Source organism: Aquila chrysaetos, chromosome 2 (genome assembly GCF_900496995.4).
Source record: "Aquila chrysaetos chrysaetos chromosome 2, bAquChr1.4, whole genome shotgun sequence".
Taxonomy (NCBI): domain Eukaryota; kingdom Metazoa; phylum Chordata; class Aves; order Accipitriformes; family Accipitridae; genus Aquila; species Aquila chrysaetos.
In genome coordinates this window covers 10712545-10777077 of record NC_044005.1, presented here as the reverse complement: position 1 = coordinate 10777077, position 64533 = coordinate 10712545, and the positions used below count along the sequence as shown (strand labels likewise).

General features: G+C 39.9%; 2 protein-coding genes and 1 long non-coding RNA gene across 5 annotated transcripts; 2 read left to right on the top strand and 1 right to left on the bottom strand.

The window, feature by feature from the left end:
• Positions 1-7348: 7348 nt before the first annotated feature.
• LOC121232618 (inverted formin-2-like) lies at positions 7349-23858 on the top strand. Of its 3 annotated transcripts, XM_041120246.1 has the most exons (12): positions 7349-7847; positions 9271-9413; positions 9894-9955; positions 11410-11512; positions 12153-12238; positions 13287-13387; positions 14638-14708; positions 14813-14920; positions 15517-15587; positions 17220-17340; positions 18088-18252; positions 22769-23858. In XM_041120246.1, exons 1-12 carry the CDS (start codon positions 7349-7351, stop codon positions 22889-22891), a joined length of 1653 nt encoding a protein of 550 aa, XP_040976180.1. In that variant the 3' UTR covers positions 22892-23858. The 3 variants fall into 3 exon arrangements, with proteins under 3 accessions (XP_040976180.1, XP_040976181.1, XP_040976184.1); XM_041120247.1 differs by lacking the exon at positions 18088-18252; XM_041120250.1 differs by lacking the exon at positions 22769-23858 and having other exon boundaries at positions 17220-17344; positions 18088-18199.
• On the bottom strand, positions 14791-33789 carry LOC115335357. The gene is made up of 3 exons (XR_003921413.2): positions 33661-33789; positions 17184-17268; positions 14791-15225 (listed from the first exon to the last, which is right to left on the bottom strand). It is a non-coding gene; the product is annotated as an uncharacterized LOC115335357 (long non-coding RNA).
• On the top strand, positions 33199-64287 carry ADSS1 (adenylosuccinate synthase 1). The gene is made up of 13 exons (XM_030000869.2): positions 33199-33476; positions 47770-47872; positions 49320-49382; positions 50165-50215; positions 50558-50624; positions 51777-51884; positions 52240-52321; positions 53286-53412; positions 54617-54771; positions 55967-56091; positions 58092-58189; positions 59356-59505; positions 60955-64287. Exons 1-13 carry the CDS (start codon positions 33294-33296, stop codon positions 61005-61007), a joined length of 1365 nt encoding a protein of 454 aa, XP_029856729.1. The 5' UTR covers positions 33199-33293; the 3' UTR covers positions 61008-64287.
• Positions 64288-64533: the final 246 nt, after the last annotated feature.

The window sequence follows — 64533 nt, the reverse complement described above, 5'->3', positions numbered from 1 at the left end:
CATTCAGTAGAGCAGAGGTGGCTGAGAAATACCTTCTGTTCTGGTTAGAAAGAGAGGGGATAAATTGAAATGAAAGAAAAATGCATGAGCCCATTTCAGCAAAATTAACCAGTTTTCAGTCTGTCTAAACATAAAGCCTGGACCTACAGCTTCATATTTCTGGGTTTTTTGTACACAGTGGTCAACTGAGTACAAAATACAAGCTTACCAATACTAAAAATCAGCATTGTACCAATCCTAGCTCGCTCTCTGTGGTAATAGTCACAGCCATGAAATATGGGTGAACATGTTAGTCATGGGGTTATATTCACCTAATGTATCTGAAAGCAAATACAGTCGTGAACCAACTCCACCAGAACCACGTTTTGTTTGGTCACCTTACAATCAAGCTGTGGGCAGGATATGAAAAACAGCTTTGCCATGTCTAGAAGCGTGACTACAGAGGGTTTAAAATGGGGCAGTGATAGTGACGGGACCTCTCTAGGTGTTTGCAATTACTACACAGTGACAATCTTGCAGAATAACCACCTTGTTTGCAGGACTTGCAATGGAAGTGCAGGTCCATAATACAGAAAAAGGTTTCTGATTCCTTTGTGTAGAGCAGGTACCAGACCTTAAATACCAGTGGAGAATTTGATCACTGCAAGTTAATGAGCATATTCAGCGCTGTAAGTGTAACTCACTCTTTCATCCATGCTATGCTAGCACTTAATTCACATTAGGGACTCTCTAACGCTGTCTTTGCTGCAGCATGAACAACTCTTGCAAGAACTGTGTGTGACAATTCATAGAGAGCCAGGTGTCAGAAGGAATTAGCAGGAGCTCTGCTCTTCCCTAATGGAGACTTTAAGCAGATTCCACTTACATTACTCAAAGTCAGAAGACAAGAATCACACTGTGACAGTCAGCTCCTATCAAGTCAGTTTAGATACACTCCCAGCCTGTCAAAGTAGGTTTTTTCTAGGATCAGCAGTCTTTGCTGATGACACCTACATTATGGTTACGGTTGGTTTGCCCTGCTCTCGGCATGCAGAACCCGATGTGTTTGTTTAGTACTTATGCAGCTTCATACAACATAATCTGCAATGAGTTTAGTCATGAATTGGTGACACTTAATTACCAAATCCATCAGTCAGAATAGATGCAGAAAGTCAGAGCTACCACAGAGAGATAAGGTTTGCCCAAAGAAGCAGCAGCATAGGCAAAAAGGGTAACAGATCTATGATGTGTGCTGCTGTGATCCTTTGAAACCCACAACTTGATATTGTAATCTAAATGAAATGCCTAATAGCACACAATTTCCAGGAGTGATCCTTGGAGGCCAACAGACTTTTTCTATACACTTTGCCATGTTTTGTAATCTCCATTCTTTAAGGTTTTCACAGCTCAATTAGACAAAACCATAGCTGATCTGATCTATAGTGGTGGTGATAGTCCCCTGAAGGGGAGCTTGGACAAGACATTTCCAGGGTCGCTCCCAACCAACATTTCTATGATTCTCTGTTCAGCAAGAACCAGATAAAAGAGAAGCAGAGTAGTTCAGAAAAGATAGGAGTAGTAGGAGTCCAGAAACGGTTTCAGGTCTATATGTTAATCCTCTTTGGTGAGCCAGTATCATACACACAGAAGAATATGCCCCGAGAGTAGTGACTGCATTCACCATAGTAGCAGTCTACAAACCCATCCTGAATCACAGACAAATGGTTTGCTTTTCTAAAATACCTCCTTAATTGGAGACACCCCAGGGAGAACAGGAGGACAGAAGGGTTTTTCTTCTTCCAGGTACTTTCAACTGCTCTACTTCGCTTGTAGAGTTCTAGAGGACAGAGGAGAGACCCTAACCTCCACAAGGCATGTTCTGTGACACATACAGCTGCCTGCAGAGGTCTGGGTGCAGACCACAGCATAACCGCATGTAGATCAAATGACAGCCAACATGGTAATCTCTTCCAAACCATGACCTATCCCAAACCTAGCAAACATCCAAAGATTAAAGCTATTACATCCTGTCCTTAATCCCTTCAGCTATACAAGCCCCAATTAAAGTAACTGTTGAAATTCCTTTCCATTTTGAAGAGTTCATCCCTACTCTCTACAAAGCCCTCAGTTAGTCCTGCAAGCCACCTTCTCCCAGCCTCCTACCTTTCACAGCCCACCGCCGTACTCTACATACACCTTCACATGGTTCCTTGGTTGAACTGCCTCACCTCTCTGCCGCAGGGCACAAAGGCCAGCGAAGGGGTCTTAGCAGAAGTCTCCCCCAACATCTGCCACCCACAGCTGCTGGTCCAGGCTCCACCTGCAGCAGATCCCAAGGCTCCTGCCCTCCCACCAGCTGCCAAAAAGTGCACCCAGTTCCCTTAGAGGGCTTTTTCATTAACTCCATCACTAGGACTGAGCCCACAGACCTTAAGCACATAGACTTCCCAGCCACACTCCAGCCAACAGCAGAGGCAGTTCCAGAGTGAAAAGTGAGCTTTTTTACTTTGTTTCCAGCTTTTTGATATGAGAAAATGGAGGCACAACATTAGCTGGATCTTAATGAGGGAGAGGTGGGCAACTTGCTAGATTGCAAAGACTAAACAGATTTTTGACTGCTGGAGCACTGAAATGAAATGCCAGGGACTTGGGCTACTTATTTTCTGCCACTGGCTTCCTGAGTGGCTGTGGGCAAGCCATTTCTCTGTGTCTCAGTTCCCACATCTGTAAAATGGGGACAATGGTATCCTTTAAAACACTTTGACAACTGTAGATGAAAAATACCACAAAGGAAATATTGTTAGTAATAAGCAAAAAAAGAAAAAAATTCTTCTCTTTTTTCTGACATTGTAATACATGTTTGCAGCCATATTAGAGTCAAAGCAAAAGGAGGAGGGTAACTTCCAAAGAACTGCTGTTCCCCTAAGATCTCTCTGAACCCAGATTGCAAAAAAACCTTGGGGACCCCTAGGAATGTATCTGAAAGGAAGAGGGTGACCCTTATAGCAACAAGATTATTTGTGCAAGAAAGCATTAAGATCTCTAATTTCTTCTACTTCTTATTCTTATCCTTGTAAGAATCATAAACATCAAGAATAAATTACACCTGTTGAAAAGTCAGCAGCAAAGAATATCACACTGGGAGCCTCTTAATGCAAGCAGGTCCCTGAATCCAAACCATAGCAAGTGTAGCCCATTTGGAGGTAACTATCAATAGCTTTGTACTAGTTAGGGACCATCTATCTGCATAATCAAGTGACTAACCCTGTCCCTGGTTGGGTTATACATCCTGTAGCTCACTTCCAGCCATTTGGTAAGCAGAACATCTTACCCTCAAAAATATCTTGCATTGCAGATATTGACTCTTGTGCTTACACTTTTGATGCTTACCTTGAGAGTGTATGGGGCACAGTTTTTAAACAACTTCCCCCCCTCCAAAAAACACTTTAGGAATAGCACACAAGGGGAAATACCAGGTTTTCTGAAGCATTCATTGAAATCCCTGTTTCCAGCATAATAATGACCAATAAATGAACTTCCAGCTACAAAGAAAATCAAGTTTATAAAAATAACATAGCCCTATATCAGCCCATCAGCAACACTAGAAATGAAAAAATGAGAGTGCTTACATATGCCAAGACACAGCAGTAAGCTGTTTTTTGGATCTAACTTAAAAATCTACACCCTATGCCATCAAAATACAGCTTCTCTTTCTAGGCTAATGAGAAGTGTGCCTATTTTTAGTGTGTCAGTAAGCAGACAGAAATGAAGGCCTGTCTTGTGGCAGTCCTCAAACATCAGCAGCTTTCCCAATAAAACAAAAGGTAGAGTAGCAGAGCACTGAAAACAGCTTCACAGTTAATTGCAAGTTAATTGATTTCAACTGGATCATCAGAGTTGGACTGGTGTATTGAGTCAATCTCTGTTTCCTGCCCTGCCTAAATGGTGCCAGCCAATTACTGAGCTTTTGGAGCTTTCTGCAGTATGTTAGTCCTTATCTGGTTGCATTCAGATGTGTATGTATATGTGTATATATTTACTAGAGGTGGATTTTTGCACTTTTTAAGGAGAAATTTCATGCAGAGATTTTTTTTTTTAAATATACCCACAAGCTCATTTGAACAGTATCAGCAACGTAAGTTACAGCTGCCTTGAAGTTATACCAAAGCTTTAATCTTCCTAAGAGCATGGATTTCTCTACATAGTCTCAAAAGTATAATCTTTGGAGGTACATTATTATAAGCCTATTTATCATTCAAAGCATATTAGCTGTTTCTTGTGTAGTATTGCTTGTTTATTAGGATTTTCAAAAACAAGACTTTCCTTTACACAAACCCTGTAGCAATTTAGACGAGCACTCTGATTAAAAAAAAATGAGCTTCCTAATTAATCGTCTTCTACTGATTCCTCCAATAGCTTAATTAAAATAAACAAGTAGCAGAATTTTAACATGATTATTTCTAATAAGATTTTTTGTTTTAATCAGCTCATTTTACTCCTAATATTTCTAGCAGAAAGTGGCTTATTTCTCATTAGGCTCTTTCATAGTGCTGAATCCCTCACTTGTCCTGCTAGGGTAATTACAGACATCTGTACAAGTTTAGCACAAAGATTGTAAAGTCCTAAAGGGGATACATTAAGTTGTTTACATAAATTAAATGTAAGCCTGCTTTACCTTTGGGGAAGTGTTAGTGCTTATTTGTGCAAAAAAAAATTTATGGAAACCAACGACAAATTAATTTAAGTAAACAGCAAATACAGTTAATACTCATTTTCTATTACAGGCCTTTGGCTTAGCTATTTTAACTGTTTCCATTTTGTATGTAAATCAAGTGTTATTTTCTGGTTGATTTAACATTTAATGTTTTCAACGTAAGTCATTCCTACTAAATTAAGATTAAAAACACAGATCAAAAGTTTAATTGCTTTCTTTTGCCTTGGATCCACTGGTTCACAATTTTACTGAGGCTGTTGTAAGAGCTGGACACTATCAGCAGTATGAACTGCTAGGTTTCAAAGACAAACTGTTTCAAATTATAGGATATGCTTTAGAGCTGTACTATGGACTAGAGATGCATCAATTGTAGATTTTAATGCAGCTCCCTTAAAGAGTTTTGTCTGTGTGAGTCATTACTTAAAATTGCCGTGTCAGGAGAAAAACAGTCATTCATAAGTATTAATCTAGTCCTTTGGGAACATAAACATGGTGTATATACCAAATAAGTCTCTGATCCTGCACTAAAAATAAAAATGAATGTACCCAGCCAGTTAACTCCATTAAAGCTGCTGATGCTACTAATGCATGTTTTGTTAAAGACTTGTGTAAGGGCTAGGATGAGGGGGGTCTTTGTTTCTCTCTACACACAATCCCTAAAAAGGCTGCACTTACTGTGTCATTTCTGAAGGGTGATAGTTTGCTCATTGCTCCCCATTTAGCATGTGGTGTTTCTACAGTTGTTGATGACCATTGCTATAGAAGTTAGCTAAAGAGAGAAATCACAAAGCAACTACAGCTACCGAGATTAAGTGTCCCAGGACACTGTTCATCCACAGGAGATGTAAGTGTTTGCAGAAGAAAGGTTTTCTCAGTCAAGCAAACAAAACCAAGTCCTGAGCCAGCAAGCGTGCTACTAACTTAGGTAGGTCCACTTCCATGTTTAAAATTGGGCATACATACAAGATGGGCACTTCCACATAGCCTTTTGCAAGAGGCTCTGGGAGAAACTGTATAGTCTCGGGACAAATGTAAAGATTTGTCCTAGGTGAAAATTTGGTTGAAGGGCAAAATAAGACCATCTTACTCATTTTAATACTTATCAGTCATTTCCCTGTGTGGTCACAGGTCCCTAAGCAGCTCAGCCTGAGTTCTCCTCAGCTGTAGCTTGTTTAATTTATTAGGCTATTTTGAGAGTTTCTCTCAAAATCCCCACCCTTCTGCACTCAAGGTAAGTTGTGGTAACATGGTTTCTTAGGAACAAGTGTCTGTGTCCCTGCTGTTTGAGAAGTCCCCTCTGCAGAGCACCTGTAGCAACTTCTGTAGGAGGCATCCATTTACCCCATCAAAAGAAAAATCCTACTGAATGGCTGAGCAACAAGGGGAAAAAAGCAACCAGGTAGAGATCTATTATGCTGATAGCATTTGCTTTTCCTTTCTCTGTCACAACAAGAAGGTAGAATGATTAAGGGAAGTCAAAAAGGAGCCTTATGGCCAGCAGTACTGCTTTGCTCCTGACTCACACAGCTTAAACCACCATGAAATGTCACTTGTAAAGCAGATAGATAGAAATATTTCTGCCATTTACCTTAATGGCAAACTGGTTTGGGTTTGTGTGGCAGGGTTTTGGTAGCAGGGGAGGGGCTGCAGGGGTGGCTCCTGTGGGAAGCTGCTAGAAGCTTCCCCGGCTCCGAGTTGGACCTACCTCTGGCCAAGGCCGAGCCCATCAGCGAGGGTGGTAGTGCCTCTGGGAGAACAGATTTAAGAAGGGGAAACCTGCAGCGGCGGGAGGAGAGTGGAATGTGAGAGAAACCCCTGTGCAGATACTGAGATCGGTGAAGGAGGAGGGGAGGAGGTGCGCTGGAGGAGGGGATGCCCCTGCAGCCCGTGGTGAGACGGCAGGCTGTCCCCCCCAGCCCATGGAGGGGAGCGGGGGAGCAGATGCCCACCTGCAGCCTGGGGAGGAGCCCACACCGGAGCAGGGGGATGCCCCTGAAGGTGGCCGTGACTCCATGGGAAAGCCTGCACTGGAGCAGTCTGTACCTGAAGGACTGCAGCCCGTGGAAGGGACCCACGCTGGAGCAGTTCGTGAAGGACTATCTCCTGTGGGAGGGACCCCACGCTGGAGCAGGGGCAGGGTGAGGAGCCCTCCCCCTGAGGAAGAAGGAGCGGCAGAGACAATGTCTGACGAACTGACCCCCATTCCCCGTCCCCCTGTGCCGCTGAGGGGGAGAGGAGGTAGAGAAAACTGCGAGTGGAGTTTAGCTGGGAAGGAGGGAGGGGTGGGGGAAGGTGTTTTAAGACTTGGTTTTACTTCTCATTATCCTTGCTTTGATTTGATTGGTAGTAAATTAAATTGATTTTGTTTTTTCCCCAAGTTGAGTGTCTTTTGCCCCTGACCATAAGTGGTGAGTGATCCCTCCCTGTCCTTGTCTTGACCCACGAGGCTTTCATTGTATTTTCTCCTCCTCATCCCACTGGGGGGCGGGGGGGAAGGAGTGAGTGAGCGGCTTCGTGGTGCTTTGTTGCCAGCTGGGCTTAAACCACGACAGAAAGTTGCTGTTATTTTTCTTTTTCTGGGAGTTAGCAGTAGTCAGCAGTTGTGAGGAATTTTGCTAATCCATGCACCTCCTCGTTGTCTTGTAGAGCAGGAAAATGGGACCGGGGCAAGCCACGGAGAACCTGCTACCAAGCACGCAGTGCCCAAATCACCACAAAACAGTGTCCAGAAGATCTGTTCAAAAGGTGAACAAATGCATTCAAGTTGATATGAAATTGGAAGAGGAGAGCCCCGGTGCAGACCTGAGCCTTTCTCCAACAACTGGCCTTTCCAGGAAGGCGCAGCAATCTCCAGGGAACATGTCACCTTCCCAGCGAGGTGTTTCCTCATCCTCCCAAGGACAGTCTGCCATGCCATCTCTGCTACCACTACTGCCAACCCCTGCACCGCTACCCTCTGGGTGTAAGGTTCCTCCTCCACCCCTTCCCGTGCCTGGCATAAATGCCCCGTCACTCCCACCTCCCCAGCCATGCAGTAACCCTGAGTGCAGTCATCTTACCTGTGGATACGGGGGGCAGCCCCACCCTAAGAAGGTGCCGACGTTGAAGATGAAGGTATTTCACTGGCAGAAGCTCCCCTCCGACGTAGCAAGACGTACGTGCATGTTTGTGACACTGGGGTAATCGGTTCGTTTACTTCACATCCAAACAAAAATGCTAATGTCGGGGGGCTAGGCCTTGATTCGGTAAGTCAGGTCACACAGGTGGTCCCATTGTCCGCTCTCATCCTACAAAAAATTAGTAATCACAAATAAATATGGAAAGCCAGGCCTTCACCAATAAATGGAGGAAATAGTAGTTTGGGAAAAGCACTGAACTGAGGCTCTGTGGCTGCTAAAATTATCTTCTCTTAATCTCTTAGTCTCTATTTGTTACTTGTTGAAGTGATGTTGTGAGTCTGCGTTAATTAAGGTTTGCAAAATGCTCTGAGTGTGGTGAGTGGAAAGATCTGTTGAACGGTCATGCTCTGTGGTTCTTCCTAATGAACTCCTGACACATCACCAGTAAGTGTCTTCTCAGCTGAAGCTTTTACTTTTTTTTTTTTTTTTCTTGCACAGCCAGAAGATGCATCAGCCAAGATCTGAGGCTGAAAACTCTAGTCAATATGGCTGGGGAACATGTACCCTCAGGGTAGGGTGTAGGCTCCAACTTCATTTCATAGTGACCACAGCCACATGATTGGGGGGGGGGGGGGTGTTCCCCTCACACAAAATAACTCTAAGGTCTATGGTTAACATGTGGCTTGCCAAAGCGGTTTGCAAGTCCTGTTCAACCTTCAGCAAGGACACTATGAATACATTTCCATTTTTGATGCAGCTTTTAATACTCAGTTCACACAATACAGATCTTGTAGTTGTTCTCCATTGTGCTTATCACCAGGAAAAGTGGACAGCAGGGGTAAGAACTTGCTGCTATGATAAAATACATAAACAAGCATGTAAAAAACCAGTTTGAGCCACAGTCTGCTTTCCTGGGCAGAGATACAAATTCAGATTCATCCACAAAGTCTTCAGTGCCACTGTTGCAATCTCTCCTAAAGGTGAGATCCTTCGTTAAAGATTCCAGTGTTGTAGACAAGTTCATGTTTCGAAGTGCCATGTGTTATTCAGATGGCTCCTGATGATTCTGGTAATAATGCTGGGCTTGGGAGTCCTTATCTCTTGCAAAGACAGATGATTACCTAATTGGATGTAACATCCCCTGTTTGGGTACCACAATTCTGCAATGTGTAGCCAGTCAGCAATAGCCAAAAGAATTTGGAGCAGCCCATTAAGTTCATCTGATGCCTTCAGTTCAGTGAATCAAATGTGGCGGTAGTTTTCCAGGTTTAATTAGCCTTCAAACCTTCAGGATGCTGTCTGTGGGAGCTGCCACTCTTAAATAATTAACATTTGTCCAGGACTAATGAGTGTCATATTTCATTCATCCTCTAAAGTGTTTTCCCTTCCACAAATCACACTGCCTTGAAAGTGCTCCTCTACCTTTGTGGTCCATCTTGAAGTGTTTTTCTCTTCCAGAAAGTCGCTCCATGTGGGCCGTGATGCCAAACAGCAGCAGGGAGCTTGTAGAGCCTGACTACGCAAGCTTGGAGCTACTTTTCTCTGTCCCGCCAACAGCACCTAAGGAGAAAATGGGGCCAAAAATAAAGAAAACAAAAGAGGTACTTGGACTGCTTGCTTTTTGTAGAGCCTGGCAAAATTCTTGGAAGAGAAAAGCTTATTCACTCTTTATTGTTGTCAATCATTTATAATAAGAAAGTTTGAAATATTTTTATAACCATTGCCTAAGATTACCTAAAAAAAGCATGGGAGAAGTGTAGAATTAAACATGTTGAAGTAAATGCTGAGGGAGAGGTCTTCATCTGAGAGGGGAAGACATGGGCATTTCAGTATTAATTCTTACAAATTGGAATATTCTAGACAAATCAATTCCCTTCTCTATGCCTTTGCCCCTCTCTTTTTAAAATAGAACTAATGACCTGTACCATTGTAATTGCTCTAAGTTTGATCAATGAAGATTGTTGATAATGTTATTACCAGAGAAGAATGAATCTCACCCAACAAATAAACAAAAGCTCTAAAATTTCCATTAAAATCAAGGTAAATGTATTCTAGCTGACTGCTTTTTTTTCTTTTCACAGATCACATTCATAGATCCAAAGAAAAGCCTCCTTCTGAGTATAGTTCTGAAGCAATTTAAGTGGTAAGATTTGGAGAGTACTGTCTGAATTACTTATTTGATGTGTCTATGTGTTTATTCAGACATTAAATGAAATAAATCTAGCAGCAATACTTTACAACCAGTATCTGTCTTTAGAAAGGAGTCAACTTCTTTTTCTTTTTTTTTTTTTTTTAAACTAATGAGATGTGGCAGTCTCTTTCCAGACAATTAATATTATGTCTCACACTGGTATTAAACCTAAAATGGACCACTAATTCCTAAAGAGACAATATTCTTAAATAACAGCAAAATCATGTGGAAACATATTTTTGTTTGGTATTATTGACATAAATATCAACTGCTGGCAGCAACCATCAGTGAAGATTCCTGATTGGAAGTCTCAAGTTACTTAATTGATTTTAAAGACACATCTCCAAGGGTTCAGATCCAAAATTGTATATAGATTTTATTTGCAGTTTTTCTATAAATAGGAAACAGTTTCTATAATTAAACAACAGGAAATTTACCAAGTCACAGTCCTCACAGGGAGGGGAAAAAAACAAATGAAAGGGATCTGTATTAGTTTTTGGCAAAATATCTTTACTCTTAGATTTCCTGAAACTATTGCAGGATGAAGATGGATGTTCTGCTGTCTCCCTGCCTTTTGTACAATGGCCTATGTTACAAGGGCTTCGAAAAGAAGCTCAGCCCAGAAGTTCCTTTGTGTTAAGAATAAATCAGAATCAGTCAGAGGGATTTTTTTTTAAGATTATTTTATTCTTTTTCCATTGCAAACTGCTTCTCAGTGGGGAAGAGCTGTGCATAGCCTAATCCAGTTGCTGTTTCCTCTCTCTGCATGATTCCCTGGGCAGTGGCGAAGCTCTCCTGAGAGCAGCTAGTGACCGTGGGATCAAAGAGTTGAGCCCTGCTTGCACTCGTGAGGGATGAGGCTGCTCTGCAGCCGGGTGCTGCCTCTATTAGCACCGGTGGCTGCAGGGAGCCGAGCTCTCCAGAGCCCAAACCAGAGCAGTCTGGGCTCATTTCAAAGACATGTCGTCTGCCAAAGTTCCAGGCAAGGATTTTGGGCAAAACCTTCTGGGATCTTTATAAATACTTCTCAGCAGGAGGAGAGCCGTTGGTTTTAGCCCTGGCTTTGCTGCAAGCAGTGGAGGAATCCAAAAGTAAATCTCTTCCTAGTGACACTGGACAGCCACAGAAAAAGGAGGGCCTTCATGGTTTGTTGCGTAAAGATGAACAAAGCCCAGAAAGCACATCTAAATTATGAGGAATATTGCTTTAGGCTTAAAAAAAATGCTTTGCTTTTTCATATCTCCACTGTACTTCTGAGGACTGAGATCCAAAATGTAATGGGAGGCAAGCATAGTAAGTTACTTCATTTACTCCTATAGTGCTAGCTGAGAGGTTGGGGTCTCTTCTGTTTGTTATGTCACTCCTCCCTGTGCCATTGCTCCACAGCACTTCTCTCTTTCCTACAGCTCCAGTGAAGAGATTGTTGACATGATTCAGAAAGGGGATAGATCCAAGCTGGATGCTGAGATACTGAAGCAGCTACTTAAACTGCTGCCTGAAGACCATGAGGTATTAAGTGTGTTATTCTGATGGAGTTCAGCGTGTTTTGTGCTCAGCTTGAAACACTTGCACTGCTAAAGCAAGAAGTTATGACTGGATCCCATATCCTCCTGCACCACCTCAGTCAATGAACTTCCAAGGTAGAGTGGTGGGAAGTCTGCCCCGGCAACAGTCCGGCCTCTTCTCACAGAGATTAGGCAACAGCACACTGGGAGACTCAGCACAGGTGTAGACTAAGTGCTGCTCTCTGATCCCATTATTTTAATTAGATGGATGAAGTACATTAGCATTTGTCGACTTAGGTGAATAAAGAGCCTTTCAGAGCAGGTTTCAATGAGGAGAAAGGGAAAGGACCCATCTTTTTAAAGGGATTGCAGGACTTCTATGCACTATAGCTTGCTGAATCCTTGCCTATGGATCAGGGATTCATCCTACAAGATGCTATACAAATGCAGATGACCTTCCAGTCAAAACAAAACCTACGCATTTGCCCTTACAAACCAGTTCATATATGGAATTTATTGTTCATCTGCCTCAGTCCCATTGCCTGTGCCCCCAGCAAGTTCAGAAAAGCCCGTTTCATACCTGTAAGCAGCAATGGGCACCTGCAATATCTGTGTGGTTATTTTACCATTTTATTCCCCCTTAGATAAATAGCCTGAAATCTTTCAAAGAAGAACAATCAGAACTAGCAAATGCAGATCAGTTTTATCTCCATCTCTTCAAAGTTCCTAGGTAAGCAAAATTCTCCTTGTCTTCAACCCATTAGTGTGGTTCTTATAAGATTTGTCCATAAGAATTAAGGTCTCTGTTTCCTATGCTAGAGCAATGTTCCTCATATTCAGACTTCAGGATAAATCATCTGACTACTATTTGTAGAGCTGGTTTGAGAAACTTTTCCTTCCCAAAGGCTGAAGAGGCTTTCAGACACCTTTGGCAAACTACAGTTAAATTAACCTTGGTATGAGAAAACTCTTGACTGTTGTACAGCTACTATCTGTGTGGCATGAAGTTGCAGACTGAATCCTGCCACCAGGCTGCTGATTCACTCCACCCCTGGTTTAGAGATTCCAGTCTACCAAAGAGTGCCCACAAAACCGTGAATGAATCACAGCAGTGCCTGTGCTTTCACCACCTCCCTCATTTTTATGAAGTCAGATGAGGTGCACACAGAGAAATCTTTATGCTGTTCATAAAAATATGGTGATATGTTGTAATTCATAGCAACAACTCTCCATAAATCTGATCAGTTGCCATGCCACAAACAGAAACACTTTTCTGAAAATGTCGTGGTGAAAATATGCCTTTTCATTTTCTCAAACTTACAGCTAGCTTTAAAAGTACTTTAGCAAATGTTTTCATGGCTCTTCCACAACATTAATCCATGGTGAGGCATAAATATCATTAAAGGACATCAATGCAAAAATATTTCCAATTTCTGTTTGGGAAGTTGAAAGGAAGAACAAAAGTCCTGGCTAGCGTTGCCCAGGAATTTTAAAAAATTATGGCCTCATGCAAGGAAGTCACTGCCAGATGTCAGTGCAACATTGCTTTCTGAAGAGGAGATGATAATTGTTTCTAGGGCATCTTTGGAAATATCTAAGTGTTTGATTTATTTATAATCCAGTTCTCATGTCAGAGCATTAAAGAGCATGTAACAATGCTGGTACTGCACTTTGCCTAAAATGGGTGATTCTCTTGCTGAACACAAGTCAATTAATCAGGCCTGTGGGGATTGTTTTTGTGGTATTTGTTGGGGTTTTTTTCCACTGACTTCTTTTAGCTACCAGTTGCGGATTGAATGTATGCTGATTTGTGAGGAAACAACGGTTCTGCTCGAGTGTCTGTGGCCAAAAGCACGAGCTATCAGGACAGCCTGTGAAAGTAAGTACATCAGTGCTATGTCTATGCCCAGGCTCATTCATAGGAAGCCTCTCTTCTACTTGAATAGCATCAGTGGTAACATATGCCATAATCTAATCAAAATTAACCTTTTAATTGCTGAATATGTAGCAAATGTCAAAACGATTCTGTAGATTCCTGCTTCCAGAATTCATTCTGCAGAACTACGTTTTGTGCTGTCCTGCTCTGAAGTGGAGCTTCTGTTGACATGAATAACACAAACCTCTCTCCTGTCAGTGGTTCTGCGGAGAAGAAGAAAATTTCCTTTATGTCAATGCCAGATTCTGTTTGAATACAGGTTAAATTTTTGTGCGCAGTGGAGATTTTTGTCCATAACAATGAATCAGTTCCAGTTTTTCATCTAGTGCACACTGGTTGCAGTCCAGCTTAGCTCTGTGGTGGAGCAGGCCACAGTGACATACCAGAATCTGGTTTGGCTTCCAAAACAGATGTCCCAGATGATGTTCACCAGTGTTTCAGCAACCCCCTTCACACAAAATTAGCCTTGGTTTTAGTTTTAGCTCTTTCTTGAAGTTGATCTTGGATTCTACCAATTAGTTAGTTCAATAGTTTTAGAGAGTCATTGACCTCCTGTTGAAGAGTTAAACTGCAAAACTTTATTTTATGTTTGCACATAAAACTTGGCTATACCTGGCTGTCTGATGTCAGTGCTATCGTTACTCCTTACTGTGTTGCAATCAACAGCTCTGCAGTCCCACCCGTCCACCCTGCGTCCCGTTGCGTGGGTCAGCATTTCTGTTCTAGTTCTGCCAAAAACCTTATTCTTACCCCAGATTCTTCTGCTAAAATGCACAGCTTCTGGTTATCACTCCCACTAACGATGATAACAAGGCAAAAAGCCCTTTGCTTTTCTTAACCTAGAATAATTATGTGCTGGAAATGGGGGCTATAGACTTTCACAAGTTTATACACTTTCTCATATGTGGTTCTCCTTCATAAGCGGCTGCAGGGATGACACATCTATACTCGCAACTTGATGGCAAAACTAGTTTTCCATCTATTTGTAGAGAAGAGACCACAACAGAAACTTACTCATTCCACTTCCATTCAGCTGATTTATTTCTGTACTGGTATATTTCCAAATCTGTAACAATGGCTTGACATAATCTTGGATGAGAATTTTGTTACCCCCCACTGTCAAACCTAAGGAAAATCCTATTTCAGATCACTTAATTTAGTTTATTGGAAATATCTCTCTTTTTATTCTTCAGCACTTCTTACCAGTCACCGACTGCCAGTTTTCTGCCAATTGATTCTTAAAGTTGGAAACTTTCTGAACTATGTAAGTAAACTGATTTCTTTAATTGCTGTATTTCTAAAGATAACAGAAAATACAAATGCAAGACCTGGAAACTGAAGGAAGGAACTTTTTTCTGTATCTTCTAGGGGCGTCACACTGGAGATGCTGGAGGTTTTAAAATTAGTGCCTTGCTCAGACTAACAGAAACAAAAGCAAACCAAAACCACATTACTCTGCTTCACCATATTTTGGAGGTACAACAAAACTGTGACACTATTTCTGCATGCATTATTCTCAAATATTCATTCCCCAGAAACTAAGGGGCTTTGACCTCAGTAGCACCCCACTGTAGGTGTCTGGAGAGTGAGCCTCTGTGCCTGAAATACGATGAAAACTTTTCCACCACTCCCTGTGCAGACGGGATCAAATCCACGTGCAGTAATGTTTAGAGATTTAACACTAGGTTTCCTTTCTCAAGTTTGTTTAACATATCTGCTTGCTGTTTTCTTTCTCCTCTTCTCCAACTGCTCTCTTGTGTTGACACGTCTCCCAAATGCATCTGTCAAATGAAATTAATTTTAGTGGTATGAAGACAAAATCTCAGGTCAGCTTGCGCACTGTGGCAGCACGTGGGATGTAAGCCTGAGCAGTTGAAAGAGCCTTTTGTTTTCTTTTTAACTCCTTATGGGTACCAACATGAGACAAAGAATGAACGAGACTAAATTTACCCCTATGCTTATAAGAATGAAAACTGAAGTGTTACTTTTTCAGTCCTGATGTTGTCCAGCTGAAAAACTTTCATTCTCTTTGACTGACTGTGCAAGGTAACCATTTTTCACTTCAATTTTAGGAGGTCGAAAAAACCCACATAGATCTGCTGCAGCTTCCCAGGGATCTTGACTTTGTTTCCAAGGCAGCAGGGTAGGACATTATTGTTTGTTTTTGTCATGTATGAATTGCCAACCTCTTTAAAGCCAACAAGGAGCTGAGTCATTTTATGGTGGTGTAATAAGGTCACAGGACTTCTCTGCTGTGGGAGAGAGAGGTTCCCTTCTAACACCAAACATTGTTAAGATTTATAAATCAACCTGGTTAAGACTTTTTATGTGGAGCTCAGTGCGATTTTTCTTTCGGATGATCCAGTAAAACTGTGTAAATAGTGAACTCCTTCATTTTCAGGGACTGGACTCTTCTTCCACCACTACTTCTTTCTATTCCAATAGAATTCTTCTATTCTATTGCAATAGAAACATATCTTCCCTGACATTTCTGTGATATTCATGTACAAGCCCATCAGGTAGTGCATGCGCAGAGCTGGTGTAAGGAGGGAATGATTGGGGTGATTTACTGGCAATCGAGGGACCTCAGGAGTCCCTGAGCTGAGTATCAGCACAAGTTTCTAACATATGTGGGTCGAAAAAAAAAAATCTGTTTCTGCAGACTTTCCCACATGTGCCTGAAAGCCTCATGAGTCTAACACCAGCACTTTCTGTTTAGCTGAGAAGAATCACATGGAGATATGTTAAATTACACTAATCTGAATCCACATTTATAGCACCGGCATTAACATTTTTTAATCCTGTTATGAATTAAGAGGAATCTTGCAGTGTTTTACATTTCCTTGTAGCTACAAGCAGGGGTAACTTTTAAATCTGGAGATGGATTGACATTTAAGTAGCTGCTAAATAATTAAAAGAAAATATTTTTTATTCAGTAATGCCACAGAAAATATTATGGCTTTTGCGAGTTATATCTGTGCAGAATTTAAGTTGGATGTTGTTTTGAAACATTAATTTCTTTTTGGGTTGCGTCATGATAAAAATTCTTTTGTTACCTGAAACTAAATCTTGCTGGTCAATGATATAAATGTGCTCTTTTTTATAAAGTAATTGCCCTTTAGTTTAGTCAAACTTTCACACTTACAGAATTGATTTGCTAACCAGCCTGTGGAGAACTGTTTACAATGCAAATCCTGCAAGGGACTCTTCTAATGCTGCTCACATCTGGATACACTGTGAAACACCACACCAGGTTTTGCTGATTCAGTACTTCTTGTCTGGCACAAAGAGTAGGTCAGAACCATAGAAGATGTTGTTTTGGCAGTGTAACGTGTTTGGGTCTCCACGTGAGCTAAATGAACTCTGAGAAGAGATACAATTTTGGACTACAAATAGATTAGGGGGAAAAGGTAAGGAGGGAAAAGAACCAGCTAAGTAAGGACAGTATTGGCACAAGAGAGATGAGCGTGTGTTGCCTATGAATAAAAATAGACTGGAAATTTTGGAGGAGTTTTTTGGATACTAGAACAGTGAGGTTCTTCCACAATCTACCCAGGGAGGTAGTGAGGGCAAAAGCACAGATTCTTTCTTAGATGAGGGTTTGAGCATGTAGAAAAGGATTTATATAGAGAACTACCTGCAAAAGCAGGGTCGGGGTTAGACAATTAATTCTACTTTCATTTGCAGAGATGATACTGTTTATAATAATCTTTTAACTTAATGAAAACAAAAGACTCACGCCTTCAATGTACTGTCCCTTTTGTGGGCCTTTCAGAATCCACTTTGATGTTATGCGGGCTGAGGCAAGTGCCAATTTGAAGAAACTGTTGGAAATAGAGAAGCGTTTATTTTTGTCAACAGACGATTTAAAAACACAGCATGCAAAATCTCTTCAAGTAGGTAATGTGGGTGTGACACATTTCCCATCCTTCATCCTAAACACTTTAAATCTCTCCTCAAAGGCACTGTAATTCAGGTTGCAAATGGACATAGAGCTCTATGGGAAAGGGTCAGGACTGCAATTCCCCTGTGCCCTGGTGGAAGGAGCATCCAAGCTGTTCCTCCACTTCTGTAATGTGGTATTGTAATAAGGAAACAGCTGAGGACCAGTCAGCTTTGCATGTGGGCAAAAGAAAGGGAGGCCCTAAAAATGAAATGTAGGATGCAACTATAAATGTGTACAGAAACGTGTTTTGTCTCAGTGCTCTTTGGGGAGAAAAAGTGAACAGATTTGCAATATGCTTTTTTTTTTTTCCCCACATTTCCAATTTGCATATTTCCAAACATCCTAGCTTTTCCTGTTCTCAAAACAGGGTCACTTAACTAAAGCTAAGAGGCAGAAATCCTGGTGCTGTATCTCCCTTCATCAGTCATGCCAGGTTGTGCCAAATTTCCACGTGGTTGTATGGTGAAAGTGGCAACATACAATGAGCTGATTTGGGCCAAATGAAACCAGGGAAATGCAGATGGTTCAATTAAGAAGAAAATACCACACATTGTGAACAAATCTTAACTGTCAGTGTTTTAAAAACTGACTGCTCTGTGTTAACTGGCCTGAGTGTTCTGGGCAGCTCAGAATATGCTACTTGTTAATATGTGCTACTTGTTAATATGCATAAATTGTGTTGCAACCTGTGTCTCAGGGCAGTCTCGATGCTTCAAAGGACCTGCAGAAGGAGCTTGCCACCATTGAAAAGAAAAAGGAAGAACTTGCTGATTATCTTTGTGAAGACCGAAAAAAATTGTCTTTGGAAGATTTATTTAGCACAATGACAACCTTCAGAGAGCTCTTCCTCAAGGCCTTACAGGTGGTTTGCATTTGTGACTGTTTAGAAATAGATTGAGAACTTTTTTTTTTTTTTTTTTTTTAACGCAAGCAAGAATTCCTTTTTTTCTTCTACTCCAAGCTGGGCTACCTAAACCTTGGCTGCAGAAGTAAATGAAAGTAACTGTTTATTTGCTTGCAACCTGCAGCAAGAAATGAGCACATGGGCAAATATAAAATGTGATTTTTTTTTTTTTTTTTTTTTTGCTATGGAGAACTAAGAACCCTCCAAGTTGTTGTTCCAACTGTAAAATTACTAATCAGGCCTCAATGCAATAGGAGCTTAGTGATGTGTGAAAGAATGAGCAACGTGACATGCTTTATAGGCTTTGCCAATAGACCAAAGGTAAATTTTCCAATAGGCAAAGCCTAATTGGGAGATATGTTTACATGTAGGTATTTCATTGTACTAGTTAGTTCAAAACAGTATGTTTTGTGTCCCCTACAAGACTACGAATCTGCCAACAGATTATATTTGGCATTTTATTAATTTATAAGACTTCACTCATTGCAATAAGGAGTAAGAAAACAGCAATTTCACCATGAAAGTTGTGTACAGCACCTTCCAGTTAGTAAGCCTTCAGTAAACCTCCATTTCACATCCCCTACTACATACTTCACACCTGAACTAATGTACTTCCTCTAGGGTTTTCTTATTGCCAGGTGAGAGTGGCTTCACTTTTATATATTTGAACAGCAATAATCCCCTACTCCTGTGCTGACTCCAGGAGAGCCCCAGACTGGATTTGCCTTCTACAAAGGGGACCATCCACATGACAAGAAGTATTGCAAGAATACAGACAACTATGCTGGGCAATGTCAAGGCAAGAGAGGCTGAAGGAGTGCTTTAGGGCACATCATAGTTTCAGATGAAAACAAAGGAGCTTGTGAGGAAGTGTTAGAAGATGAAAGATGAAAAATATATCCTGTAATATTCCCACTATCTGCTTATCCTGTGAGGCACTGGGCTTCAATTTTGCAAGCAATACAGCTACCCAGGCTCCAAAACGATGCGACAGCGCCACAGACAGTCTGGAAAATAAACCCTACAAACCATAGATCCTATGGCAAAACACTTGATCCTTAGAGTTCCTAAAACTCTAGGCAGGAAGGAAAGAATTAAGAGGGTCAAGAACATAGTGGCTCAGCATCTGTGGAAAGCTATATGAGAAAATTGCTGTGAGGGCTAAATCCAGCAACTGCAGTTCTTTTGAGAAACAGCCCCAATAAAGGTTATGTAGTATCCTAGTACAGCTACAGAAGTTTTAAACTACTTTTTTGGGTGCTGGTTGTTCACAGCCAGGTTGGAGCAACTAGAAAGGAGCTTCTTTTTATCTACCCAACATGTAAATTCCCTTTCATCCTATTTTTGGTTCCATTTCTCAGCAGCACCTCACCTCAGAGGTACCACAGCTGTTAGCCACATTGTATGCATCTGTGTTACCTCCATTGCAGACTTGTAATGTAATCTCCTCTCCCCTCTTGCCTTGCTTTCTCTCCCTATCACTGTAGTAAAGATACTGTTTGTGCTTGAAATGGCAACATGCTGGAAAGTTGAAGGTTTTAATTTTTAAAGCATCTTTTTATTCTGTGATTTTGATTTTTACACTACAATCAGTCACATGTATCACCTCTTTCCAGTGCCATTTGATGGAAGCTTTAAGGCTAAGGTGTAACTTTTACTTTGAGATAGGCCTTCTCTGCAAAGCAGGTCTCTTAGCACTACCAAAATCGTTAGTGCTATCTTTCCAATCTCACATCAAATAAGAAGGGAAATAATTTTGATAAATAGTGATCCTTTATGGCTCCTACGCTTACCTAGAAAGATTTTGAGTTTGTTACTTCTTTGTTTAAACAAAATCTTCCTTCATTCCCTGAGGGTTCTTTCTGGACTCGTAGCCTTCAGGTAACAAAAACTGAGCTACACAAATCAAATTACTATAACAAGAATCTGCATTCTTCCTCTCCATCTACTTGAAGAGGTGGGGGGGAAGCTTTACAAACACCCAAATGATCCCCAAAACTGACACAGTGAAAAGGAGAAGGTTTGTCACCCAGGGTTGATGACTGTTTTACCAATTCTGAAAAAATAAAAGGAGCAGATGGCAGGAGGAAGGAGACAGGGAGAAAATAGCTTCTCAGCTCAAAGATAAAAAAAGACAAAATTGGAGATACACTGAGAACCGAGTTGTAAAGTTGCGGGGAAAAGAAACACTGTGTGATTATAGAGGATTGGGAGAAACATTTGATTTCTCTTAGCACTTGTAGCTGTTCCAAGAGGGGAGCTCCCAACAAAGAGGCTGTCTAATCTCAGGAAAAGGAAAAAAAATATTAAACAAAATCTGCTCTAGGAAGTACTCGGTTGATGACAGAGGTTATACAGACAGCTCTGCACAGGGATAGTTCCTCCAAGTGCTCCCCTAGGATAACCGAGCTGGAGCAGCTGCTCCTCAGTAGGGTGCATGTGGTGTTGGAACAGGATGTACTTTAGATAGTGTGGGGATAAACAGTTGTCATGGAGCATCTTTTAATTCAAAGATCAAGCAAGTATCTAATGTCTCACAAAGTGCAAATCTAAAGTGACACCCCTCTATCATTTAATCTCATCCATACAGCTGTGTTCAGTAATCCAGGAGATGGAGAAGGGATTGTGAATATTCATTACTCTGCCTTGCTACCACTTTGCCTTGTCTGGCTTTCTTGTGTTGAAGAAACTCTGTTAACAGTGTCTTTACGTCGCATCGTTATGTATATTTTTTGTTTGAATTTCTCTGAACAATTTAGTTCAGGCTTGCTCAATCCATAAATTTCTTCCTAATGTGTTTTGGTTTGTTCTCAGTACTCTGTGTGTGCTGCTCAAGTAGCAGGACAATATATCCCTGAATTCACCTCCTTTACTTCTTGTGGCATGTTACCCAGAGACATTTTCCCAGGGCCCACAGATCTGCAAGTCTCTCAACAGCGATAATATCTCAAAGACATTATGCTAAAACACAGCAGGAATTTATCAGGCAAGCGTGTAGGAGGCATACAGTGATGAAAGGCTTTTAGCCTCTCCATAAGACTTCACTGCCTGTACCTTGTTCTTTCAGAAGCACCCTCCTTTTCTTTCTTTGTCAACAGTACACCATTTTTCTCTCCTTTTCTAGATATTCAGTGAAGGTCTCCATAACCTTGAGCCTATAATGCTCCTATATTTCAGAGAGACTAACTATAATGCTCCTATATTTCAGAGAGACTAACTCTATGAATGTTCTCAAGTTTTCTTTATTTGGCTGGAAATTTCTTTGGACCAAAGGATCCTATGCTTTTACTTTCCATAAAGGCTCTAAGAAACCTGCGCGTGTTTCCTAGGACTTCTTCAGCCTATCCATAGCAATCAACCAAATCTATCACTATAATGGGGAAATGTCTTTGCTGCTGCCAAACTCTCTGCAAAGGAGAGCAGACGTGTCTCATCAAGAATCCTATCTGCACCAAATCATCAACATCTTCCTGGACATTATTAAATTTTGTAATATGACACAGCAGCGCCCTTCTCTTAACATCACAAATCTCTATGACAGCAGGCCCAGTAACTACTGACCTACCTACGACATGTAGATTAGCTACTGACTGGTTGCAATCAAAAGCAAGCAAGCTTCCAGGTGGTGATGGCAACGTTCTGATGATGATTGCAACTCTGGAACAAGGACTGCATAAGCTTTTGAGAAAATGGCTTTTGTCATCTTGATGTTCTGCTACAGTTATCCCAGTTGTTGAGAACTACCCTCTCCTGTCATTGTGCCACTTATCAAAACCCAGAAATACTCTTCCACTGAGTAAAGGTCTTCCTTTACTAGGAGCAATTGTTCAATTTCTTTCTCTTCCTCCATTAATCATATCATCCCGGTATCAGCAGCTCTGCAGAAACCAGAGTCCTGCCTGCCTGCCTGCGTAAATCCCAGCAGGATTTATGCCATCCTGGCAGTTGTACGACTGGTACCAACAGACATCCAGCTTGGACTCTGCCACTGAACACTAGTGCAGAAACACAGCTGGCAAATTTAATGGGTGCCTGAAGAGAAAGTGTGAATTGCTGTTTAACACAGTTGAAGAGCTCCTGAAATTTCTGGTAGAAATCCCTGAATACAAACAATATAAAATCAAGGTTGCTATGGGATAAATCTCTAGAATGCTAATTAAGTTAAACTAATGTTCTGTTTTGTGGACAAAGGGACTAATTAAGAAGAATGCATTTCAGTCCATAGTCCAACAGTGGCAGTTAAAGCTAATGAAATAGTTTGCTGGTGACATCATCATATGGAAAAGTCCAAAGGGATTGATCAGGAAGCTCTGTTCTGCTATTTACCCTCAAACCCCAGCAGCTGAGAGTTTTAAGTGTGCATAGGGCATATTCAGAATAGCTACTCATTGTGAATTGAGAGTTTATTAACCAGCTTTTCCTTCAGTAACTCTTCTTATTTATTTTTTCTATTTGTCGTTCTGTCTGAATGCAGGAAAATCAAGAAAGGAAGGAGCAAGCTGCAAAGTCTGAGAAAAGGAAGAAACAGCTTAAAGGAGAAGATGCAAAGAGGCTAAAAGGAGAGTATGGAAAGAGCAGTACATTAAACAAAAATTAATTCTGGTTTTATTAGCTAGTCTTTTGTTAATTAGGATGAAAATATCTGTTTAGCTGCAGCTAATCTAATACAATGAGAGTGACTTAGCCGTGGATGATGTAGTTGTCAAGCAGATACTATAGTAAGACATCAATTTTCAAGTGCATGTGAATGCTTGGAAGAAATCATGATAGGGATGTTATAAAAAATATCACCCCCAATGAGCAAGTTGCTACCATTTTGCTTAGAGGTGGGTGATACCCTGCTATCGCTCTGAATAGTTGTTTGAAGACTTTTAGGGGCATAGAAAGTTACACATACTTGAACTTCAAGCTGCGCTGTGTCACTGTAGTAGGCAAGTTGTGTCACATGTTACTGTTACCAGAACGTTTGCTTTTTTCTGATTAGACGTCTGATTCCTTCAAGCAGTTATGCGTGTGCTTAAAGGAGCGTCTATGCTTTGCTGAAGAATAGCTGATTGACATACAAATAGAAAAGTGTTTGTTGTGATGGCCTACCTGGCTGTGAAGCATTTCTAGTGGTAACACTGGCATGTGTGTATTTTAAGATTTTATTTTGGCAAATACTTGACATCCACTTTTCTTGAAGATTTCTGCCAATAACATTTGGTTATGATTCTTGATTCTTCAGAGAACCACTGCAAAAATGGCGTTAGTAAATCTGAGTGGAGTTCGTGTAAATATTACACTAGATGCTTACCCCTTGGAAGACTGTTTTTCCTTGTATCTGGTGTCTAAATAAATGGCTTCTTTTAGCTCCTCTTTCACAGTTACTCATCCTTAGAAATACATTTTAAAAATACGTAAGATTCACTGAAAACTGACAAAAGCTAAGTTTTCAATATTGTCTTGACAAGCTGTACTGCAAAAGTTTTACATACTTTGCAATCGTAACATGCTTAATGTAAAGCTGCAGATTAAAACAATAAACCTTTTTCCCGTAAATACAGAAAAGTAACTTAGTATATGGTAAAATAAAATTATAAAGTGACATTCAGCAGCTGTAAGGATTAAAGGCATCCTTCAACCCTGTAAACAGAAGGGGCACCAGACCAGGAGAACCTTCTGCGCTTCCAACACACAGTTTAGATGGAACTGTCGTTATTTTTGGTCCTTTGTGAGAAGGTGGATTTAATTCTTGGGGTATAAACTTAAACGTGAGAGGGTATTTAGACTCTGAATTATTTTTTAGTACTTATTTTAGAAAACTGTGCGTAGCACTGGCGACAATGAGAATCAGGCGGTTTTTTAATCTATTTTAATCTCCATCAGGATATGGTGACATAAACTATAGAGGGTATCAGATCTGGCATGGCAGGATGTTGGAGCTCATCTTAACATTTCTTCAGTCTACGTAAAACCTTTTTTCTTTTTTTTTATCATATAATTAGCAAGTAATTATTTTCTGTATTTATTTTTTGAAGGAGGGAATGAAAAGACAGTAAATCTGGTGAAACCCTATTAGCATGTGCTTACAGGATTATCAAGGCCTGCTTCCACAAAGAATTAAGTACACCTTTAACTTTGCAGGTATCTCCTGTGAAGCCAGCGATTTACAGCACACAGGGTAATCCTGTGCATAAACCTTTAAGGCCCCAGTCCTACAGTCTTTGAATCTCTGACCTTTAACTCCAGTCACATGCTCTTGTCAGCGTCAATATCTGGTTTATCCAGTTGTCTGAGGATCATTTCTCTGCAGTTGACAGATCTGCCATGGACAGCACAGAACAGCAAAGTCTCTTAGGGCAGGCAATAATTCTTTGCTCTCCTGAGTTCAAACAGAAGAGGTGAAGGCAGAAGCACCCATCACTGATGTATTATTAACAGATTACAAGGGAGGGCTTGCAGCTACTGAAAATTCCTGAGAACCAAGCTGAGTCAGAAATTGTTACCAAAATTCAATAAATTGGGTGGGTGAATAAAAATTAAGTCAAAATTTCATAAAAAAGTTCAGTGACAGGCTTCTGCTGATTCCAGAGACTCAGACATCTAGGGATATTTTTAACACCTCTGCACATGTTTACATATGTTTTTAAATTAAGGAAATTTTTTTCCATGCTTGATAACAGATTAAGCAACTATCCTGCTTTATTTTCTCCAGCTTCTCTTGCAGCAGCTTCTGTTACTGAGCATTTAAATTCTTCAGAATTGTATCAAACACCTGCAAAGACCAATTCTATATGTTATTTCAGGAGAAATAACATATAGAGGTTTCTTTACCTAACCAGGTGGAAAAATGAGCTGCTTCTAATGCAAATTTGAGGACACAGCTAATGACCAGAGTAAGCAACTGAACACCACCACTTAAGAACGAAAAAGTGAAAATGTGCAGTTAAATATCTGGTGAGGATTTATGTATGTAGCTGTAATACTGTAACTGCAGCAGAAAATGAAATGCTATTAAAAGATGAAGAGAAAGTAAAAATTGATGAACAGTATGGGAGTTCCACAGCATAACTACAATCGTTACATATAGAAACCAACTGCAAAAGCAGACGCCCCAGCCCAATTTCTTATGTTAATATATTCAGCCTCAAATACAAGAGCTTTTCTCTGGCAAATTTCTTATTGTCTCTACTTACACAGGACTTATTTATGTGGCTGTAACAAACCAATATATGATAAAATGTCATCAGCATAAATTGGCCTTGCAATAATAAAAGCATCAAGTCTTCAAGAGCTGGGGAAAAAAGCAAATGTTCTGCTGCTAAAAGCTTATTGCTTACTAGGTTACTGTTGTATTGCTTGTATTTGCTTTTTTAAAGCATGTAATAATGGTTTTAAAACTGTGTATTAAGGACAAGTCCAACTTTCAATGCAGAGTTCACTTACAACTGCATTGTACTCTAGTATGTATTTGTAATCTAGGATGTATTTCACTTCTGTATATGTTCACTTCAGTAAACAGAGCTAAACAAATGTACCTGAATCTGTGAGGCTTATTAGTCGTGGTTTTACATCATGTAGTAGCAAATAAGATCCCGAGCAACTACTTTTCCTGTGCTAATTGTGAAAACTGTCATGGTATTTTTATTTTATTTATTTTTAAGTGCAGCTGCAAGGATAGATTATATGGATCTTAATCTCCTAAATAAGAAGGTGAATAAATGAGAACAAGCTTTTTAATTGCATCTGGCAATATAAAACTGTTAAGCAGTTAAATTAATTCCACATGAATTCTAGAAAACTGCAAAGATTTTTTTTGTTAAAGCCTGACCCTGCACCCTAGAGTTCAATGAGTTTGCCACAGTTCTTTTACTGGGAGTCTGGCAGACTTCAGGCCATGCTCTTACAGGCATAAAGGAGCATAACCATATTGCAGTGCTCCTTTAATCTCTTTTTTAAAATATAAATCACCCTGCAGAATCTTCAACTCATTGTATTGACTGGATAGGTGACTCAAATTGAACTAATTTCATTAAAACGTGTTTTCAAATCTTCCCATAGGTTTTATGCAATCTTATTTCAGTGTGTATTATTTACTCAACCAGCTGAAATAATGTGAAGAACCCTCCAGTTTTGGTACCGGCTTGATTATTTCTTAGGCAGAGAAAGATGTTACATAATTCAGCTATTATAGGGCTCACCCTAGGATGCCAGAGACTCAAGTTCCTGTTGATGTCTCTAGTCACAGATTTGAACCAGTCAGTGTCTGTCACATCACAGCTGAGACCCTTAACTCCTCCGCCAGTCTGTGGTGATAGTCCAAATACAATTGGGGGGGGGGCATTTGCTCTGGTTTATACATTCACTGTTCATGAGGGAGGGACCTGGTAGCAAAGCAGATGTGAGACCTCTCTCATGACACAACAAGCTGAACTGTGGGATAAATTGTCTGTGCCCACCCACAGACGTGTAGGTGATTACAGAATTGGGTGGCAGCTGAGCAGCTTTTTAAGTGTTGCTTAAGTATTCAACTTGGGCATCTAAACAGATGGATATGTGCTTTTTGAGGGTTTGGGCCAAAGTCTTCAGAAAAGACCCACAGTGCTGGGACTTACACAGTTAGTAAAGCTGATCTAACTCAAAGCAGTTAATGCTGAATCATTTTTGCCTAATCTCTTCTCAAAAAATGCCCAAGCACACAGGAATCCTGCAGCCTGGACAAGCTGCTGCTGTGCTAACATGGTGCTAAAATGCTGCTGTGCTAAAATGCCATCCTTAGCAGTAGTGTTGGAGCAAAGCTGGTCTTATTCACAGCTTCTGTTTCAAGTTTAATAAAACTTTATATGCTTTCAAGTTTGTCCACATTTATCACATCAGTTGGTTTAGCCTAAGCAAAGATGCAAACTCTTTTCATTTCATGCTGTCCACCACAGAGAAAACACGATACCACTCCATTTTAATTTGCAGCACCCTTTTACATATTTGTTGGCTGTTATCATGTCACTTCTGGTCTGTTTCCACCTAGACTAAACCACCCCAGCCCTTCCAGTTTTTCCTTCTGGGGCTTTCCTAGTTTTTTCATCCTAGGGTTTTCCAAATCTGTGTTCATGCACTTGTGGCACTCTTCTAAATTTTCTTCAACTGGATCTCATCTTCCTCACAGTATAGTGCTGGATTTCCAGCTGGGCAATTCAGGAGGGCTGAGGAGAGTGAAAGGATATCTTCCCGCATTTTACAGGTTGTTCTTCCATCTCAGCATGATGTTTGACTTCTTTTACAACCATGTAATATTTTGACTCCTATTCAGAGAAGCATCCTGGTCTCCAGCATACTTGTCACTCAAGGGTTGTGCCATCTGCACATTCAATAAACGCACTCTATTGCACGCTCCAAGTCTTTCACGGTTTGAAACAGAAAAAATTTTGAACCACAAACCGAGCCTTTACAATTTGATGTGGGCTTTGTCCAAACAAATCATTCTTTACTACTCTCCGAGTATAGTTCTTCATGTGCTTTTGCACCAATTTACTACTTTTATCAGGGCTGTGAACAAACAAATGTTTGGTAAAAATGTTCTGAAGAGTATAGCTTTGGTTAATTTATTCTGCAGTAAATGTAAAGTGCACTGCTTTAATCATGTGGACGTATTTTGCTGCTATTAGTTGCCCTGAAGTAAAAAGCACTGCATTTTTTTACTTGAGAAGGCAAATGCTTGAAAGTTTTTTCTGTGAAATTGCAAAGGTCAAACGTTGTCAGGTGAATTTGTTTTAACTGTAGAGCTCTGAGGAACAGGGAGCTCCTCTGAGACACTGATACTGATTACGGAGCTAATGGTGCATTCCCTTCTTCGTCAGTACCCGGCACCAGGTGACTCACAGGGGACGGGGACACCGCATACCTGCAGCCCTTACAAGTCGCGTGTCACTCTGCATGACCTCACTGTTAATTTCATGTATTACTCAATTTAAAAGTCAAACATTTCCTTTTAACTGAGCAAAATCTATCTTGAAGAGTTGATTTTTTTTTTCCATCTCACTCATCAAAATGGACTTAAATCCATTGATTTTGGTGGACTTGAGTTTGTTTTTAAATTGGTATAAAAAGAATAACAAATCACATCAAGTAATGAACTGTTTCATATTATTTCTATGCTGAGTTACATGGTTTGAACTTTTATAAGAGAAGTGTTCCCCCGGTTGATTAGTTTGCCTGCAAAGTGTTCAGTAATTTCTTCATATAAAACAGTTTACAGAAATGGAAGGTTTGACATTGTTGGCACTGGAAAGAAAATATGACTGGAGTTTCTGACCATCTCAGAATGACAGTGGATCTGATTACAGAAATGCTGAAGAGAACATTAAAAAAATTTCAAGTTTGCTACATCTGAAATAACATAAAAAGAAAACCCCAGAATACTTTAGAATACTTTCTGGCTATTTAAGAAGAAACTGCACCTTTCTTTGCACAAAAAAATGCAGAAATTTCCACCAAGCCAGTCCCTTTGAAGATATATGAAAATTATTAATGTATAACTGGCTGAGAGCCACAAAGAACAAACAACTGAAAACACTGTCATCTCCTGTTAAAAAGGTTACATTCTGTCCTTAAGCAGGGCAATTTACATATAGTCATGCCAGGATGATTTGCTTTTAAAAAAACAGAGAGCGTAACCAAACCAAACAAACGAACGAAAGTACAGCAATAACATTACTCTGGCAAAAGATTTGAGTTCCTACACTAAGAGGTGTAGAGTATCGTACAGAGAGAAAAAAAAAAACATGCAAGAATGGCAATGTTAAATACCACAAAAATAATAATAAATATAACTCTGGGATCCTCTCTGACTTCGAAATGTAGCTGTATACAGCTTCTCCTGCAGAGGAACAGGACCAGGAATAGGTATTTCTTGCAGGGTATTTTTATATTCTAGCTGTGCAGCGCTGACTCACAAGCTGTCAGTTTTGAGGAGAATTAGTGTGTGTGTGTGAGGGAACTGAGTGACACCACTGCTACATTTTGCTCTCCTTGGTGCTCATGTTTTCAAATTGTAAAAATAACCGTAAATGTAATGCCCGACAAGTATTTATTCCACAATGAGATGAAACAATTTTTATTATTTAATGGACAAAATGATTTTGTTATTAAGCGGCAAAAAAATCTGAAAGATTTGATGAACAGCAAGGAAAGCTTTAGAGGAAATTTTGAAAGAAAATAAAAGCCTGGAGGGGAATGAAACTGGGATAAAGTACAAAAGGGAGGAGCAAAAGTAGAAACAGATAACTCTGGCACCGGCTTCCTTTGCCAACTATCAATGTAGACCAAATGCAGTAGACATGGACTTCATCAAGACACTCAATGTGGTGCAGAGTATGGGGTGAGTACAATTACAAAGGAGGCAAAGGTATCAGGTAAAGAGAAGTTTAAGTCATTAACAAGAATTTCTGTTGCATGGCAGCACCAGGCTGGCTGCAAATGATTGAGGATAGACCAGTGCAGAAGTTTCTCAGATGAGGTCCACGAGTTGCCAGTACGTGGCTGTGAAGAGAAACACGGCCAGTGCTGGCTGTTCCCATGTCAGGTGGAACAAGTTCAAGCTCAACTGGTCTGGGATGGTGGGCAGCTCTAGACTGGCTGGTACCAGGGCAAGAAGCCCAGAGAGTTTGGCATAAAGCCTATGCTTGAGGAGTTGTGGCCAGACATTTGGTGCATAGTAGACCACAGGAACAAAATGTCTTAAAAGACTGCACAGTAGCCTTCCATCCTTACAACTGAAATAATGGTCAAAATAAAAGTAAAGGTTAAAATTCTATAATGTAAAATTCTGAAACAGAAGCTGGAGTCTCATCTTTCAAGTCATGTTAGATCGGACGTGGCATCTGGCTGTGAATATATACATGAAATGCCAAGTAGCTGTATTGTGCATGTGACATGCCAATGGCAGAAAGTAGCAGCATTTCAGTGTGTGAGATACCAGCAGAAGAAGTGTGGGAGAGGAGCTGACTTTTGTCACATATGTGGAACTTGACAAGTCCAGGAATGTCTTAGGTGAGACCTTTCCAGCTGAAATGAGAACACATTAATTCCCGTGTAGAGGGTACTAGGGAACTTGACATGGACCATAGCATACAATTCTAGCCACCCTTATTCAAGACACATGAACCAAATCCAGAACAGGTGCAGGGCAGGCAGATGAGAACGACCAGCAAATTGAGAGCTGGTCATTAAGAGGAAAAGAGTAAAAAACCTTGTCCTCTTCTGTCAAGCAAAACAAAGCCAGTGACTGGATGTAATTCCTTCTATGAATACATAGAAAGGAAAGGGAGAGGAAGAAGTATTTAAACTAAATGGCAATGTCAGCACAGAACATATGTATATAAATTGGCCAGAAGGATGGAAATTAGCAGGGGCTTCTAACCAGAACAGCTCTGGAACAGTTATTCAGTAGGAACAGCGAGGTGTTGTATAATTTAGTTAACTGCAGTAGCAGGGGAAACTAGGCTCAAACATCAGGAGCTCCCTTCCAAGTCTTCTCTTCCATATTTATCACCTTCATCGATCGATGCTAAATACTCAGCTGGAGCATACAGAGTGTTAAATCTTCCCTACCTCCTTTTCCTAGAGGAAATATTGCAAATGCTAGAAATGAAGTAGAGCAAATCTCTGCTCTGTTTGCCACCATGAATGCTTACAAGCTGCTGGAGTCTGGAATATGTTCTATACTATTTCTATATATGCACATATGTAAATGCATACCTGTATGTGTATGTACATGGGTAGATGCTTGTGTATATGCATACATGCACACATACAGAGCCCACGTACGCACATTTGAAATGTGCTGTACATGCTGCTATATTTTTATTTCTAAGGAGTTCATTCGAGTATTCCAGTACTTTCTTTTCATCCTTACACCAGAGTAATGGATTGTATAAGTACCCTTCTGCATTTTGACCACTGCATACACAAAGCGCTCGTGTCATCTCACATATATCATGGCATCTTATCTGAGCCACAGTGTAAGAGAAGGAATGTGTTACTTGAAAACGCTGAATTTCTGTCACTTGCTCTCTTGGTAGGAATCACATGCGTGCATTTGCCAGGAGGAGCACGCAAGCAGTGGCTGGTGCAGTTCTTCCTGTCTGAAGCTGCAGCCTGGTATGTTCTGCTGGTGTTTTGCTTCTGTGCATGCATGTGTGTGCAGGCATGTACGTGCATATATATGCCTCATACTAACACAGTTGCATGTGCCTCAGACTGGTCCGTAAGCTTACACTTTTCAAGTTGCTTTTTTTAAGGACGTGGTGCCACATACCTGGAGCTAGAAACGCGTGTTACAGAAAAAGTCAAGCCTAGCATATGGCTCGTGCATGGGGAAAGGGTTATGGGTGCCAGGCACTGCCTGTTTGCCTGTCACACCAGGGAAGCGGGCGCATAAATCTGTCCCTGTGACACAGCTCCACGTGCCTCGCTTGTTTATTTGTCTCACGGTGACGGTCCTGTGTTTTTCCAGGTCAGTGTGTGAGCGTATGTGTGGGTGTGCATGTGTGCCTTGCTGGAACGGTCTCGGGTGTCTCAGGCCACCGGGACAGGGTATGTATGTGCCTGTCAACGGGGTTTGTGCCAGTTCAGGACAACAGTCGTATGTATTTTAGGCTAGCGTGTGTGTCTGTCAAACTCAAAGTGCGCCTGCCCATGTTTCTCGGGCCAGCGGGTAGATGTTTGCGTCTCATGACCCGTGTATGCTGGAGTAGCTTGTGTGCCCGTCCTTCTCCCTTTGACTGTTAGGTATCATGGGGTACTCTGAGTGTACCTGTGCGCGCGTCAAGCTACTCTGCGCCTGCAATTCTCAGTGTGTCTGACAGCGACAGCCCCAAATGCCTCAGAGAAACCTCTGTCTGGCAGTGACACGGGCCCATGTTCCTCAGGCCAGCGTCTGTCTGGCAGCGACACAGGCTCAGGCGCCTCAGGATTCTGAGTGTGTCTCACAGTGACACAGCCCCTGCGCCTAAGACGAGCGCGTGGGTCTGTCTTGTGGTGTCACTGTCACACAGCCCTCAGCACTGCTCGTGCGTCTCACAGTGACAGTCACGCACCTCAGGACGGCACGTGTCCGTACGTCCCCGTGACACAGCCTCACGGCCCTCGGACCGCCGTGACAGCCACGCGCCTCGGACCCGTGTGTTGTGTCTCTCCGTCACACGGCCACTCGCCTCAGACCCACGTCAGAGTGAGACGGCCGCAGGCCGCAGACCCTTGCATGAGCGTGCCTCGCAGCGACACAGCCCCGCGTGACTCAGCCCAACGTCTGTCTGTCTGTCTGTCTGTCCGTGCCACAGGCCCGGCTGCCTCAGACAAGCATGTGACACAGGCCCACGTCCCTCCGAGCTGCCCACGTCACACGCCCGCCTCAGGGCTGCGCTTGCCTCGCAGTGCCACAGCCCCCGTGCCTCGGAGGTCGCGTGAGGAGACTGCGTGTGTGCGTGTGCGGAGACCGTGCGTGCGTGTGGAGACTGCGTGTGTGAGACCGCGTGTGTGGAGACCGTGCGTGTGTGTGGAGACTGCGTGTGCGGAGACCGTGCGTGTGTGTGGAGACTGCGTGTGCGGAGACCGTGCGTGTGTGTGAGACTGCATGTGTGTGGAGACCGAGCGCGTGTGTGTGTGTGAGACCGTGTGGGCGGAGACTGCGCGTGTGTGTGTGTGAGACCGTGTGTGCAGAGACCGCGCGTGTGTGTGTGTGTGAGACCGTGGGTGTGGAGACCGTGTGTGCGGAGACTGCGTGTGCGTGTGTGAGACACCGTGTGTGTGGCTACCGCGCGTGTGCGCGTAGGCCCGCGCGGGGCGGCCGAGGCCGGCGGGGCAGCCGGACCCGCACGTCAGCGCGCCGCGCGGGGCGGGCGGCGGCGGCGCCGTTAAAGGCCGGCGGCGGCGGCGCGGCGCGGGCAGCGCGCAGGGGCTGGGCTCGGCGCCGGCGGGGGAGCGAGGCAGAGCGAGGCGGCGGCTCCAGCCACCCTCCCACCATGTCGGGCACCCGGGCGTCCAACGACCGCAGCAGCCACCCCGGCGGCGGGCTCAAGCGGGCGCGCAGCGAGCCGGGCGGTAACAAAGTGACGGTGGTGCTGGGGGCGCAGTGGGGGGACGAAGGCAAGGGCAAGGTGGTCGACCTGCTGGCCACCGAGTCGGACATTGTGTGCCGGTGCCAGGTGGGTGCCGGGCCGGGCCGGCTCTGCCCGCCGCTCCCCCTTGGCGCTTCCCCGCCCTGCGTTTCGTGTTCTCCTCGGCCCCCGCTTTACCCCCGCTCCCTTCAGCCCGGCGCCCTCCTTCCTTTGCGGGTCCCCTCTCCCGTGCTGCTCTCCCTTTTCTCCCCCGTCGCCTGCCTGCCTTCACCTTCTGCCGCTCCTCTCTCCTGTCGGTGTTCTTCCTCCCCTCCCCGCTCCGTAGTCCTCCTCCCCGTCCCCTCTCCCGCGGCGAGCGGTGGGACGCGAACGCGCCCCGCTGGGCTCCCCGTACCCCCCCAACCCTCCCCGGCTGCGCCTCGAAATGCCACTCGGAAAGAAAAAGCCCCGAACTATAAATATAAATAGCTGACCCTTCACGATAAGCGACACAAGATCCCGAGGTGCCGGCAGGCGGGGGGGGGGGGGAGACGACGGGGGCCGTCTGCCCGGGGCGGGGCGGGCAGCGCTGCCGGGGCCCGGGGCCCGCTGCTGCCCGCCGCCGCCCGGGGAGGGAGGGCGGGCCGGCCGGCGGGGGGCCGCGCTCCGGGCGCTTCCCGGCCCTTCCTTCCCGGCCCTGGGTTGTGTTGGGAAGCAAAGCCCCGGGGCCTGGGCTGGGGTCAGCTGCTTGCAAGGCTGTAAGGCTGCCTGTGAGGGGGTTGGTGTCCCCGGGCTTGTTGCTCCTCCGGGAGAAAAACGGTATGAGCTGGCTTGAAGTCCAGCTGCTAATAAACATCATGAGTTTTCCAAAGTTTTACTGCAGGGGATTTTTTTTTTTTTTTTTTTTTTTTTTTTTGGAGAGGCAGGTTGTGTTCCCTGTAAAACGCCTGGAAGTTTATTCTAAAAATACTTTTTAAATGGAGCGTGAGTAAAATGGAGAAAACAAGTTACGTAAAAGTACAAGATTTAAACAGTTTGATGAAAAAAGGGAGCATCTTACATGCCTTTGCTTATATGTATTTTTGAACTGAATATAATGCAGGGATTCTTAAAACAATCTATTTGCCTAGTAGAAACCAAATTAGGCACAAGGGTGATCCCAAATAATAGTAATCACAGTAATAACTTTTAAAAGAACTGTTTTCAAATATTAATTATGAACCTATTAGACCAATACAGCTAATACTCTGTTCGGTAGTCCCTGTAAACTGTGTGACCACAGTAGTAAGTAGTCAGCTTAGTCCAGCTCAGCTGGTACTTACCATGAAATTTCTCCTGCCTTAAAATGCATGATAGCTACTGAAAAGCTACAGATATCCTTGAATCCCAGATGATAAATCCAAGGATGTTTGTGTAATTAAGTATATTATGTAAATAAATGTTGTCATGCAAGTTAACTATTTAGAAGTTCAATTGGGACATTAAATCCCAAGATCTCGAATCTCCTTGGGGAGAAGTTTCCCTGCGAAAGTTAGCTAATGAATATGTATTATCAGGACTATAGCTACTTTTCTATCTTTATTTCCTCCTTCCCCCCAATAATGTGTTGCTAGGAATTTAAACACAGGTCTCATAATTGCTTTGGTGAGGAAAAAAAAAAAAATCAAAAGTTTTAGCTGAGGAGGAGCATTTCATATAGGCCCCAGTCAAACAGTGCTTTCTCATGGGTTTACTGTTATTACTGCAATAGGTCATATTGGTTCTTTTTAGACCCACTTTTGAGGGATGCCCTGAGGCTGCTTCCAGGATGGATTTGCTGTCCATCCAGAGAACTAATTTGCAAGCATGGCCGCCAGGTGTAGCCTCAGAATACCCTTTGAAGGATACAGGACTCTGTGTGTGTGAGCATGCCAGAAGGGTTAGTGTGTTAAGAACAGGGTAGATGGCTTAGATGGTTTAATATGCTGGTGGGCACATCTAGATCATCTTTCTGTAGCCTGATGATGAGAGCGGGATGGATGGAAGGCAGGTGGATCTAGAAGAGCTCTGGGCTCTTTTCAGAACAGTGTTCACTGATACACATGCACACACACCGTGTGTATGAGACTACAATAGGATTACTAATACACTGATTTAATGGAAGTGTCTTCAGGATTAGAGTTTGGGGAAGAATATAAAACCTTTGAAAGATAAAATATGGGTAAACATTTACTTTTGAGTAGCAAAAATTATACTACTTAAGTGGGTGTTTTGTGCATTTGGCAATTTTGAGGATGCTTTTTAAAAAGATGCCATTTTAATAATTTAATATTTCATACTTTCAAAGCCAATCATGCAAGCAGATAACGGTGTATGATTTTTGCCTCTGTTAGAACTCAGATGGGACTGTTAAGGTTTAGTAAAGATATTCACATATCTAAGCATGTGGACAGTACTGATGAGTTCTCTCAGTGTGATAATGGTAGGTCATGAACTTGTAGACATAATCAGTTTGAGAGGGACTTCGTTAATGCTGCGTATTGCCGTGGAAAACATCAGTGTTTGGTCCAGAATCTTGCTTGCTTCACGTTCCTCCTAGAAACTAAGAAAAACTTTCTTAGTGCAATAGCACTTGGGTGCTAGAAGAGATTACTTAAACAAGAAACACTGAAGGTCTCCCTTATTAGAGACGAGACTTTGGCAAAAATGTCAGAAAACTTTCCACAGGGAATTTTTTATGTTTTAGAATATGATGATTGACAATGTTATTTCCTGTCCACTCCATTTTCTGAGACATTGATGGAAACAGTGTTCAACAGCTTGTTTTATTCCTCAGCACAATGTATGTAGGGAAAGCTAGAAAATTAATGTCTGAAAGGGGGATGTTTATAATCTTTTGAAACAATGTCTCAGCTAGGTTAATTCTTCATCGGGGCAGGATACTCTTTGAGCTAACATTTTTAAAAAGGTGGGGTGTCCGTCCCCCCCATCTGAATAAGAATTTCAATTCAGGGCCAAAATTGAGTTTGAAGAGCTTTCTCAAAATAGTAGTTCCCTAATATTTCTGTGAAAGGAAATAATTTTCATTAAATGTTTCTCAAGTATTTTTAGTGCGTTGATTTCGTGAGAAAAATCTGTGACAGCTGGATTGCTACAGAGGAAATGAAATGGTATTTCCTGGGATACTGGAAAGAAAGGCAAGCGGGCAAATGGGAATAGGAAGTCCTTCACAGGCACAGGCGAAGCTTCAGAATATGTTAAATAAAGAAAATTCTGCATTAAAACCCCAGCCTGCTTAATTTTCCTGAGCTTTCAGAATTTAATTTCACATGAATTGAAGAGTCTCAATTTGTTGATCATGTTGTTTCAGTCTTTCTTAGTACTTAAATTATACACAGTCTAAATCCAAACGAATGACAATACACTCCATAATTCACTTCATTTTTCACATTAGCAACACTGAATTATGTGACATATTTAAATATGAAATCTTAGTTCACCCGAAGTAATTGATTTCATTTCATCTGTATACTTGAAGCATTCTTTGTTAAAGGGGATGTTTCAATAAGGGTAAAAGATACCTGGATATTCTCACAGATGATGCTGAACAAAACTTTTCACAGACTACTTTCATTAAAATACTAGATACACTGGCACACACGCACCCCCATATAAACAAGTGAAAAAGGTATTTCTAAATAAATGAATAACAACAGGCAGTTTAAGGCTGTTAAAGAACTAAGTAGGTTTGTCTAAGTTCAGGTTATTAATGGAGAACATCAAGAATGTTTTTCCTCTAAATTGCTCTTTCAGCAAGCAAAGTCATTCAGAAGCAGAATGGTAGAGGCTAATACTTCTTTCTTACTGTGGCCTCCTGGGGCATAGAACCGTCACATTATGCTGTGCAATACTTTTAATCCCTGGTATATTTTCAGGGAAGGGTACAATCAAAGAGTTTGCCTGCAGATGTTTCATTTTGATGTTTCCTTTAAAAACAGAGTTTGTGCATTTGTTAAAAGCTTTTAACTGATAGAATATTGGATATATAGAGGGAAGTTCACTTTTTACCTAGCCTCTTAGCATGTTGTCATAGAACAAGAATTCCTAACGTAAGCTTAAGTAATTTGGATATGTGTAATCATATTGATGAAGAGAGGTTTGGCATTGTTCAAAACATGGCTTTGGATTGTGATTTCTTCAGTGGCAGCTCTCATTCCAGCTGTACGTTTCTCACATCACCGCATACGTTGTTGTGTGTCTGCCTTCAAAACTAGATCTTGTGACTGGTTTTATCTACCTGGTTTTTAATTAGATAATTTCTCAGATCTGCTTTGGAGCATGATCAAACAAATAGTCAACTGTCACAACTGCCGAGGTGATCTACCTCCAGAGGCACCACTTAAACTAGATCTGTTCCTAAAGTCATACATAGAACTGCTGTAGTAAGTTCACAGTTACCTGAGGGCAGCTGGTGGTTATACAGTTCTAGCTGTTTCCTTAAGCAAAGACCACGTAAGGTACACTTGTAATAATAACTTTTCACTGAACATGTTTACTGAACAGTTCTGTATGGGTATGAATGGAAAAGGAAATAGCGTGTGTTGTCATATATGGCAGGAGAATTACCATGCATCTTTGCCAATAATGGTAAATTACTCATGAAACACTTCCTTTTTTATAATTTAGGTGTGTGCCAAGAATGTCTAGGAATTCCTATTATAATGGAGAGTAAACAGTTCTGCCTTTCCTGATGAAGTTTTCTTGTGCAATAAATTGTTTTTCAACAAAACATCCAAAAGCACTATAGGAATAATGCCCCATAAACAATTTGATAAAAAATTTGAAGGGGAGGGAAGAGAAAAAGATTTTCCAAAAGCTCAGTGTGAAAGATACAAAAAATATTGCTAGTAAATTAGTAGAGCCCCGTGATAATAATCATTACCTGCAGTGGGTTTGATTGTGGTTACTGAATAGATTGGGAAAACAGTTGCGGCATAAATGCATGTCTTTCCTTCACTTCATACCGAAACCTGTGACAATGATTCAGCAGAAGGGACTAGTCCAACACAGTTTTTAAGATTTTTCAAGCCTTCATTTGGCACTGCTGTTACAGTGTTGCCCAATGCAGCGCTGGATGTGTCAGATCTGTGACACTTCTGCCTTCTGGAAGTCTGGAAACAATCTGCCTGATGTTAGCAGCGTTCCCTTAAGAACTGGCATTGAAGAAACAACACCAAATTGTAAGAATGTGACTGCAATAAGAAGAGCTGTTATTAGATTCCTTAAGTTTCTCATTTTAATGTGCTTTTATTTTTCACTAAATATGCAGTCACTTTTAAAAACATTTCCTCTACTCAAGTCAGTATGCTTTCAAATTAAGAATTGCTTTGGTTTTAAAAAGGGATCATCTGATCTTTTGAGGCATGGACAAAAATTATAGTTGATGTTAATACTGAAGAAAAACTGAGGAGGTTGAAAAAGGTACGAGAAAAACTTTCTGTTAAGGTCTTCTGTGGTTGAGTAGTTCGCAGTCGTTTGGACCAAAGAGATTTAACCAAGTCATACACCAAGGACGTTGAGTGGCAAGTTTTCTTGATGTAGTGGATGTTAACAAATAAGATTGAGAGGGACTAACCAGTAAGAAAAGCCTAGCAACATTTTGGGTTTGAGATACCATTGCGACATTAAAGAACAACCTAGGAAAGGGTGAAGGGCTGTGCCCAATGCTTATGATACAAATAACTTGCATATTATTGCCAGTTTCCTTATTTCCTTGTTCTAGTGTTTTGATGAATGCAAGGTAAATACCATATATGTTAGAAATGGTGCTTTGAAGAATGCAAAGGAATATACTGTGGGCAAGTGATCGAATAATAAAAACCAAACGTGGCAGAAATGCCAGATGAGAAGTTTTTCTCAGTGGTTTAGGTGCGAGACAGGGTGGTTTCCTTTGTTCCTCTGTTTTGCTGCTGACATGGCAGGGCAAAGCAGCCACACGTTGTTGTGACTGTCGCTATTGATCATGGGCTGCTGGAACTGTTTGCAACGGGGATTAAATTAGGGCAGTTTTACGTGATGATTACGTGGAGTTACAGGGGCTTGATTGCTACTATTTTTCTCTGTGTGTATGTATCATGTGTTGCTCTCCTCTAAGTGAGATTTAACCCTGATATTTAGTATAATTTCTCCCTACAAGATAAAGTAGTATGTAAAGACTTTAATCTCCTAATGATTTACTGCTTGATGATCTTCAGTGAAGAGATTGATGACCTTGGAGTCATGAGTGTGCAGTGACTGCAAGACTGTCGGTTTTGATTTCTCTAATGTTTGGGAAGGTTGATAATCCCATTTGCACATACATGTACATTCATACAGGCATATTTCTTTCTAAGTAATTTTTTTGCAAGTTTCCCTGCAAAAGAGCAAGTAGGTTTTATTTTGCTATTCGAAAAAGGAGAGGGTTCATTAAGTATGAGTGGTTTCCTTAGCTACAATAAAGAATTCCACTCTTTCAAAATTGGAATTTTTTTTTTTTGTAGCAATCTGTCACTTATAAGGTATTTTATCCAAATTTTATTTTTCATTTTGCTTATACATACTTACATGCTACACTATATCATTTTAGGCTTTAGAACAACATGGTGACATTGCTATTTTAAACTAGCCTCTCCTTTAGGCATCAGCGAGATCATGTCAGGACCACCAGGATTATAAATACTGTATGAGAAGGTCAGGTTTAAAGTTTCCAAATCTCCATAAGAAAGCAAGCTTAATTTTCAATCCCCTTTATAAAGCTTGATGAATTTATTATCCTCTACAAGCATCAGAAGAAAGCAGCTGAAAATTAAGCTGAAATGACATCTGTTCTATTTCATTCCTGTTGTAACTCACTAGCTGTTGTTAACTGGTTTACAGATATAAGAAAAGTTATGTTCATATCCTTGGATCATATTACTTCCCCCAGGGACATGACTACACTTCTTCAGAAGAGAGGACTAAAGATGAGCAGACATGTCTAGGTTTTTCATGTTTGATTTCCTTTGTTTTGGGATTCTGCTAACATTAGTCAGAATGCTTTTTCCACTTTAGCATTTTCTATCAACATACCTTGAATTCATTACTTTTTTTTTACATCGTCTTCTGGAGTTAAATGTGTGTTTTGTTGTAGTGGTCTGTTGTAGTATATTGTTTTTATGTGGTTTGACAAAATATTAAATCCAGTTTGAGAGAAAATAACTGCAGTTTAAGAGTGTCTACTTTGCCTACAATGACTGCTGTTTAAAACCTGAGTTGAATTAGACCTAGCTTTTCCAGTTGCATTTTTCAGATACTTAGGAAGACCAAGGTATCCATATAAGTTAGGGTCACTTTTCATTTGTAGTAAAGGAAAAATACTACATTAGTGCAAAATATGATATAAGCTTCAGTTTTTGATACTTGTGCTAGAAATAATTTTATATATTTCTTTAAAAGGTCAAAAGTTTCGCTCAGTTCTTCTCAAGAGTGTTTGTGTTTATAATCATACTAATTATCTCATTAGGCTTTAGAAGGTCTCCTTTCATGGGAATTCAGGAGTTTTTGAAGAGATCACTATTTTGATTGGGGAGGTGGGATCCTGTGGATTTTGTTCATTCTATGAGACAGTGAAAAGGGACACAGCAGGAGCACACTTGAACAGATGCAGGAATCAGACAGCAGTTCTGTGCAGAGTTGTTCGTACTTGAAACCATTATTGCAAATATATTCTTTGGGAAGAAGAGCAAGGCAAACTAGATTTGATGCAGACTGATGTCAGGAGATAAATACTTGGAACTCACTCCAGCCCTTTGTCACTACCGTAGCTTTAAAAATCACTGCTCCCTCAGCTCTTCTGGTCTAAGTATACTTCTGATTATTCCCTAACCCAGCTCTTTCAAATGGCTTGGGTTTGAAAAAAAAAAAAAGTTCTGACCCACTTCTTGGAACTGAGTTGGGGTGAGTTGGGTGCTATCAAGTGATAGTTTAACTGGAAAAATTAGCAAGAAAAAACTTCCAGTAAAGGAAATTATAATGAGCACCTATGGCAGCAACCTCCCAACCAGAATGTACAGCATTTTCAGTTACCTGACAAAAGTTTTCACACACAGGTGATTTTGTGACATTGTGTCTAAGGGTCTGAGTGTTCAAAGCACTCAATGCATTGCATTTGTCTGTGTTGGATTTTTTTTGTTTTAAACCAGTGATGTTCTAAACTCATTCACAATGGTGTAAATCACGAGAAATACCGTGAAAGGCAATGGATTTATAATAATATAAAGTTCATGTCAAAGCCAGTTATGCTGGTAACACTTATTAGCTACATTTATTCAAGTTAGTTCCAGGCAGTTGCTAATGTAAGTTAGAAATAGCCATCGTTAATTAAATTTTAAAGAGGAAGAAGAAACAATTTATGTAACAGTGCTCCTTCTTGTTTATTCAGAATCACATATGAAATCCTATAAATGGAAGAAAATTACTGAATCCAGATAAGAAAACTGAAGTATTTTGTAGTCTGTTTCACAGTATGATGAGAGGTATTTGGCCTGCAGATGCAGTTGAATTTCAGAAAATATTTTGCTTCATCGATGGATGGAATTAGTAGAGCTGGGACACTTACTATGAAAAGAGATAGACAGGAATCAGCATTTGTTTTCGGATGCAGACTTCCCAAACTGCTGGTTTGTAGCTGGTATTCCGATTCATAGATTATAAATTCATAGATTATAATGCCAGAGGAGATCATCTTGTAATTGTGTCCGAGCACCAAGGACACAGTATTCTAGAAGCAGTTGCACCACTGCCAAAAGGGGAGGTAATACAATCTCTCTACTCCTACTTGATATTCCCATTTATATATGCGAGGTTCGCTTTAGGCATATCAGCCAATACTGAAACTGTTCAGACACCTCCACTTGCTTCCTAGCATAGATATCTCCCATCCAAAGTTTGGCCTACCTTTTTGATTGTAATTCATTTAGTCTAAAGCTAGTCGGGACATTTTGTAGATTCACTGCATATACCAGTTGGCTAAGGAGCTCAGACTGCTGCGTACTGCTGTTAAACCTCTCAAATGATAGTTGTGTCGGCTGCAGATCTTCAATAATAAGTTTCTGTTTTTTCCCCATTGCATTGATTAATGTTGCTAACTGGGAGAGGGTGAGGACAGATCACTGTGGGACCCCTCAGAAACATACCTGTTTTGTGTTCATCCTCTAGTTATAGTTTGAAACTATCATCAAGTTTTAAGGCATTTTATATGTGCTCTGATGATTTCTCATATCAATCTAGTTAATCAAGTTACGTTTAGGCATCGTGGAGAGCACTGAGCAATTGAAAGATGTGCTAACCAGTGGAAACCAGCAGAGCATCTGGAAACACTCCTCCCACATATGAGAATGCAGTCTCCTCCACACAACCTGGCTGGCAAGAGCTGGCAGAAACACATCTGAACATCAGGACACATTTCATTCCTATTCAAACATGTATCATAAGGCTAGCTGGGAGGAAAGAGTTCCTGCTGCAGGTACTGAACGGCCTCACTGCTGCTCTGAATAGAAATTCTGTTTCTGGCTTGGGATGTTTCGACTGCAGAGAATAAAGAGATTATTTTAAAAACAATACAAAACAAACCACCAGCCTTTAAATGGCTGAGCACTTTGGAAGGTAGATTTGTTTCTTCATCTTTTTTGTAAGTTCTAAAAAGGTAAAGACTATGTGTTCTCCTCTGCCAACCTGTTCATAATAATTATTAATTCCCTAAAAGATAGTGTTTATACCAGCATACAGTTGTTAATGCTACTAAGATGTAATAGCTTCTCAATTTAGTGTATTGATGCAGTTCTTGTGTTCACATACTATGGAATAGTAAGCAAAGTATGTCACTTCAGTGCAAGAATCCAGTATCAAAAGCAGATCAGCACATAAAAAGCTTGGAAATGCATCTTTTTAAATAAACTAATGTGCTGAAAAAAACATTAGGATGTTTTATGAGGTAGCTTAAGTTCCTCTACCTCATTCTGGTACTGGGACAATATGTAACTTTACACTTTTATTAGAAGTCTGAAAATACAGACTAAAATCTTCCAGAAAAAAAATCCAATATTTATCTGAGTCCAACTTAAACATTCTTCAAAAATAATTAACACCCCCCCCCCCCCCCAACATATAGGATTACTGTCCTCTGAAAATAATGCCTGGTATGTTTCCTGTTGTTTAACTCTTTAAAACAACATGTTGCAGCTCTTTCTATTAACTTAAAGTCTGTTTTCCAACCTGGAATGACAGGCATTTTAGGTCGTTGAATTTAAACCATATTGCTGGTGGTCTGCTGGATTTTAGAAGAAAGGAGGCATAGCTTGCAGCACCACAAGGTAATAGAGCATTCCTTAGGCAAAATATATTGAAATTATACATATTTAATGCTGTTACTAGAGCCTCAACTTCTAGCACTTTTGAAGTTAATAAAAACTGATATGTTAAGCAGTGTAGGTACTTTCAAGAGGCTGAATACTAATTTTCCACTGCAGGCTATGAATGACTTCAATGAAAGTTATTTTGTCTTAGGTGCCTGATTTAAATGTGAAGAACTTTAACACCTACCAAATACTGTTAGAAACAAGCATTTATCTGCTCTGAAACTTTAATATAGCTGATACGAAGAACAACAGTTATGGGTGCAGAGTCAAAAAGTATTGCTGTATATACGCAGTGCCTCAAAGGAAGGATTTTTGTGTGCTCTCTGAAGATGAGCTTCCTAAATGATATTAAGGTCTCTTTATTACTATAGTAAGATACCTATCCTGTTGTCTTTGGCATGCTTAATACTTTCTAGTTCTCAAGTCCCACTTCATTCCTGCAGTTTGCTGTAATTGATGCTCCCATCACCTGCCCCTGGTAGGTTTCCTGCATTTGTTGCAGTTTTAATAGAGTCACTAAAGTGGCTTAACAGGAGGGACGCAAGTGCTACTGAACATGTTGGAATCACTGCAGGAGCAGTAAGGAAGGTTTTAGGTTGAAGTGGATGCTAATGTTCAAGATGCTGCTGTCATCCCAGTTGTACTCTTAGCCTTTTGGAGCTTCAGCAGCTGCCCTAGTGGTTTGTTCTTGGGAACAGAACTTCCCACACCAGACTAGTTTAATGGGAGTGCCCAGGCTTCCCAGATTTTGGAAGTGAATGCTAATTGTTATTTCTGGTCATACCATCATTTTGCAATGCAGATAATGCCAGAGTGGCACTGGTGGTTAATCTGTCAGAAGTTGTTGCCTTACCATTCCCTTTGTTAGAGAAGTTTTTGAAGAAGCACAGAAGGTGGCAGATACCAACTCTAGAGATGAAAGGTAAATAAAATTCAGGTGATATCAGTGGTGCACAGCAGAGATTCTGTGAGCTGGGTCTGGATGTTAAATGGGAGCTCATTATGCAGAGCTGCACTTGAAGCAAGGGCCAAGCAGAGACACCAGAGGTCTCTTGGTCCAAGTGGAAGCATCCTGAGGGCCCAGAGAATACTGTCACTAGGTGTGTTAGTGTTGACACCGCTTTAATGAAATACCATTTGAGGAAAAGAAGGGAGCTTACATGGTTGCAGTGTAGCGGGTAGTTCTCTGCACCTTCAATCATGTTATCTTCAGATTAAGCCCATACAAGATTTTAGGTTCCCCTTATACTTCATTAGAAAAAGAAGTGGCTCATATAGACCCTATATTGACTTTCAGAACTCAAGTAAAATTAGAAAAGGACTAGGTATCTTTAATATCTGAGCTATTAGACTGCCAATATGCTGTTAGAATATCTATGAAACTGAATGTGAGAAATTACTGAGATGACCAGATAATAAACAAAGTATCTCGTCAGACCAGCAGTATGTTTTGCAAGTTTGGTCATGTCTGCTGGGCAATTCAATGTTCTGCTACCACTTTAATTATAACTGTAAAAATTTAATTAATTGAGCTGTAAAAATATACTCGGAAGACACTTGTTTAGGAAATGCAGACCAACATGAGCAATGCACAAAACCAGTTCCAGAGCTGTCAGCAGTAGCTTTAAATTAGGGAAGTGCTGTTTTATAAGGTCTGTCACTGAATTCTTGATTTATATTGTCTGTCCAGAGGAACTGAAAGTGGATTCAGAGATTTTGGCAATTAAAGGTTGTATCATATCTGCTGATGTTTCTGTACTTCAGCATTTTTTTATGTATGCCAGCTTTCACAGCTGATTGATTAATATCCCTTTTCAAGCATTTGCTAAAGAAAGAGAGCATTTGTCTGGGTATCACTTGTTCAGGAAAATTTCCAAAAACATAAACTACCTTTCATAAACATTCTCATACTGGTATATCCCACCTTCTAGACTTTTAGGATACAAGAAAACACTTCTGACTATAATTTAGGCGTGCTGTTATCTCAGATTGTGAGTCCTCAAGCTTCATTTCATTTGTTCACATTGATTAAGAAAAGCAGAATATAACTATAGTATTAGTGATAACAAATATTTTTGAAGGAGCCTGGTTCCCCATTTTCTCAGGAAACCTGAAAGTTGTTTGTAGTAGAGATTAAATCAATGTTAAATGATGGAGTTCATTCTTTTAAAGTTTCCATTTTGTCATCGTCTATAGGCAAGCAGAAGAGGAAAGCTGATTGTCTCAGAAGAAGTTACTAGCCTCTTTCTCAAGCCTGATACTGCTATAATAAAATAAACTAGTGTTTCAACCAGTGCAATCCATCCAGTCTCACTCCTCTTAAATATCATGTAAAGGAGTCTCCTACATGATTTATTAGCCTGCTAGATAGTTCAGTACCTTTAACTAGATCCAGGTTCCTACAACTGGCTTCTTACATCTGGGAGGCAAGTTGAATACCCAGGACAGTCCTGCTTTCTTCAGGATTCTCCGGACAAGTTATAACTGCATTAGCAAGATGCTTGGGAGTCCTTTCCAGCCCAAGGATGAGCTACTCAGAAGTTTGCCAAATCAAATTAAATATGTGTGTGCACCAGTTTTTTGTGTTACAACTCCTACTCAGCTCTCCCTTAACAGGTTATCTCTTTACATTTCATTGTTGAGCTCAGATCTTCCAAAACACAAGAATTACTTTTGTCATATTTAAAAGCATATTTCTTAATATTTTTCCTCCATCCCACTGCTTAAAAGAACTTGATTTTTTTTTTTTTTATAACCTGTAGCTTTTACTTTCTTAATGTTGGGTTTCAGCTTATATCCATATTTTGAAAGGAATGTCAGTTGCCATTTTCCTGTATATTACATGCAATCAAACGGGCAAATGAGTAAATGAAGAGTAAATAAAACTCTGGAAGAACATGTGTTGTGTTATATTATTAATTTTTGTAAGTGACTGTTCTTTCTCAAAGTTTTCATGTAACAACTCCACTCATTCAGCCGACACTTTGTTATTTGCAAATCACTGGTGACAGTCTCAGTTCTCCTTTCCAGTAGATGTCCTCATTCTAGACACTTCTACATCATTTGGACCTCATATCAAATCCACGAAGATTTGTAATCATTTTGGAAATTGGAAGGACTGTGGCACCAGGGCAGACAAGCAGTCAGATTTCCCAACCTTATCAATAAGAGAAAAAGTTACATCATGACAGAACAGCAACAAACATTAAGCTTGTGGAGAAAACTGGGCCTTTAATTTTTAAAACTCTTTTGGTTCAAGTCAACTCATGACCTTCATTTACTCATCTCTTCCCAAGTTTATGTGTTGTCTCATCGTTCTCTTTTGAAGCCATTCATGAAAAATCAGTTTCGTGAGGAAAACACCACCTCGCATTCTCAGGTCTGGTAGATGGTTGTGTAAGGTATGAATTGCTCCATAACATGGTGGTGGTGGTAACTAGGAAGATCATCCCTTGACAGGGAGATTCTGTGGAGTTGCAAAGACTACACGTGCTCCCAACTTTATGCCTTCCGCCTTGGACACCTAGAGAAGCAGTAGCTGTTTGTGGGTGAGCAGGCAGGAAGAGCTTCCATTCAGAAGAAATGACCATGCACAGAAGATGCCCAAAAAGGATGGGCTTGCGTAGGCATGTCAGAGACAGGACTCTGTGCGTGGTAGTTCAATCCAGTTTTGTTCCCCGAAAGCTTCAGTTCTCTTCTAGCTTCTGCCATCGCTCCCGCATTGCTCTGCCCTAGTCCTGGCTTGACCCCGTGGTATCGTTCTGCTTTGTAATTCTACGCAGTCCTGCTGAAATCCATCAGCCCCCTAATTGTCCTGTCTGAGCCCTTTTTACAATACTACAGTGTCTGAAGAAACCATAAGGGGGAGAAATTAGTGACCTAAGACATGAATGTATAAATAAAAGAAGATGATCATGTCAAATCATCTGCTGAGAGTTTAGAGTGGTGGTATGAGACCGTTAATCTTCAGGTGTTTCTTTCTGTTGCAGGGTGGGAATAACGCAGGCCATACTGTGGTTGTTGATGGGAAAGAATATGATTTTCACCTATTTCCTAGTGGCATCATTAATCCAAAGGCAATTTCTTTTATTGGTAAGACAATTTTGGAACTTATTAAATAAAATAACATTACATGATGTGTAGCTGCAACCATATTTTATAGTAGCAAGCAAAGAAAAACATATAGGTGACAGTCAGATTTGCTTTAGCTTCAGCTGTTTGACTTTTATTTCACCGTTGCTTTAACATGAAGAGTTATTCTACTTTCAGTGTCAGTTTAGTTTCTGCTACTAGAAAACTGAAAGAACGAACCCCCTCTTTCTATCACATTGCTCTTTCTTATGCTTTATGGTACAAGTTTGGATCCCACCCTCTACTTGTACACTCCTTTTATACTTTCAAAAATATATATGCTATTCTTTGAGGACACAAAACCTGGCACTTAGGCTAAATAAGTAATATAATTTATCTCTGGCATCTCTTTATTGACTTTCCAGAACTAGACCCTAAGATACAGGGCTCCGCTTGGAAGGTTACCATCCAGTCTCCTTTTTGTTCACATTACCAGCTGTTTAAGGTGATGTTGTATTTCACTGTAAAGATATTCGAAGTAGATGGCATCACTAAAAAGTTTGCATTGCTTACTGGACGTTAAACTCATATTTAAGTGACAGGCATATTTAAGACTTTTACTTGTCCAAAATGATGATTCTTTCTGACAGAAAAAATGTATACAGAATGTGCAAGACATGAGTGTAAGTTTTAGTGAGTCATGGAGTTTCAGTTTTGTTTCATTTGATAATTTCGGAATGGATGATTGAAATACATGAAACATTTTTTTCTTTCTGCAAAATATGGTGTATCGTTTTGCTTTCCGATTTACTCCCTTGCCAGTTAGCAAAAACTATAACTTAAGTTATCCTAAAACTAGGCTGAGACAGGCTCTTGCATGCATTTCTGATGTTCTCAAGAAGGAAGCAGCAGCTGTTTCCAGCCCACTACATCACTAATCCTCCACGCCTCGTCAGTAATGCTCTGTATTGCTTGTGGATTCTATATTGTAGCTCAAAAGCAGGGAGAAGGCATTGCTAATGTATTTCAGCACTAGTTTGAACTGAGTTTAAAACAAATACATGAATATTGAAGAAAATTTAAATATTGTCACACAGGCTTGTCAGTGTTGTAAGGCCATGGACTTCTTTGAGCTTTTACCAGTGAACAATCGAGGCTGAAGTCGTGGTACAAAGTCCACCACAAACAAAGACAAGAATCCGCTTACCTCAGCTGGCTTCAGAGCAGGCCCGGCATTCACTTCTAAAACAAGCAAGCTCTTTGTTTTTCTGATTTTAGCAGGCTTGTAGCTGCTTACCCAAAATGAGGATTTATCCAAAAAGTTCTCGAGATCACTTTGTGAGAAATGTGAGAAGATTAGTCTTACTTTTGAAATAAAATTTCAGACAGCAAGTGTTTGCATGCCTTACATCCTAAGAAGGCGTATTTTATTTCTTGCTTTAAAATAAAATCATTTATGTTCCCGAAGGTAATGGAGTGGTTATACATTTACCAGGCCTGTTTGAAGAAGCTGAAAAGAATGAAAAGAAAGGTTTGTATCGAATAATTTTTAACTTTTCCTTATATTGGCAGCCAGGTTGAAGGGTTTTTTAAGCCCTTGTTTCTGACCATAAATATTCAGTGCAATAACATTCTGGATTTTAAATAATGAGGAAGACAGTATTTAAAATGTTGAATTGTGTTGTAGTCTTCAGACAGATTTTCGAAACCAATCTTTTCCTGGGTTTTCAGGGAGTTTTATGGCATTTGATGCCACATTAGATAGAAAATAAAATCCTAAGGTGTGTGGCAAAGCTGCCTTTGACCTCAAACTGAGATGATTTAACCCAGAGTTTCTGTGTCCCCATTTCTGTGCCCAAGTATAAACTCAGTTGGTTCTGCTCTCAGCGAGGCTTTGGACCAGATGACCTTCTAAGGTCCCTTACTTCTTAAATTCCTTTATGATTCTATATATATAAATCCTTTATTTTCTGAGGCACAAATGGAGTTCAAGTGATTTATCATAGAGCGAGTTAAAGAAGAATCTTTCCTTAAAATAAGAATTGTGTGTAAGCCACAGCATTCTGGGCTAGGAAGAAGTGGTGAGTATCTTTGTCCATATCAAAATGAGAAAGCTGAAAAAGTAAAAAATGAGAAAAGTTTGTTAACAAAAATATTGCTGTTATTTGATATTCACTTACCCATTTTGTCTACAGTCTTCTTAACAAGAAGCTATATAAACTAGAAGAAAGACATAGAAAAACTAAAAGCAAATCTCAAAGTTTGACCAATCAGCACAGCTGAAATCCTACTTTCCTTTATATCTTCTGACAGGTTTAAAAGACTGGGAGAAAAGACTGATTATATCAGATAGGGCACATATAGGTAAGTGATGATTGAAGGGGGAAAAAAATCAAAATGACTGCTTAGCTCATGGTACTAAACTACCTTATTACTCCACAGAGCAGTCATGTATTTGATCTAGTACAGCTTCTTTATATGTTGTGTATCTGAAGCATAATAATGGTATTTGTATCCACTAAAGAGAGTGATGTTTTACATGTTTTCACAATGTTTAAGGTATACTCGCTCTGTTTTCACATGAGGAGGCCTGTGCACTATCAGTTATAACAAAGGAACTTTGTCTTGAAATTATAGATGTCTCTGATTTAAAGAATGTTTTTCTCCTTTGGTCTTGCACTCTGTCCATTTGTTTTTCCATTGCAGTGTTTGACTTTCACCAGGCAGTAGATGGGCTCCAGGAAGTGCAACGTCAAGCACAAGAAGGAAAAAAGTAAGTATTTTCAGCACCTTCATTTCATTAATAATTATGCAAATTTGAAAAATTGGTGTAATTTTGGAAAACAGAAATGCAATGTATCTCTAATGAGCCTTGCTGGTGTTACTAATTCTGTGACTCTGCTCTGCTCCTACTTACGTTAGTGAACAAACTCTGAGGTATTACTGAAAAGGCAGGGTATGAATTCCTGCCTATTTCCATTTTCCAGTTCTCTGCAACATATAGAGACATTTTAAAACACCTACCAAATCCCCAAACTCATTTCCATTAAAATGATGCTTCCAATCCAGTTTAATATCAGACTAGTGATGCTCTTTTGAATCAGGTCTGAAATGTTGGCACAATTAGGTTCCACACTTGTAATCGTTTATTGTGTATTCACTTATACTTCATGGAGATATTAGTTTCTATTTTAATTTTAATCTTAGACTTTAGCACAGTATGTAACTATTCATACTTCGTTATTTTGGCTTCTGAAAGAACAAAGGTTTATGTGAACACACTGTATTTTTCTCTCTGTTAATCTATTAGTTTTTGATCCCATTGGACAATTTCAGCCAAACTTAACATACAAATAGAGATCTCAAAATTTCTAAAATGCATATGAAAATAGGCATGCAGGTAGGGAAACAGTTTCATTTTTCTCCTCATCAGGGTAAAGACTGCAGCAGTTCATAGGGAGAGAGGTGGTATGAATAATGCCAAAGCCATAGGAAACCAGTTTGATCACTCACAGAACTGGTTGTTGTTCACAACTATAGACAGTGCTGCAACTGTGAAAATGTGAAAATGACATTTGTTTCCTGTTGTTCATGGTAAGGGATGTAGTAGTACCACAGGATAGTATAGTAACCATTATTACTGTATAATATATGTATGTATGCACATTGTTTCAACTAAGCTTGTGTCAGCCAGACCCAAGGCTTAATGCTTTACTGCACACCATGAATATTACCAATATTTATGCAAATCCACTGAACCATGAAAGTTGCTATATGTTTACTATTATAGAACTTTAGTCATTTTTTTATGTCTCAGACCTCCTGCCCAGTATATGGTGTATTGAAGAGCTTTAATAAAATTACTTAGCATAAAGCATATTTTTGCATATATTTATACATGTTTGGGGGGTGTATTTTTAATTAGTATTGGCACAACAAAGAAGGGGATTGGACCAACATATTCTTCCAAAGCTGCACGAACAGGCCTTCGAATTTGTGACCTCCTTTCTGACTTTGATGAATTTTCTTCCAGGTACAACTATTTCCATTTCTAAATATTATGTTAAAGAGCGATACATTTTGGCTGACAGATTTGCTTTTAAGGAGACGTTTTTAAATATGTGTCTGAATTTTGTATATAAATTGTCTAGAAGGAGAAGAAAACTGGAAAGAATGTGTGTGTATATTTCCTGCACCTCACAGAGTTTCTCATAATTTAAAATGTAATTTTGTACATTGGGAAATGCACTGGTTGGGGTATCAAAGTTCTGGGTATTTTCTCCCTGTAGCTCTCAGTATATACTGTGTATAACATAAACTGAGTTCTTGCCAAAGGTTCTGTCAACAGTAAGTATGTTCTTCATAGATACGATTTCAATATTTTACAGATTTAAAAATCTGGCACAACAATACAAGTCAATGTTTCCCACATTGGAAATAGATGTAGAAGGACAATTGAAAAAGCTGAAGGTAAGGATTTAACAGTTGTACTTTTTGTTCAGTTTCAGGGAAAGTATAGAAGAAAACAGTAATATTTAATTTAAAAAGTAAAAATGAAGTGTACCAGAACTACTACTTATTAAACTAATTAATTAATTTAAATGAAAAATGCATATCTTCATTATTATAAAACCTTTCAATAAGCAGTAGCTATGCTTCTTAATAGAATGTTCTCTTCTTGTGGACATTAAAATAAATTTTGTGGATGATTTAATTCTCCTATAACATTTTTGACATAAAATAACTGTTGTATTAAAGTAGCCAAGAGGACACAGGGTGACACTTGCAGTTAGCAGTCTCCAGCCATAACTGATCTAGTCTGTCTGAGAGACTTCCAGGCTTACTGAAGAATTGTTTGTGGAAGCTGTGTTTCAAGATGCTGGTATTACAAGAAAAATGTCTTTTCATAAATAAATTCAGAAGAGCTGCTGGTAAAACATGTTCTTCCATGAATATGTAAGAAAAGAGGATGCTAAAAAAAATCTGTTACCTTTCCCAAGTTTTGTCTGGTACTTGTTCAGAGCTGACATGCTACCTTTAAAGATATTTTTTAATGTTCGTGGGTAGTGATTTTTTTTTTCTTTCGGAGCTTGCGCTATTTCTAAGTCCCACTCTCAGTGTGTCTAGACTATAGACACACTATAGAGAGTCTATATCAACAAAATGAGGTAGGTATACAACATCTCTGTGAATAGAAATGGTACAGAAATTGTGGCATTCTAATGCCATAACAAGGCATGTTTTCTTATGTGAATCAATCATTGATTTGTTTTCAATAGAATATAAGCTAATGGTTGTATTTTTCAGGTAAAACACAGCTATTGAGGCTGGCATGTTAGGGTTATCTGTATGTTTCATGTTTCAAAAGTGAACACAGTGTTCCCTACTTCCAGCTATTGTCTGGGGAAGCTGACATTTCTACTCAAATTTGCAGGGATATGCTGAAAAAATAAGGCCCATGGTTCGAGATGGTGTGTATTTTATGTATGAAGCTCTTCATGGCTCCCCAAAGAAGATCCTTGTTGAAGGAGCCAATGCAGCATTACTTGATATTGACTTTGGTAAGTTAAATTTTAAACTCAATTTAACTCCTAAGAGATTACTTTTATTTTGATTTGTGTTTATATCAGCTTTGCAAACCTCAGAAAAATAGAGAAACAAAATAGTCTTTCCTTTAATAGGAACAGATCTCCCAAAAGTAAAGCACAGTAAGCCAGAGATTGTATCATTAACAGGATTAAGTGCTTAGAGTTTAAATATTGAATTTTACTGAAGTTTATTCCAGTGGAGTTGCAATTTCACTGCAGATATTCTTGTCTTTATTACTTCTAAATGTGTGTGCACATTGCCATACATTCCAGGCACCCATTGCAGTGCTGCTGAGGTAATTCCTCTGCAGTGGAGAGAGGATTAAACTGGTACGGATAACCTGTAAGTCTAGCCTCCTCAGTTGATCTCTGCTCTGCCCTCTTACCAAAGGTTAATTAAACAACTTAGGTCTCCATGAAGATGAAATGAAGAACTGAAGAGATTCTCCAATCCAGAGTCACAGTGCAGAGTTCATGAATAACCTTTTAAGACTTAGAAAATTTGGTGCAGATACTCAGAGCTACTTGTGTAGAGGACTGGCAATGTCAGACCGTGACCTTTACACCAGGCTCTCCGTGGATGTAGCGGAAGTACTTTCTGTGATACACAGGACAGTGAAAAAACATATACACAGCAGCAGCATCCTAGAATAGATCCAGTGCCTAATGGAAGTAGTATTGAGATGCTTTTAAATTTCTCCCTTGTGGGCAATTCTCAGTGAAAGTTTCAAAGGATGAATGCAGAAAAGCTTACGCATTGGAACAGATAGCACATACTTGATACCTCCTTAAGTATAAGAAAGTAGGATATTTTCTTATTTGTCTGTCTGAACTTCTTGCTCACTAGTAATATGCTTATACAAATTGCCAGGGTGAGTCAGCTATTTGACTGGAAAAAATTCTTCATTTAGAGGGGTTTCTGTGTAGCTTTAGCAATCTAAATACATATTATTCACTACAGGAGGAAGCAATTTGGGGAAGAACAGCTTAATTTGTTCTCTTAAAAACAAAATGGGGATATGTAGTAAGAAGAATTTGCCCTGCTCTTTGGCTGCTGTTTCAGTTTAGCTTTAAAGCCAAATGTACAGGTGAAAATCTCCTTTCAACTCATAAAGGAAAATCAGTCTTTGTTTCTTATCATTGCTGAAACAGGGTTGTGCTGTTGTTTTTCTGACAGGCACCTATCCTTTCGTGACTTCATCGAACTGCACCGTAGGTGGTGTATGCACTGGACTTGGTGTTCCTCCCCAGCATGTCGGTGATGTCTACGGTGTGGTGAAGGCGTATACTACTCGGGTGGGAATTGGAGCCTTCCCCACTGAGCAGATTAATGTAGGTTTAATGTTACAAAATGCAATATATACAGTTGCCAAAAAACAAGGTCAATGGAATGGGGTAAGGGTATACAAATGATAAATAAGCACCTTAATAATACTGCCAAGCAATTGCACTCATGAAGAGAGAAGTACATTATAAACTTAAGGTATTTTTCTTCAGAGGAGAGAAACACAAGTGTGATGATGTTATATCATGGTGACCACGCTTCTGTTGTAATGAATGATGTGAAAATAGATTTCATCATTTTATGTAATAACATTAGGTGCGTTTCAGTGGCGAGAGTTTGTTGTAGGCTGGAACTGTCAGTGCATCACAGGAAAACTTAAATTAAAAGATACAACTTCTGTGCTTAACAGCCTGTGTTCTGTGTGATTTATAGAATAAATGTGGTGTGCGCATCAGCCAGTCATGCACAAATTGATCAATAAAAAGAAGGGGAGAGATTCTGATTCTTTTAAACTGTCTGTTGTATTTTCATTATCAAGAAACCAGAAAGCTCAGGGTATTGATTATGAGCTACGCACACAGCAGTCTCTAGGTCAGTGATCCAGGTCTAATTTAAGGATTTAGTCACTAAAATCCTTTTTCTAATGGCTCAGATGAATTGGTGACATCCTTTAGTTATATGAATCATGAGCGTAAAGTTTCTTTCTTCTTCATTTTTAATGCATTATAAATGCTGCCTGCCTGAAGGGAACACTTGGCAGTCTCATTCTGTGGTAGAACCTAGGAGCCCTAGGCATGGTCAAGGAGTCTGTTGACCTCGACATTGTACAAGCATTGATCTTGTCCCAGGCATTTACAGTCTTGGCCCCCCAAAACAATAGATGCCAAAAGACCAGGTGAAGAAAGTAAACACAAACAAAATTAAAACCAGGGCTGAATTGTCAAGGAAATCTTCCTCTCAGATGAAGAAGGAAGAAAAGTGTCTCCTTGGAACATGAAATAGTCATATTAAATAAGTATTTTGGAAATACTAGTGATTGAAATACAAAAATCCTGTACATATGAGGGGCTTTATTCTCTGCCTTAGTCCCCTCATAATAAAACTTAATTATTTTTCTCTTTTTTTCCTACAAAAAGGCCTTGGAATTGAACAACTATTATTTTTTTTGCTATATTTGTTTATATTTGTTTTCCTGCTATTTTTCAGTGAAATACCATGAGCATTCTTTCTGTCTTCTTTTAGGAAATTGGAGATCTTTTACAGTCCCGTGGCCATGAATGGGGAGTAACTACAGGCAGAAAGAGACGTTGTGGCTGGTTAGATCTTGTCATTTTGAAATATGCTCATATGATCAACGGATTCACTGCGTAAGCATCACAGATTTTGCGCTACATTTGGAAGTGATAATTTTGTGCTTCGCAGAATAAATATGTAGGTAACATTAATATAAGTCCAGTAAAGTGTTACATTTTAAGCAATAAAATAATTCACAATGGGCAACTGAGAATTGTCTTAATGCTAATAATGATCTAATTCCTTTGACTTTTTTTTCAAATCAAGTGATTTTACAACATCATAGCAGTGATTTTTTTTCATACATGTTTTCACTTTGCTTACATCAGATGGCAAATGTAGATTGGACCAATGTATCAGTTTTTTAAGAGTTTACTCTAGAGTTCTTGGTGCAGTGCTTTCATACTGACTTACGTCGCAATCTAAAACCTGCTGGCTTTGAGCTTTGGTTGGCTCTAGTGGATCGTACTTGTAGGACTAATTCTGCATCATTTGGAACCACTGCCTCTTTAAGTGAATTAAGTGGGATGACACAAAGTGCACAGCAACTGGCACAGCTTTCATTCCAGTCCCTACAGGTTCATTTATTTACAAAGATGTGGTCTATTATTATGTTATAAATTCTGCTTTTAATGGGCTGAGTTTTATTTTCTTTGGGACTGAGCGACTTACTTGGTTGATAAATTATTTTATAATTAAAAATATATACTAAATTGACATTTTAAAGGAAAAGTGACTGTCTAAAGAAACTGTTCAAGACCATAATACCATCAAGCTAGCTTATGTCTAGAGCTAAAATGCTAGTAACTATCACAAGCCATTAATTTATACTAACTACCGGTCTGTATATTCAGAAGAAGTTGCAAAAGTTTCATTACAGTTTTGTTCATGTAAAGTGTAGACTTACTCATGCATTCAGGCAAACTTTTTCATATATGCAAACACATGACCTTGGGCATTTTAATATCTTACAAACTGAGACTTAATATCGTTTATGCTACTAATGTTACAAAGGAACAATGATCTTTGTTCATTAATTTATCAGAAGGTTTTTCAAATATTTTTTTTACTTGGATTTATATTTTGCTTTAACTTACATAGCTCTAGTTTATGTGGAAATAGTATTAGGAAGGCATTATGTTTCCTTCCATTTCAGTTCTATACAATTACTGCGCTTCTATCAACAAAACTATGTCATTTCTGGTAACTGTGACAGTTAAAAACACATGGGGAGATAAAAACTTCAAAAAAGTTGAAGAACTGGCTCCGTGCTGCTTCTTTCCCAAAAGGCCTTTTCATTTAATCTTTGCATTCATCATACACTTACTGAGCACATATAGCATGGACTATTATGTACATACCTAAATGTATGTCTAAATCCTTAGCTACTAATATTTTTACCAGCAAGGTCTGGCATATTGTTTCTAGAGAATTTTACTAGTTTTAAAATGCAGTTTTATTCTGATCAGTGAATACTACAGTGTCTTTTTGAGGTTCCATTTTTGTGTTCCAGTGTGTTCATTCACAAGAAGAAAAAGATTCATTAAACTGACAACCCTGGTAGCACAGCCTGGGCACTGAAAGTCAGGCTGGGATCCTTCCTACTGAACTGTATACGTGATTTTAGTAGCTAGATTATGCTTGTGAAGTCTGTTTTAAAAGTGTAATTTAGTAAATAAGTCTGTCTTACAGTTGTTGTGAATCAGTAGGAGTAGCAGAAACAACTGCTAGTAGTGATGTAAAGTGACATGCCATCATACACACCCAAACCGAGTCCAGTAAGGCTCACTTTACATAGTCAGCTTGCATTTTCATGTGCTGAACTGAACACTGTGCACCTGTATGAGCAGCCAAGCATTTGGAAATGTGTCTTAGTAACTCAGTCATGTATTCATCTGAGAGGTGTGAATTCAATTAACAATGTTTATAGTTTAATATATTTGTGTATTTCTGCTTGCTGGGTTGCCTGAGCTGGATTTGTGAATACAAAACTAGAAATAAAAAAGAAAAGACAGGTGGAAAGTATTAAAGAGGAGATTCATCATGTGTGTAACTCTGATTTTTTTCTGTACAGTTTGGCATTAACAAAACTGGATATTCTTGATGTCCTTGATGAGATTAAAATTGGTGTTGCTTACAAATTGGGTGGAAAAAGAATTCCATATTTTCCAGGTATGTTGTTAAATATCTATGTTCATTTTCCTCTTTCTGTTAAGTCATGCCTGTTGGGAAAGACTGTTTGCTTTTTAAAATCAGGCTTGATTTCTTTTTCGCTAGACCTTCTGTAGAAATCTGCAGAACTGTGATACCAGTATAAAGACTACTGTATCAGTATGTTAGCATTTTCTAGTCACCTTGCGTCTGTATGTATGATGACAAGAAGTTCAGAGCAAATAAAATCTTGTGTTAGGGCCTCTGTGTCTTGTCCCATTAGATTTTTTTATTGACAACACAAGGGGTCTGAAAGTCAGCAAGAGTCAAGTCAGTGTGTATCTTTGGCAATAGCCTTTAATGAAGTAAAGTAAAAATAAAATCAGTGCTTAAGCTGTGAAAAAACGAGATGGATACAAGCAGAATAAAGCTGCTTATCGGCTACCATCATGTAACTGTAATTAACAGCAACAACATTGTGATTAATAAAAATATACATTGCCTCCTGAATATGCTTCATGTTAAAACTTCTAAGATGTAATAATATGTAATTTTGATACATTAATGATGTTTTCAAGATACCTGTAACAGTCTATGCCAGGATGAGGGGGTTGTTCTGTTGAGGTGGGGGATTCTGGAGGCACAGGGAGGGCTGGCAGCAGCCACCAGCTTTCCCACCACTGATGGTAGTTTCTGGCTGTGGACAGTAGCACAATGAGAATTCCAGTAGGGAAAGGCTTGAAGGCATCTAAGTGTTTAGCAAGCCTGATTCAGTCCTGTTCCATGAAAGTAAAAATTTTTGAGGAAGTCGTGCTTTGTCTACAGGAGGACTTCTATTTTATTATGTGCAAATCTGAACCAAAAAGTGGAACTACTGTAAACTTCAAATAATTTGTTTCCTTAAAAATACTTCAGTAGTCTTCTGACAACATAGATTGCATCCTAAGGTTTTGACAAGAGGAAACTGGATTACTAGATCCTCTTGAATCAGAGTTATCTTCCTAAGTAACAGAAATTAATCTAAATTAAGAATAAATTAATTAACCAACCAGTAGAAATACTTGGGCGTTTTTTTATTTATCAGATTTTAAATGTTGTCGAAAGACTTTGTTGGTCAAGAACCATAGGTGTGTTCTTTTAAGGTGGAGCAGCTAAAATCAACTGTGATAAAAATTGTTCTCCCACAGCTAATCAGGAGATACTACAGAAGGTGGAAGTAGAGTATGAAACAATGCCTGGGTGGAAGACTGACACAACTGGTGCACGAAAATGGGAGGACCTCCCACCCAAGGCCCAGAATTACATTCGCTGTGTGGAGAACCATGTTGGAGTGCCAGGTAAATCTTTCTGTAGATGTACATATGAGGATGCCACAGCAGACAGGAACGGCTCTGTAAAAGTGCTCAGTTCGTTAGTCAGGGAGTGGCTTGATTTGGGCAGGAGGCAATGGAGGTACCTGTGGTTGGGCTGATGATGGTAAAGGTTGTCAAGAAGCAGCAAAGGGTGGTGTTCTGCGGGCAGGTCTGCAGTGTTGCAGAGAGCTCCAAGCTGCTGCTGACAAGGACTTAACCAGAGGAAAGATAAATGTGTGTTGTTCTTGGCAAACTGCTGCTTTCTGTCAGTGAAAACTTAGGGATCTCTCACATCACCATGCTTCAGTGCATAGTTAGTCTAATGTCCTCCCTTTACTAATATCTTCCTTTCACTTTACTTCCTGCACTGCATCCCTGTTTGGATATAGACTTCTCTTTTTTTTTGTTTATCTCTTCCGTACTTACCCATATAAGGAGATGGGTTGCATAATGGATACAAGATTGTTTAGCCCAATTCCGCCTCTTTGGAAAAATGAGAATCTTAACATGATCAAGCCATCCATTTTTTTTCAAATCTAACTGCTAGAGCTCTAGCGGTGCCAAGAGCTAGGTGTGGCATGAATGGTGGAGTTTGAAAGGCAATTTCCACAGTAGCAAACGTGGAAAGCTGGCATGTGTGCTTTTGTTTTCCATAAAGCACCTCAAAGGTCACATCTGGGGAGTGTAAGCTAGTTGCAGCTGCGGCAATTCCAGCATTAAGTTCGTGGATTAGGAAGCATCTGATAGCAGACCCTAAAACTCAGTGGGTGGTCTGTGTGTGGTCACGGACACAGATGTGGGCGACGGGATATGTAAATAAAGCTTCCCTTACTTTATTTCTCTGGTTCTCGGTGTGAAGGCAGGATGCCTTGGTGGGTTTGATGGCTATAGGAGACCTACCTACAGTCAGTTCTATAGTATGCCTGAGCAATAAAAACTGTAGTGGAACAATTGTAGTGTGCTATTTGGGGTGGCTACTCACACTGGACAATGTTTTTAATTGCAGCCTTATACTTAACAATATTATAGCATGTGTGCATCACTATCCCCTGGTCCACATCAAGAAAACTTCACAGTCTGGCAGAGCTCTCACTTCCTCTCTGCAGGGAGTTAGCTAGACATCCTATTACTCAAGGCAATGACAGTTAAACCTGTAACAAACATACTCGACCTTCTGTTAGGCCTTCCATCTGCAATGCTTTGTGTTTATGGTATGATTATTTCATGCTTTCAAACTTCAGTATATTGCACTTCTAGTGTGGTAATGCAGCAGGTGTAAAGTGATTTTTGACAGTAAAACTTCCTAGCATTGTGTTTCAGGACAAAGTTGGCCAGTTCATAGTGAAGCGTGATGAAAGGTGAAAATTATTCAAATTCATTGATTGTAATATTTACTCTCAGTAATTGTTCTAATAGATGTGTTTTCCTCCCTAGTTAAATGGGTCGGAGTTGGAAAATCAAGAGAGTCGATGATCCAGCTATTCTAAACGAATGAAGAACTTCAGTGATGAGAAGCACAATTTAGCCTTCATCTGTTCCTTACTGCTTCCTCTTTAAATGGAGATGCTATTTAAAACCAACATGTTCTTCTAGGAATTGAATAGAAAGAAAACATATATTCTGTATTGTAACATTTTATTTATCTTTAAGTTCTCAGTAAATTCAGTGTAAAATCTCCTTGGTGGCCATCATCAAAGAAAAATCAAAAAAATATTCTTAACAAAATAAGGAAAAATATTTTTTAAAATTTGAGCCATGTTACTATTTAAAAGTATTTTACATCCATACAGAGTTATTTCTTCTTGCTGAAACCAGTATTAAGCCTTTTCCGGTAGTTACTGGATAACTTTAGAATTGTGAAGCTTGGATTTGCTCTTCAACTTCAAATGCTACAACGTTTATGTATTTGGGTTGGCAGTAATAAGACAGATACCATGTACTTAAATTGGTTGGATTATATAGGTTTTCAGTTTCTAAAATACGGTGAAGTTAGGTAGGTATTTTTGACCGCACAAAGCAAAGCAAACACAATTATCTATAATTTTTATATAATGATTTTTTAATAGCCCACTAAAATGAATGGGGAGCATCTAAAATATTTTTGTCACAGAGCCTATTCTAGTAACTAACATCTGTAGAGGGGCCAAACTGGAGAAAGTTCAAATATCCTGTGTACTAGCACACAATCCCTGTGGAGACTGTCAGATGTGCAGTCTTTATTTTATGCAGTAGGGAAGGAGTGAGCAAAGGTGGAAGGAAGAGAGTCCTCAGGGAACAAAACACACGGGGAGAGCGGAGCTGAGACAGCACGCTGTGTTTTCTCAGTGAACCTGAGACATTTCTTCCTGCTCATGCAGTGATTGTAATTTCCAAAGTTTTACTGTAGATATCTGTTGAGGAACTTGGGACTTGCAGCTCTGTAAGGCACACTTGCTTCCACAACTCTAGGTTTCCAAGAATAAATCAATGCATGACTTAACGATGACTGCTGCAGTATTTACACCCCTCACACATTTTGACCTTCCTCAGCAAAATGTAATGCCTATTTATAGAAGGGGATGACATGTGGCAGCCAGGGTTGGGACATGTAGAAGCCGTGGAGAGGTCCCACAATCTTTAAGAATACACTTGGATTTCTTTGTGGATCTTCTAATTTATAATGGCTATACTTCAAGAGCTCTCAAAAAAAGGCCTACCTCTTGTAGAGGAAAAAGAATACAGAGAAATGGAGTTATTCCCTAACTGCGGAATTTTCCGCGTAAACGTTCCTTTTCTATTGATGTCTCAGAAAGCTATAACAATATTTTTGTATCATTCCCAGGGGCTGTGGAAATGGCATCAAAACCCCAGTAATGCCATTATCTAGTGTGTGAAAATATCCCTTTTCTGAGATGATAACTCCAAGGATATAAACCCATGAGAATCTTTGCATCAGAGATGGGGAAAAAGAAGAACCTATCTGGAGTATTCTGTGTCATACTCATCCCCTTTGTCTTTTCTCACTCAATATTAAATAACAGTTCAAACCCATTTGTGTCAAGAAGCAATTACAAAAGTACCGATACAAGCACAAAACAAGCACTAAATTTAACTGTTTACAGATGTATTGCTGCTTGTAAGGCAGAGTTCTTACACCCTCCAGCTGCAGTGCAGTCTCTTCATACCCCAGTTCATCACAGACTGTGGCTTTATGCCACAAGCAAATACCCTTTATCTCTTGAAAAAAAAAAAGAGCCCAAAGCTGTGAATCCTTAATACAGCTACAATTCCTTTGTTGATCTTTGACAAGTTGTTTAATCTCCCTGCTACTGTTTTTGCAATCTGTAAAATGGCAATTAGGCATACATCCTCACCTCTTTTACACTGTTTTGGAGGTCCATGGGTCCTGCAGCCTTGCTCTGACATTGATGAGGAAGCTCTCCCTGTAGTATTTATGGGTATTCTAATGAAAGAGCAATGAGATTTCTGACTTTATTTAATGTTCGCAAGCCATTTCTGAAAGGTGCTTGGTAAGTGCTAATTATCACAAGCACCGTGAAATGTGCCTCATTTATATGACGTAATTTAAGCATAAAGATGCTTGTAGGTACAGTAATTAAGTTTTGTTTTCCCATGGCTTAACCTTGTGACATTTGCCTACTGGATGATCTAGACCTGTTCCTTTCTTGGCCCCATATTCATCAGTGCATTTGTGCTAGGAGGTTGCCGCTCTATTTAAGCTTTGGTTGATTTATAGGCAAAGTCCACAATGACTAACAAGCCACTCTGTGTACTGAATAACTGGATTTAATGATCAGCTCTAAATGAAGTATTTGGCGTATTGAAAAAATTAGGTTTTATAGCTTAATTTTCACAGGATTACTTTCTCTTGTTCACCTAATCTTTTTATTTTCCGTTAAGTAATTTTTCCATTAAGTCTCTGTTAAATCCACATTGCCTGTCTTTGCATTCAAGGATTCATCAAAAAGCCAGTGATGTTGTCAATGGGCATGATGTAATAGGCAATTATGCCCTGACTTACACTGGTACCGTAAAAATAATATCATGCATTTGATTTAATTTCATAGCATAGATTTTTTAAATGAAAGTTCTACTCCTATTGAATTTCATATGTGTTGTCACTGAGTTAAATGTGAATAAGTTCAGTCTTTTATCAAAAAGCTCTTTAAACTACTGAGTGACACAATACTTAATAAGAACATTTTTATGTAAATTTTCTTTCATTTTGGCTGTTTCCCATGTGTATTATATTTTGTATTGTTTGGAATTTCATTTTAATAACAATCACTGTGATGAATTTAATTTCTTTTTCTCCCCAGCCAAATGCAATAATAATGACTAAAACTGGTTGATGCATCATCCTGTTAGATATCTGGATGGAAGAATAAGGGTGAACGTCTACCAAAATGGCATAATTTGTGGTAAAGATTATAGTTTTCTAAAAGTAGCAATTACTGATTCACTCATGCACATTAATGTATTTGATGTATTTTCTCACATTTACCCTTACAATATGGCCTTCATAGTCAGGTGTATGCTTCCTAACACATGCAGTATAGAATTTTGAAGCTTTTGTAATTTTTAATTTGGCTATATATGGTCTTACAGTTCTGGCATAATGCACTTTATAAAAGGAAAGAAAATTAAGCATTTCCATAGTAATGTGCAAACTATACTTAACACCTTGTGCAGATTTTTTCAGATGAATTTTGGATCCACACCTGTTTATTTTGTCCTGAAAGACATATTAAAACCAATTTAAAGTAACGGTGCTTGGTCTCTATTTCTCTCTTCTTTTTAACACCATACAAACACTTCATACAAAAACCTGATTCAATATTTCATAGATTTTAAACAATAACTAGCAGCATCACTGAATGAATAGGTATTTTCTTTTAATCTACAGATTCTTAGTGTTTGGCCTTTTTTTAACATATTCCACAAACTTTTGTCACACTTTCACATTTACAAACTGAGCAGGGATCCATGTTTACTACCAGGGATTTATGGTTA

Bases quoted from the DNA above. Each gene is read 5' to 3' on its own strand.
- ADSS1 (XM_030000869.2), top strand. From the start codon at position 33,294: ATGTCGGGCACCCGGGCGTCCAACGACCGCAGCAGCCACCCCGGCGGC. The intron at 47,873-49,319 runs GTAAGACAATTT...ATGTTCCCGAAG, and splicing joins AAAGGCAATTTCTTTTATTG to GTAATGGAGTGGTTATACAT. The intron at 56,092-58,091 runs GTAAGCATCACA...TTTTCTGTACAG, and splicing joins ATGATCAACGGATTCACTGC to TTTGGCATTAACAAAACTGG.
- LOC121232618 (XM_041120246.1), top strand. From the start codon at position 7,349: ATGGGACCGGGGCAAGCCACGGAGAACCTGCTACCAAGCACGCAGTGC. The intron at 9,956-11,409 runs GTAAGATTTGGA...TCTTTCCTACAG, and splicing joins GTTCTGAAGCAATTTAAGTG to CTCCAGTGAAGAGATTGTTG. The intron at 18,253-22,768 runs GTGGTTTGCATT...GTCTGAATGCAG, and splicing joins TCTTCCTCAAGGCCTTACAG to GAAAATCAAGAAAGGAAGGA.